Source organism: Humulus lupulus, chromosome 8, assembly GCF_963169125.1.
Source record: "Humulus lupulus chromosome 8, drHumLupu1.1, whole genome shotgun sequence".
Lineage (NCBI taxonomy): Eukaryota > Viridiplantae > Streptophyta > Magnoliopsida > Rosales > Cannabaceae > Humulus > Humulus lupulus.
This window is the reverse complement of record NC_084800.1, coordinates 88,990,522-89,062,610: the sequence shown is the minus strand read 5'-3', so window position 1 is coordinate 89,062,610 and position 72,089 is coordinate 88,990,522. Positions and strand designations below refer to the sequence as shown.

Sequence of the window (72,089 nt, the reverse complement as noted above, 5' to 3'; positions counted from 1 at the left end):
TTTTTATAACACCCTTTTGGCTCCTCAACAACCTTAGGCTTACGACTACGTTTCATCTTTGTAGGTGTACGAACTTTAGGCTTCCCTAACTTGAACACAATTTTAGACATCTTCTCAAGTACTTGGATCCCATTCAATGGCTCAGGAGCCTCCTCAAACTCTTGTTTACCATTGAATGCCTTCTTCCAAGTCCGAAGTTTATGCGTATTAGGCAAGAACTTCCTATGTCCCATATAACATATTTTCCGAGAGTGTTTGAAGTATTCAGAACATGTTTTTTCTTCACAAACGGGGCAAGCCTTATATCCTTTCACACTAAACCCAGATAAATTTCCATAAGCAGAAAAGTCATTAATTGTCCATAATAAGACCACTCTAAGATTAAATTCTTCCTGCCTATACGTATCATAAACCTTAACCCCTTCATCCCACAAAGTTTTCAAGTCATCTATAAGAGGGGCTAGATAGACGTCAATGTCATTACCAGGTTGTTTAGGTCCTGATATCAACAAGGTCAAAAGCGTAAACTTTATCTTCATACACAACCATGGGGGTAGATTGTAAATAACAAACATAACAAGTCAACAACTATACTTACTGCTAAGAGATGCGTGTGGATTAAACCCGTTAGTCGAAAGACCAAGACAAATATTACGAGATTCATTTCCAAAAGAAGGCCACTTCAAAGCAACTCTTTTCCAAGCTAGGGTGTCAGCTAGATGTCTTAATTTACCATCCTTTATTCTTTCATTAGCATGCCACGACAAACTTTTAGCATGTTCGGCATTTCTAAACAATCGGATGAAACGAGGAATTGGCGGAAGGTACCACAAAACTTTGGCAGGTACTCCTTCCTTGACATCGTCACCATTTCTTTTCTTTTTCCATCGTGGCTCACCACAAGTAGGACACGATTTTGCGTCTGTAAAGCTATTTCGATATAATATGCAATCATTAGGACATGCATGCATTTTTTCGTACTGCATGCCTAATGAGCATAACGTCTTCTTTGCCTCGTAAAATGAAATTGGAATTTCATTATCTTCGGGCAATAACTCCTTTAAAAAACTAAATAAATCAGTGATGCTTTTATCACTCCAGCCATGTTTAGCTTTTAGATTTTACAACCTAAGAAGCGCAAATAATTTTGTAAATCTTGTACAACCAGGGTAAATTGGTTTCTCAGCATCATTAAGGAGTGTCTCAAACTTATTTGGGTCTACTCCTGATCCAAAATGTGCGTCGTCAATCATTTCATCTAATGGATCCCAGTTCTCCTCTACTATAGTTATCCTCACTCCTTTTTGTCTACTTAGCAGAGTTGGAGCAATAGGAGCTATCTCCCCATGGTAATACCAAATTGTGTAACTCTTGTCGATCCCATTGAAATATAAGTGTTCTTTAATCTTTTTAAGATCCATCTTTTTAACATTTCCACACTTAAGACATGGACAATAAGTAAAATTTGGGTCTTTCACATTTTCCGAACAAAACCTTAAGAACAAATCGACCCCGTTCTTATATTCCGCAGATAACCTATTCGCTGACATCCACTGTTTATCCATATATTCTCCTATGTCTATCAAAAAGAAAAGAAACGACACTAAATAAGCACGTGATAAAGTTGTATGTCTATATAAAACTAATCGTTTATTATCCTAAATAAAATTGGGCAGCATTTCCCCTATAATAATGACCTAACCATCTGCATGTGAATAGCAAAACAAACAACATACAATAAGTTTCTTCCTTATAGGATGTCTATATAAAAATAATTTTTTATTATCCTAGATAAAATCGGGCAGCATTTCCCATATAATAGTGACTTAACCGTCTGCATGTGAATAGAAAAACAAACAATTCAAACAACATACAATAAGTTTCTTCCTTATAGCTCCGCAACACACAATCAAATTTCTCAGAACCTACTTCACTAAAACACACAAGTTCTCAACCTTCCGTTATCACCGCAGCACACAATTTTAATCTCAGAACCTACTTCACTATGGATGAATATTTAAGATATTCAAACTCCTCTAACATTTGTTTAATAATATTAAAAGTAGAAGTAAGAGAATATATATTTACCTCTTGCAATTAATAATCCAAAAGCTAGCAAAATTACTTCAAGTAGTAATCGAATTCGCTATTAAATCCACAAACCAATATAATTAAATTAATAAATAATAAATAAAATATCACTAAATTTCTAGCAATATATAACTTATTATTGTAATTTTAGAAACTTAATTACCTCAAATGTGTGATTGATATAGAAGTTTTGATGCAAAATTCTCTCTAAAATCTCACCACCAAAATCACTGCCTACGAAATTAAATTAATTAATATGTTAAACATTACTAAACAAATATCACTAAATTCCTAATACGTAAATGATTGGTAAACAAATAAAAAAAACTCCAATGAGCCACTAATTATAACCTAAACAAAAAATCAAAAAAAAATTCATAACCTAAAATCTCAATAGTCAACAAAAACATAAATTTTTTCATATATTTATATTTTTAAAATTATTTAATAAATTTATTTTAACATAACTATATATATAACAAAATAGTTAGAATTTAAAAAAAAAAAAAGTTTAAATATACATACAAAAATATATCTAAATTTTGAAATAAATAATGATAAAAATTAAAAAAAATCATGAACATATATATTATAATGAAATCTATACAATGTGATAGGTTAAATTTAAAAAAAAAAAAAAAAAAAAAACTATGAAATCTTAAATCTATAAAAAAAACCTCCATGGAAAAACTAATAAATCTAACAATGTATAGAAAAAAAATGCATAAAAATATAAAACTAACACAAAATCATGTATATTACTCATCCTAATGCTAAACCTATGATTTTTTTTATCAAAATAATTAACTAAAATTCATAAAAATTAAAAAAAAAACTAACCTGAAAACCCTAAAATTGCAGCCCCCTTTCGTATATGCGTGCTCTCTGATTGCTGTTATGAGGAGGAAGAAGACCAAAAATTAATAAAATGGCCAAGGGGACATCCAACGTCTCCCACTGGGAGACGTGCCACGTGACCCACGTCTCCCACTGGGAGACGTTGGATGTCCCCCTGGCCACTTCTCAGCTTATTTCCAACGTCTTCCACCATTTTTAATGTCTTCTAATTGTAGTCATTAATAAAAACTTTCAATGTCTTACACCAATGATGTAAGATATTGTATATCAAATTTGTTGTAGTGTTTGAGGCCATTGGTGGACGAGTTAAAAGAGTTGTGGTTTAACGGGGTGGAAACTAGGGATGGTAGAAGCAATAACATATTCAAGATGCGTGTGGTCCTTTTGTGGACGGTGAACGATTTTCCTGCTCGAAGTAGTTTGTCTGGATGGAGTGGTCAAGGTTACAAGACTTGTCCTATATGCGACAAAGACACATCCTCTATCCGAATGATTGCCAAGACATCTTATGTTGGTCATAGATGATTCTCGGCCAGTAATCATCAATGGAGAAATGATACTCAATTCGACGAAAAAGTTGAGAGAAGGCGTCCTCCAAGAAAGTTTACTTGTCAGGATGTCTTATATCAATTTAATGCCCTACCACCTCAAGCCCTGGGGAAACATGAGAGGTTTGGAGGTTTGAAACGAAAAAGAGGTGCAGAGGATAATAACTGGAGGAAAAAAAAGCATCTTTTATGAACTTGACTACTGGAGTACGAACGAGTTAAAACACAACATAGATGTTATGCATATTGAGAATAATGTATGTGATGTATGTGACAGTGTCCTTGGTACTATCTTGAATAACGATAAGTCCACTACAACAAAAAAGCCATTTGCGTCAGTTTATAACTGCCACAATTGGGTTTTTGTGTCAGTTTAATATGTGACTCAATTGCTCATGATGCAAACCAAAGTGACATTTGCGTCAGTGGGGCACTACCACAAATGCCAGATTTGTGGCAGTGTCCCACTGATGCAAATGCCACTCTGGTTTGCGTCAGTGGGACACTACCACAAATGTTAAAAATGAGTTTTTTTAATCAGTTGGAAACTGTCACATAAAGTATTAACTAGAGAAATTGCAAATTTTTATGCCAATTTCCTTGGCCTATTTTGATAAAAAAAAAAACAGCAGTAGAAATAGAAAAACAGCAGCAGAAACAGAAAACAGCAGTATGAACAGAAAAACAACAGTATAATTTTTTTAAAACATTTATCTAGAGTTAACATTTGTGATCAAAACTATAAAAGTAATTCAGATGCCAAAGTTAATCTACATATATATGTACTCTTGTGTTCTAAATTTCTAAGTATTAAACCTACTTAAACTAAAATTTCCTCACCAACTTGCTCATTTGCTAACTGAGATACACCATAATTGATTCAGTCCACTCATCTTGTATCTCGTTCATTTCGTCAGCCGAATATGGACTCGTATTCGTAAACTAATTAGAAAATATTTAAAATAATAAGTTAGAAATCATCCAAATAAAATCATGAACGATAGTTTAAATAAAAATTAAAAAGTAAAACAATACCTCATTTTTCAAGTAGGTCTTCGGTCTAGGCTATGAAATCAACTCTCTAGCAAATTTCATAATGTAAAAGCCACACTCGGTTGGCCCAGTCTGGTTTTGACACTATTACAACATAGTTATCCAAATCTAAGTATTATATTTAGCAAGTTATTATAATAGAATTATGTCAAAACTTGAATACGAGAAGTAATATAATTTACTTACCTTTGGAACACAAACTTTTAGATTGATTGACTCTTTTAGTCTTCGGTGTGTATCATATTGATCCAATACCTTGCACACAATATTAATATTTACCCATATATGAGTTTGAAATAAAATCATAAATTAATTAAGTAATATGAAAAACTTACATGATAATTATCTCCTTGATTTCCGGACGAAAATGTGAGTTTACAGGATCCAAAAAGCCACCGAATGATTGTGTGGTTGAATTAATACTAACATCCAATGAAAGCTACAATAAAAAAAACTTGTGTAAGATATTTATCAATAAACAAAATATATGAATATAAAATTAAGTTGACTTATTTGTTGTTCCAAGGACAAATTAGAAACTGTGTCTCTAACTCCATCTATAGAAACCGATCCAAAAGATTTTTAGCACGATTTCATTGGTTCCTGCATTAGTGGACACTAAAACGGGATGCATGAAAGTGTACATGTGGTTCAATCCCTTCGTTTGCACTAAATCATCGAGGAAGCTACATATAATTAAAAAAGTTAATAAACTATTAAATTTTAAGTTAAAATAAATAAACTAAAAGATTATAAACACTATTGTACCTCATATATAATGCTAGCTCAGTCTGTCCAATCATATCATAGTTGCAAAAGTTGAGGATATCATATTTCCCTAAAAAAGCGATAGTTTGGAATCCAAATACCCTTTCAACAATTGGAATTTCTACCACGCGGTTAGCTTTCCATTTATTAATAAACTTCACCAAACAGTTCAAAATTCTTGTCATAGGCACTTTTGTAGGCTCCTGTGTCAATGCCTCTATTATTTTCTTTGATTGTCTTGGTTGTTGAGTAGAGGGTGCAACTGGCTCTTTCATTTGTTTATTAGTAAGAACTTAATGTTGTGGCCATCCAACATCATACCCGACCTCTTGTCCAACCAATGTATAACCCTCCATTGTAAGCAGATATGGTAAACTAGCGTTCTCTTGAATGGAAACCTCAACTCTCACAAGATAATTTCTAGGAGGCAGTTGAACGCTATGTATTTCTGTGCAACAAGTACTTAAAAGTTTCCCCTTTGCAACTATATTTTGTGTCGAACCAAGACACAACTTACAATTAATCTGTTACATTCCAATTAATCTGTTAGACTTTTCGATAAACTAGTTTATTTCTACTGTATCAAATATATGCAATAATGAATTAATAAGAAACTATTACCTCATCTGGAAAATTTGACTGCAGTGGTGGGGGAGCACATGGTGTCTGTGTCGGTGGTGGAGGAGCATATGGTGGCTGTGAGGGTGGTCAGTGAGCATATGATGTCCAAGTCGGTGGTGGCGGAGCATATTGTGCCTGCGTCGGTGGTGGAGGGGCATATGGTGTGTGTGGCGTGTTTGAGGCTCCTCCTACACCCGAACCAGATGCATTTGATGATTCAAACACACCGCTCTGTTGAGATTCAATATATGCCGTCAAATGGTTTAACTTTTCCTCCTGTTGACGTGCCCTTTCTTCAGATTGACGCCATTTCTCTTCAAGGTTTTTATAATGAGCATCTTCCACATCTTTTTGTTTGTGACTTTTTCTTCTTGGCAGTGGGACATGAAAAAATTGACGGGGAGCGACATGTGCACCGACCCCCTAACACGTTCTTCATGCTCTGGAGTGCCTAATGCCATTGTTATTCCACTATAAATATGAGACTGCACTCTTGTAATTATAGACATTTCATTTACTGAGTACTTTATAATTATAAAGCCTCCATTGATATAATCATTGTATAAAATTGACCCTCTAATAATGGTTCATAATTAATCGGGAATAAATTACCATTTTACCCTTTTAATTATCTCTTGTTTCCTTAAATACCATTGACTTTACTAGTGAAGGTTAATTCATAACTAAATTATGAATTTGAGCTCAATAACCTTTCAGTCCCAAAAATCAACCCTTAAGAGAACCATTATTCAATCTCTTGCAAGAAGGCATAGATTCCATATATGTATACTATGTCCCCAGCCATTTACATTAATGAGTTCCCAAAACAAAAGTTTCTAGCTTGATCATTCTGACAGACCCTAACGAGTGAATCAAATAACTCATATAACATAAATATGAGTTCATAGTAACTTCAGGATTAAGATCTATTCGTATATGATCATCAGTTTATATATTTAATTAATACTTCGAAACAGTATTTAACTAAGTATTAATAAACATATATGGTCTAGTTCTATATATTCTCTAATATATAAAGTACCTCCACTAAAGTGTCCTACTACACTAGTGATCCAGATCTAGATCACATGTATTCATAATACTAGTGAACCGTACTTGCAGTAATTAATCTAAAGATTCCATAACTTTATTTTACTGCGAACTATTCAAGTTTATTTATCTCAAACACAATTCTCTCATACCAATACGTGTTTGAGATCACATATATGAACTTAGGAATTTTTCTGATATTTACATAATATTATCACAGAATAATATAGTCCATAAAATATATGCATAACAAATTCAATTTATTTATTTATTTCATAAAACAATGTCTACTACATATGCTTTTAGGGCATAATTCCCAACATTTAGACTAGATAAACACTTTTAATTTTCATCGAACTTAAGGTCGGTCAAGCATTAATGTTCATGAATATTCATTCAATGCTTATGTCGATTAGATCTAATCATTTCGGCTTGAATTGAACACATCAATGTCATTCTTGACTCTTAAGCCAATACCATACGACTCCTGCCAATTTCTGGCTCCTGGGTTAGTGCCATACACTAGTAAGCAATGCAACCATGCATATATCATATGTCAATTATCAAAATGTAGGGCATTGAACATGCTTACTTAACAATCACTAGCATAATGATGATCATGCACATTTATAGAGACTCAATCTCTGATCAATCTCATATTCAATATTCAAGCCATGCCCTAGTCACGTGTATCTTATGCATCACATGCATCACATACTGGGTGCAGTTTTCTTACCTTTTGTCCAAGCACAGGTTACCAATGAACAACCCTCGAGCACGATCCTGTTTCCAAGCCCCTAGCAATAACCTAGTCACAACCATAAACGATGTTTCAATGAGTTTAAGTTCCAAAAACCCAATCCCGGGACCAAACCCGCGCTCTCGGGACCTCCAATTCCACCAAACAGGGTGGTGGAATCATCCCCCGAGCCCTCGGGTCAAAACCCCTAAAAGTACCAAAAAACCAATTTATGAAGGCTGTGTAGCGCTACAGTGCTACCTTTGGGCGCTACAGCACTACAAGCAAACCCAACTCCCCCAAAACAGAGCACCTGCGCTGTAGCGCTACCAACCTAGCGCTACAGTGCCCAAACCAGATTTTTGGGTTCTAACTTCGTTTTCTTCGAGCTTCAAAGCTCCAAATCCAACCCAACCTATCCAAATCTCAAAATTAAAGTTCTCAAACATCCTAATCTCCCAAAACCAATAAAACCCAAGCTTCAATTAATCCAAAAACTCATCAAAACATAAAATCCAATCAAAGTTTAAAAACTTTAAAATCTTAGAACTTAAAACTTGGATTACCTCTGATTATGTCGTTTCCCAACTAAATCCTTCGACTAATAAGCTTCTAATATTCCATAGAATCGGTATGCCTCGATCCTCGCTTGAATCCAAGTCCTAGAACTCAAGTTTCCTTAAAAAATGTGATCGAGTGTCAAAAAGGGAATGGGAGGAAGAGATGATGTTTTGAATGTTCTTTTATAATTCTAACAAGTTAATTCAAGCTTAAGTAACCTCAAGCAAATCCAAATGCTCGGGGTTCTGAAAACGCCCCCGGGGGTAAAATAGTCAAAATTCCCAGAATTTCCCCCTGATCCCACTAACTCCCAATTTATCATCAAATATTTATTCCCATTACCCAATATCTCGATAGTGTGCTAAATACTCAAAATACCCCTTGACTCACTCCGAATCAAGTATGAATCCCGTTGTGACTTTCCCACTAGCTTGTCTCCTAGGATCGTCTCGTGCTGAGTAACCCTAGCATAACCAAATAATAATAATGCACCACACATATATCACATATATGTCAAAAATACCTGAAATGGCCAAAATATGAAAATTTCCCAATTGAACAGAAATGTGCTCACATGCATATTTAATACACCTAAACATGCATATAATCATTTAATTGCATAATAAATCAATTATGGATCTCCCGGCCTCCTAATAAAGGCCCTAAACCTTATTAGGAAATTTGGGTCATTACATACAAAGCTCGTTATCATCCAAATGGATATTATTTTGGACACCCCTAGGGTAATAACCCGAGTTTTATTTGGCGTAGTATTTGGGCAGCTCAAGATCTAGTGCGGAGGGGAGCTCGTTGGACAGCTGGGTTGGGGAATGGGATCTATGTGCTTGATCAGCCTTGGCAACCCGATGCTCATAATCCTCATATTGTGTCTTGTCATCCGGGATGACTTTGGTAAAACTGTTAAAATCCTTATGAAGTGTGACACAAGAGAGTGGGATGAAGATATCTTACAAGATATGTTTGTTGAGTGAGATCGGGGTTTGATAAAGAATATTATACTTAGCTGGTTTGAGAGTGAGGATCAATTGTATTGGGGTCCTGAACCGCGGGTGTCTACTCGGTCCAGAGTGTTTATCGGCTACTCCAATCCATTCATGGTCGTTGAAATTCAGAAGACAACTCAGGTTTTTGGAGAACCCTTTGGCATCTAAAACTTCCCACAAAGGTAATGTTTTTGTGGAGAGTTCTAACAGGTTGCTTATGTACTTATATGCAGTTGCAATCTCGGTATGTGCATATATGCCCTTTGTGTCCTGTTTGTAACAAACATGAAGTATCAGTGGTGCATGCTTTGTTTTGGTGTGGTGTTTTAGTAGAATAAAAACCAAGATGTGCTTAGTTGTTTTGAGAAGATTTTCTCTTAGACGGGGGGAATAAGGTATTGTTAATAGGTAAGATATACTGGATGCTTTGGCGAGCTTGGAATGATCGGGTCTGGAATGGTAAACGTTGGACAGAGAATGAAGTTGTTGTTGTTGTTGTTGTTGTTGTTACTTGTTTTTATCAATGGAAGAAAGCTCAAGCTAAGAATGCAAAGGTGTTGATTAGTTTTGTATCCAAATCAGATGTTGTTGAGTCGTGGACTAGACTTGAGAAACACAAGGTCAAAATTAACATAGATGCTGCTATTTTTGTTCACAATGCCTTATTTGGACTTGGTTGGGATGCTATAGATAATAATGGTTGGTTGGTGGAAGCTAGGATGAAATGTTGTCAATGTATTGTCCATCCTCATTAAGCTGAAGTTCTAGGTGTCAAAGAAGCTCTTAGTTGGATGAAGACTCAAAACAAGCAGGATGTTGTTATTGAATCAGACTGCCAAATTGTAGTGCATGTGATTAATAACTCGACTATGCTGGTTTCTCTATTTGGACTTCATGTTCGAGATTGTCATTTGTTAAAATCTCAATGTAATAACGTTACAATAGTGTTTTTTAAAAGATCTGTCAATAGAGTTGCCCACTTTTTGGCTAGGCATTCTTATTGTAATTCAAGTCTTGTGTACAGAGGGATAAATGTCCCTTCTAATTTGTTGATTCTTTTGGAGGATGATTTGTCCCATTAATAAGATGTTGATTTTTCTTTAAAAAATAAAAAGCACCAAAAACAAACCTATCACAGAACTAAATTCATACAATAATCTAATCAATACAGTTATTCATCAACAATCCTTATTAAATCTCAAAAACACTAAAATCAGTAACTCAAGATGTTAAGAACATCCAATTTTCGAAAAAAAAAAAAAAATCAAATTAAATATAAAATATATTTATTATTAGAACTACAACCCATATACTTTTTTTTTTTATATATTTTGTTAAATTGTTTTTCTCATTACAATATATATTGTTGACATTTGATTTGGTCAACGACACGGAGTCACAAAAAATGATAAGAATTAGAGAACTGAATTCAAGAATGTAAACGACACGAAAATTTTATAGTGGCTCGGCCCCAAGGATTGGTACCTACTTCCACTTAGTGTTTCATTGATGTAAAAGAATTCCAAAACCGGCGATCAGCGAACAAGAGTTCACTGAGTTTCACAAGCCCTGAAAATGGATACAAGTGTTGTGTATAAAATCACTATTTCTCTCTAAATACAAAGTATTGCACGTCCCCTAAATGAATCTTATAAGTCATATTTATAGGCTCATGGATGTACATATGGGCCTATGAGTCATGTTCAACTGAAGTTACAAGCACAACAAAATAATAACTTAAATAATGATATTTACATTTAAATTAGTAAATATATCTGGAATATCTAACTTATAACCGTTTCTGAGTGTTTGTCTCGGTCTCACGAGTAGTTTGGTCGTATGCCTCTGCACTTGCATTCTTTTCATACTGCTCAGCATATTCCTTACGCCTATTGAGCAATTTAATTTTTTTTAATACTCTGGTCGTTGGTTGACCAGTCCTTCATTAATAATAACCACGTGCCGTTCATGTGCCTCTTTAAATTGCCACGTCATCATGCAAATATTTTGGGAAACATATATACACTATTATTTATTAAAATTAGAAAATTAAAATTTTTAATTTGTAATTTTTATTAATTAAATAAAAATATTTATACAATAAACTTATATACATTATATAATTTTTTATTTTATTATTATTTTGTTGTATAAATTTTAGATATTAAAATGATTCAATTTAAATGAAGAAAACAATTAGAGTTATGATTCTATTAAAAACAGAGTATACTAATTAAGCCTAAAATTTTATAAAGGTAATTAAAATTTTAAAATAATGTATTTTAGTTGTTTTATTTAAGGATAAATATACAATAAGTTATTTTAACAAAAAGGTTATGTATTTATATTTATGGAATATGAATATAACTCTACTTTTTATTTTATCCCTGACTTATATCTTTCGTATCAATTTGCTCACTAAATTGTTTTCCTTTTCATCAGATGCAACTAAACTCAAATAAAACACAATTTAAATATATTTTCACAAAATTACATTAACAAAATAATTAAGCAAAGTTAATTTCCTAATATTTTGAACTTCCTATTCAAAAACTCATAAGATTTATGTATTTGTTAATTTCTTCAATTATTTAAAGCTAGTAATAAATAATATATTTATTTAATATTAATTTTTTTTGGCAATAAAGAGGAAATTTCATTAAAGGAGATCGTTCAACAGTACAACTTGAAACTCAGGAGAAACATCAAGAACTCCTAATCTACGATCAGAAACAACACTAGTAGCCTTTGCAAGGCAGTGGGCTAAAGCATTAGCAGATCGTCTAATGAACTTAACAGATACATTTCTGGACTTCAACTCAAAGAGGGCACGCTTACAATCGCAAATGAGACGACCAAAGTAAGAATGTAGTTCCACTTTGCTCCTAAGAGATTGAATAGCCCCATACATTCTGTTTCCACTTCAACATGGGACCAATCAACATTTTTAATCCAGCTTAAAGCCTCCTTAATTCCGAGCACTTCCGCCACATCTGGAGAGACCAACCCACGCCGATAGCTAGCTACAGCTCCTTGAAACAAACCCCTGTGATCGCGAACCACACATGAATAGCTGAAACGATTTTGAGTCTCAAAGAGGGCAGCGTCTGTGTTAATCTTAATGAACCCAGGCTTAGGAGGACTCCATTTCACAGTCCCATCCGAAGAATCAAGAAGACCCAGAGAGAGATCAACAACCTTATCCTGGGCATGTACCCATTGGTTCCAAACAGTACGGGCCATAAGAACCACCTCCAATGCCGTGTGATGTTTCTGCTGCCAGACCAAATCATTACGGCATTTCCATAATGCCCAACACAACATCGCCAAGCTAGACCTGTGATCCCCAGTCAAGCGATCAAAATGAGCAGAAAGCCAATCCGAAAATGAACCTGGGATCAAGGTAGAGACGCCCAACCTAGATTGATTCCAGCAAGAAACAGAGTAATCGCAAGACACAAGAACATGAGAGATAGTCTCGCGGTCTCCTTGGCAAAACGGACAGATTGGGTCAATGGTGACATGCTTCATTTGCAATTGAACCTTGGTTGGGAGACAGGCATTGGCTGCTTGCCACAAGAAGTTCTTTACTTTGGGCGGGACTTTAAGGTTCCATAATTGACGCCAAAATCCCGAGTTGTCGCTGGAAACACCACCTGGAATCGAAGATTGCAATATATTGTGTGCACTTTTCACGGTATAAACTCCAAGCCTATCATGACGCCAATACCATGAGTCAACATCATCAAAACAGAGAGAAATATTGAGAATCAAGTCAACATCCCTAGCTGGAAATAGATCCTTCAGTAAATCGATATCCCAAGCATTTTGACCATCTATCATAAGTTGAGAGACCCATGTATTCTGAAGAGCTAAATGGGTCGAAGTCACATATGGGTTAGAATTATCAGGCAGCCAAGGGTCAGAGAGGACCCTAACCGAGTGCCCAGAACCCACACGGATGCTATCCCCATCCTTAATAAGGTTTTGAGCCTCCAAGATGCCGCCGCCAAATGAAACTTGGACTCCCTCCTAACTTTGCCGAAAGGAAAGTAGAATGCGGATAATAACGGGCTTGATACACCCTACTCACCAAAGAATTTGGGTATTTAACTAGGCGCCAAGCTTGTTTTCCGAGAAGAGCGATATTAAACTGGTGAAGATTTCGAAAACCCAACCCACCGAACGGTTTGGGATAACACATGCGCTTCCAACTTAACCAGTGAATACCCTTTGATGACGCTGAGGAACCCCACCAATATTTACACATCCGCCGTTCTAAATCCTGGCTGAGCTCATTAGGAAGAAGAAAGACACTCATTGCATAATTGGGCAACGCTTGAGCCACTATCTTTAAAAGAATTTCCTTTCCCGCTCTAGACAAAAGCTTGCCTTCCCATCTCTCAATTCTCTGTTGGATTCTTGACTTTAGATAACCCAAAATAACCGAATTATTTCGACCCATAATATTGGGGAGGCCGAGATAAGTGCTCTCTTCATTAGCTTCATGAATCCCCATCTCACCACATATAAAATCCCGAGTAGATACATCGGTGTTATGGCTGAAAAAAATGCTAGACTTCTCAAAATTAACTTTCTGGCCCGAAGCTTGCTCAAAAGTATGTAAAAGGTCAAGAACATGGGTAGCCTCTTCCAATCTTGCTTTGCAAAAAATGTAGCTATCATCCGCGAAGAACATATGAGAAATTTTAGGCGCACCCCTTGCCACCTGAACACCACTAATAAGCCGCTGCTGTTCATACATGTGAAGAAGAGTCGAGAACCCCTCCGTACATATAATAAATAAATAAGGTGATAGGGGATCCCCTTGGTGCAAGCCACGCCCAGGAATAATTTGCCCAAAAACCTGACCACCATGGGAGATTTGATAGCGAACTGAGGTAACACAAGCCATAATCATGGACACCAACTTACCATCAAAGCCCAACCGACCAAGAACAACCTGCAAATAACCCCATTCCACCCTGTCATAGGCCTTGCTCATATCGAGCTTAAGGGCCATATAACCCTCCTTCCCCTGTCTCTTACGCTTCAAATAGTGCATTATTTCATAAGAGATCATAACATTGTCTGTAATCAATCTACCAGGAATAAACGCACTTTGAGTTTCAGAAATAATCAGATCAATCACCTGTTTTAGTCTATTAGCAAGTACCTTAGAGACAATTTTGTATAATACATTACAGAGAGAAATAGGGCGCAGCTCCAACATCGATCTCGGTGATTTCTTCTTTGGGATGAGCACGATATTGGTCAAACACAGCTGTTCATCAAAATACCCTGTCCTCCAAAAATCACGCACCTGCATAACAATATCACTACCCAATATGCCCCAGTATTTCTGGTAAAAGCCCGGACTCATTCCATCAGGGCCAGGAGATTTGTCTGGATGCATCTGGAAAAAAGCAGTTTTGACCTCTCCATCTTCGACAGGCGCCAATAACATATTATTCTGATCAGTAGAAAATCTAGCAGTCATCATATCAACAACAGGACTCCAGTTAAAGGCAGAAGGCGTAAATAACTTCTGAAAATAATCTGTCATCAATTCCTGGAGACCATTGTCCCAATCCACAGCCACGCCCTCCTCATTACAGAGGGAATAAATGCGATTGGTGCGACGCCTAGCCCGAGCAGTAGCGTGAAAATACCTTGAATTATGGTCACCTTCTCTAAGCCACAGCTGCTTGGATCTTCGCCTCCAAAAAACCTCCTTTTGGGTAAGAGCCTCGAAAAGAGCCTTGTTGGCCTCTTGATAACGCTGAGTAGAAACAGGGTCAGTAAGCCCTTTGAGGGATCGAATAGTTTGACGACAGAGGCCAATACGCCTGTAGAAATTCCCTGTAATGTCCTTCCCCCACTCTTCAAGAGCTCTCGCACATGCACCTAATTTATCAAAGAGGGACCCCTCGGCATGCGCAGACCAGATTTCTTCAACAATGAGCTTACACATGGGCTCCCGGAGCCAAGCGTTTTCAAATCTAAAGGGTCTTCTATTCAATGGGCGAAGTCTTGGGGAGGGATCTAGCATCAACGGGCAATGGTCTGAGGTGGATATCTCTGTATTTAAAAGCAAGAAGTTAGGGAACAAACTCAGCCAAGACGAGGTAGCTAATGCTCTGTCCAGTCTAATCTCAACCCAATTCTCTGTACCCCGACCCCTTTCCCATGTAAAGGGGTAGCCACGAAGCTCCAAATCAACCAAACCACAGTCGCACACAGTTTGAGAGAAACCATCAAGGAGCCAACGCGGGTAAGGGCGGCCCCCTCTCTTCTCCTCTGGTCGAAGAATGTTGTTCATGTCGCCAAGAATGCACCAGGGGTAAGTCGACTGCAAGGAGAGCATACGCATGAGATCCCAGGTCAAGGATCGTTTTGATCTGTTGGGTTCACCATACAACCCAGTAACACGATAGCAAGGAGTGTCTTTAGGAGAGAGAAGCATATCAATATGGTTTTGACTAAAAGAAAGTAATTGGGCTTCCTCTTGATATCTCCAAATAAAAGCAAGGCCACCAGTATGGCCCATAGAATCCACAACCACCATACCTTCAAAGCCCAGGAACCTTTTTAAACTATCAACTTTCATTTTATTACACAAAATCTCACACAAAAAAATAAAATTGGGACGCTGTTGGAGAACCAGCTCCTTAAGGAATTGAACAGTCCGCGGGGTCCCGAGACCGCGGCAATTCCAGCTCAAAGTACTCATAATCCTTGGCGGGTCCTCAATTCGGAACCCGCCCCACTCAAGTTTTTTTGGTGCCCAGTAATATCTTGATCCATCTGAATTTCCCCTTCATCAGCTGAATCGGGCTCCAATTCAGTATCACGGCCCAATTCCATAAGTTGGCCCAAGTCCACATCAGAGCCCACCTCACTGCCAGCCCTTCTTTTCTTTGATTCAATGACCACACTTCCCCTTTTTGACTGTGAATTTTGAAGGGATAATTCCCTGGATTCCAAATGATTCAGCAGTTGACTCTTGTAATTGGTATTTAATTGGCTTCCCATTAAATGAGGCCCACGATTATAGCTCCTATCTTGAATAACCATAGTTTGTGGCGAAGAACATGGATGACTAGAAGATTCCCCACGATCAGAGGAAGTTAATGGCGTAACTCCTACACGATTCACAGTCTGGCCGTCGACCACCACCGCCTGCTCATCCATCATTCCAGTTCGTAACCATTGCGCCCCAATCAGCTTCGTCTGATGCCGGAATAGAGCCCTCATTGACTCTCCATACGGCAAAACGATTTCATTCTCAGGCACCTCAAAGCGTTTGGCACAGAACCTATCGGAATGCCCAAGGATTCCACAAATAAAACAAAAAGTCGGAACATTTTCATATTTAAAGGTGACCCAAAACCACTCATCCCCTGCCTTTCGTATCTTCATCCTTCGCTTAAGCGGGGTGGTAAGATCAATACTAACCCGAATCCTCATGTACTCACGCCAAACCCCTATGAAATTTTTTGGACAGGAATCCACAAAAACACCGACGTAGTTGCCCACCGCTTGAAGAACACGAACATGTGTAAGTAAGTAATCTCAACCATGCATTAAAATTAGTCTTGACTATTGTCATGGTGTGTGAGTATTTTGTCCTTGTCTAGCCTTCGGTCTTCTTCTCCATTATTCCTTCTGATTGAGGACTTCTTTGGCGATTCCTTTTGGTTCTCGTTGCTGCACTGGTGGGATGGATCCAACGAATGATCTACAGCAGAGTTTGTTTGCTGTAAGTTTGACTGAGGAAGATGAAGGAGGCCTGGCCCTGCCGAATCTTTGCGAAGCCAACACTGATACTGAACCTATTTTTGATTGGAATCTCTGTCTGGTGGGACGATTCATAACTACTGGAGCTTTGGACTTTCAGGCCATGCAGCAAACCTTGGCTGCGGTTTGGCGACCTGGAAAAGGGGTGTTTATCAAGGAGTTAGAGGTTAATAAATTCCTTTTTCAATTTTATCATGAGATTGATATTCGACGTGTGGTTGATGGCAGCCCTTGGTATTTTAATCGGAAAGTTCTGATCTTTGCTAGAATGTCTGCGATGGGTAACCCCCGATTGATCCCTTTGCAGAAACTTGATATGTGGGTTCAAGTTCATGACCTTCAACCGGGATTTAATATTAATTTTTAGTAAACAATATTTATAAATATGGATAATATTAGGAATAGTATCTAAATTTGTTTGCCCTTAAAATGTTGGATTAATTACTTCTTTCAACATGATTTGAATTTTATTTCCGAAAAATCACATATACATAATTATTTACACATATAGGTAATCTATACCATAAAACAAGTTTTGTTATTATTTTTTTTTATTTCTTCAAATCTATACATTTCTCTTTTCTCTCTCTTCTCGAAAACTTAAAAAAAAAAACTCCAGCCACACCGCTAGTTGGTTGGGCTCAAAAGTTGTACCATCGCGACCTACTCTTCAAGGTAATCATTTTGATATGTGGAAAGCATATGTTTTTTGGCCGTCACCGGAGAAGATGACCAGAATAAAAAGTAAACTTTTAGTTTATTTTTTATATTGTGTTGACAAAAAAATATCTAAATTTTAAACTTGATCAAAATTTAATATACTAAAATTTGTATTCTTATTTTATATTTAAAAGATACTATATTGTTTTCTAACCAACTTAATTTATTTAAAAATATTCCAAGTAATTTTTTAAAAATAAATTATTTAAGATATTGTTTGGTAACTTTTAAATAAAATATAAAAAAATTTACTGTATAGTATACTAAAAATAATTTTTAATAATAAGCTATATAGTAATTTGTTATATTTTATTGTAACTCATTAGTTTCTAAAAAATGATTAATCGGCAACATAAAAGTATTTTAAGTAATAAGACACCATAATATAAATTCAAAATGACTAATTAATGTCTTAAGATAAAAAAGTTTCAAAAAATAAGTATTGGAGGTAACCAAAATGTATATAAAATAATATGCTATAAAAATAAAAAATTTCATGAAAAAAGTAACTAATTGGTAAACTTATTAACATTTTAAGTAACCAAAATGTTACTTTTTTAAACCCAGAAAAATGGGAAAATTGGGATTTCAGGAAAGTTTCAAATACAGGTATTTACTTTTAGAATTCGGTATTTTTTGATAATGTGGCAAGGTATTTTTGTAAATAAAATTTTGTAGGTGATTTTTGTAATTATTTTATATTATCGGTATATAATTGTAAAGATCCCTAAAATGTTTAGGCTATAGTTACAGTTTCCTCTCAAATTAGTATACCCCACTCTTTTTTTTTAATGATTATTAAATATTTATCCTTAAGTAAAATTATTAAAATATATGCACCATTATAATTTTTTAATCTTATTTATAAAATTCCAATAGAGTCAAAAGCCTATTTTTTTCCCTCTTTAAATTAAGTCATTTCCTACATATGAAAACGTGGTCTCAATGGGTGGTATCATTAGGTCCTCCTCGGGATCTAGAGCTCGAAAGTTTCATTTCATCACGACAGAAAAACATGCTCGGGGGTTTATCAACAGAACCTTCCCTCGAAGACTCTAAACGGGAAGCAGCCTCCCAAAGGGTTACATTGATCTAGTAAAGCTCCCCGAGTTATGATCAACTCAGCAAACCCTGAGAGCCTCTCTATACAGAAGGAAAACTCTCATACGAGGTGTCAGTCAGAAAGGTATTTGGGACCACACACATGTGCCTAACACCGTTAGTGGCTATAGAGATCTTGATGTCGACTCCGTACAAGTGACAAAGAGGATGCCCCAAAATCCCACCTGACATAGGGATACGTGTAGCTATCCTTTCGACAGTACCAGAAAATCACCTTTCAATAAGGTCGTGTAACGGCCTAATTTTCTAAGACTAGATTCATTGGAAAAAGACAGCGAAGTCCTAATGGTCAACTCAACCCTTGCGGTCAACTTTTTTAAAAATGGGTCGTTAGAGGTCTTAAGTGACTTTGATAAACTGAATAAATCATTTACAATGTAAAACAAATTTGAAAATATAAACGAGTCTGAGATTTCAGTAGTTTAAAACAAAACACAGTTGAAAATAAACTTAAAAGATAGCATTTGGCCATAGGGCCTTCTTGACCAGAACTTGAAAATAAAACAAAAGAGACTTAGCTTGAAACTTAGCGGAAGACTTGAGGAAACCCTATCAACCCTGCAGGTCAGATTCACAGTATGCATACTTTAGATAGAATCCCCTCCAGCTTCCACCATGACTTATAAGCTTTTCCCTTAACTACACACACATAGTAATTGATGAGCTAAAACGCCCATTATTAAGAAAGCTAAGTACATACTAGAGAGCACAAGACTCAAATTCATGGCATAAACATAATGCAATGTAAACTTTAAATTATCTAGCAATACATCTCAGAAATTCACAGGTAAAGTATTGCATCATAAATAACATTCATTCTTCATAAACAAATTTCTGGCCATTAAGTTCAACATAGAGGTCATGAGCCTCGCGACCTCCGCAACACGAAGAACATTTACCTCCCGTACCAAAGGGCATACTCTGCTAATTCCACGATGATGGTACATGTATTGTGGTTAGTATCACCATATGAATATATGGGGACCACATTTACCGAGTTCACATAGCAAGCACAAATTCACAACATTTGTGCTTACAACATTCATATATAACTTGTGCATTCAACCCTGACAGATGGGTACTATCTTGCATGTTTCTAGCCATATAATTCAGATATACAACAACACATTTAATCTAGAGGCATTCATAGCATGCAAACATTCATAGCAAGCATTTCACAAAACTAAGTTACTCTTGGTGTATACTTACTTACCTCTTGTCCTTAGCTTTTCGTGAAAAGTGCCCAGGTGAGTGTTTTTGATCCCTTTTAGATCCTAAGCATATTGGGACAATATAACTAATTTTATGACTTAGTATGATCGTAAAATAAGCATAGGGATTTAAGAAACAAAAATCCTAAATTACCGACCCAACAGAGCAAAATAACCAAAATACCCCTCTTGGAAACCTGAACTTAACTTATAAAATTATTATTCTCAATAATAATTTAATCTTAATCTATATGCCTGAAATTTCGAATTCTATCTCCAAGTATTTCTCAAATTTCAAATTCTAGAATCCGAGCCCAAATCCCAAGTCCCAAGCCCTAAGCTCTAATGGGTAATTTTGTAATCTTAAAATATTTTATACACTTAAAAAAAAAATTCTCAAACCTTATCTTGAAAAACTTAAAACAAAATCCCAAAGAATAATTTTTGGGCCCTGGGGTTACTAAAACCAAGCCCTACGATAAATATAAAAAGTCTGGGACCAAACTACCATTTTGGTCCATTTGGTGCACGTACATAGCCATGAATGGCGCATGCAACGTATCTCGAGCACCTAGTTGGTTCTTTTTTGTGACTTTCAGCCTTCACCACTTGACTCACATGAGTCCTTCTCACACCACCAACATCATCATCAACGTCCTCCACACCATAATCACCATCACCATTGGTGGTGGTTTTCCACCATAATCGCCACCTCAAGTGGTTATACTACTCGGCCAAAGCACCAAAACCCAAGGGGCTAGTGCTTCTCTTGCTAGCCGACCCTAACGCACATACCTGAGCACCTTGGGGTGCTAACCACCCAAAACAATGGTGCACCTTGGGGTGTAAATCCAAGTTTTTTATTTAAAAAAAAAAAAGACAATAAAAAGAGTTATAAAATAAATGAAAAATAATAATAATAATTTTTGAAAAAAAAAATCAAACTCAAATATATATGAGTGATGATATTACTATGTAGTATTCAAATTGCATCTCTACCAAATCTCCTATCCCATTCATTTTCTCTTATACTAAAAGCCGATCGAAATTTTCAAAAATGACTATGGCTAGAAACCCATTATAAGATTTTGAACCTAAAAATAATGATAGTTAGAGAATCGTGTCGATAACGTGTTATAAAACTATTAAAAATGCTGAGATATAAAGTGTAATGAAAAGAAATAGACAGAGTAATAGAGATATATGTCACTACAAAAAACAGGGTCTATACCGAGAACAAAAGTCGTCGGTAGAAGCCTGAATGTTCTTAGTGCAGCTTCTACCAAGAACATGTTCTCGGTACATCCTCATTGGTAAAGGTAAACTTCTACCGAGGACATGAAATATGTTATCAGTATAGCTTATACCGAAGATAACTATTCTTGGTATACTGGGGACAATATCGTCGGTGGAGCTTCGGTATAGATTGAACCAAGATTTTTTTATTGGCGCAATATTTGTTTATTTATATATATTATTGATTTAATTTGAATTAAATCTAAAACAGTAGATTAAAATTCAAACACTTATATTAAACATATAAATAAAAACATAAGAGTATGTTTGCTCAATCAAAATAAAGAGTTGTCCTAAAGATGAAAATATAATAGTCTATAAAAATAAAACTCATACATAAGTCTTACTGGCTCGACGCTCCAACATCAAGATCATCATGTGGAGGTGGGGCACATTGAGATCTCGGGGTGATACAATGAGTCGCGATGTGCTCCTCTAATTCTCGAAGACGCTCTCTCATCTCAACCATCTCTAGTTTGTGGAGCATCAGTAGTAAATGAAGATTGGGCCCTTATGTTAAGGAAACGACCATATCCTTTCTTGTGGCCACATATTTTTTGGAAGACAGTTTGTACCAAAGACAAGTTGTCATCTTCAGGCGCGCTCGAAACTGGTGTGGAGCTCTCAGTACCAGTTGACTGTGTCTGTTGTGTGTCACGATATGCATGCAATTCATCTTATGATACAATATATAATGTAATTATACATTGTAAATAAACAATTAAAAATTTGAAAAATGTTTAAAAAAACCTAACATACCAAGGTTTTTTTGGCTGTTTCTGTCACCCACCCTGTGTGTAATTTGTCGTGAGTATCTATCCAGCTATCCGGGATCGACTCAAGTTGCCCAATCTCTAAATTGTGCTGCCATGTAATTATTTTTTAAAAAAATTTAATTAAATGTAAAAAAGAAAAACGAACTTAAAAAAATTTAATTAACTCACTTTTTTGTAGCGCAACACTGGGATGGACTGAGAACTTTCGTACCTGAGCTCTTTTAGTTTCTTCCTATTTTTCTTGTTGACCCCAGAACATTTCTATAAATATTTAGTGTTAGTGATATATTAAATTAAGAGAGTTAAGTTTTAAAAAAATTAATACTATCACATTTGGGTGTCGGAAAAACTCAATGGCCTTTTGCCACTACGTATCTTTGCAACCACCATAACGATTTCATGGACCATTATTCATTAAATGTTCCTTAATATCATACTTCCAATCAGAATAATTTTTTGCACATGATGTATCAATACCTCTCAAGATCCCAGGCATGTGCCCCGGTCCATATCTGGTACGTCTGATATCAAACAAATTATCCTAAGTTACAAACATTTATTAGTAAATATTATATATAATTAAATAGAATAAACATAAATATAGAAATGACTTACCTCCAAATGTGCAAGTATTCTTTGTTTGGAGGCCTTTGGTACTTGTCACCATTGAGTGCAATTTGAATCTGCATTAAGTAATCCTAGCTCTCTTGAGAATTTTGTGCTATAATCTGCGATCTCTTTATATGTTCTCCCTCTCACGTCCCACTCAAGTGGGAGATAATGCCCCCAACTCTTCCCTTTTTTGTCGCGTGTTCAATCCTTTGTGGCGTTCACGCTTAGTAGGAGACGCTATTGGCAAATTTAGTATTTTTAAAATAATATATACTAACTATTAAAAATTAAGGAGTGAGTCAATGTGTAATGTATTACCTCATTCACAATCAGCTGGGATATATGAAGGTCCACTTAGAGGATTGTATCCTCTACCATCACTCCCGTGAGATCGAGCAATAACGTCAGCCATATCTTAAAAAATAAAGATATTAAAATTACATTTATACTAAACATAATAACTATAATAATCAATTAATGTGAAACATAATTACTTCAACATAAACTTACATTTAATAAAATCACATTTAAAATGACCACTTAATCATCACTATCACCATCAGTTTCTATGTGTTCATCTTCCTCTTCATCATCTTCTTCTATGAATTCATCTTCCTCTTCCTCTTCCTTTTCCTCATCATCTTCCTCTTCCTCCTCCTCCTCAATTGCAACATTATCTATCTCAACAAACTCTAATGGAGCTCCCGTATGTTCAAAGGTGATTTTTTGAAATGGACAAAGATCAACGAATAATAGGAAATCAGACGAACTAGGTTTCGTGCATAACATCTACTTCTACATCCTCCAATTTTTCTTCAACTAGTGGGATGTCCCACACATTTCTGTAATGCACTTCTTGGATGACTTTCTCGTGAGATTTATTTTTAGCTCATCAATGTAGAAAACTTGCTTAGCCTGAGTTGCGAGGATGAATTTATCATCTTTGAACTCCTCCAAACTAGTGTTAATACTTGTTATGTTTTGCTCAGACTTTAATTCTGAAGATCGATTAGTGTCAAAAAATTTGCACTTACATAATACCACTAAATAACCAGAAAGATATGACATCACTAAAACCTCTTCCAACCGGCTGTAATAAGTATTATTTTAAACTCTAGCTACAGAGACTCCACTATTTTGAGTTTTACGATTCTTGTCCCTGTCCTAACACATAAATCTAACTCCATTTACAACACACCTAGGGTACGAAGCAACAACAGTAGAATAACCATTTGCTAAAGAGATTAACTCTTCATGTACTTCTGAAGAACCCGTTTATCGAAGATGATAAATCTTATTATAAAACCAATTAGGAAATTCCATTCTATGTAATTGGTCTAGGTTTTCAGCACCTTTAGAATGAGGAATTTCCATATGCTCTCTACAACGAACAAAAACAATTAATTTAAGAGTTACTAATAAGTATTATAATAAACATGCAATGAAAAGATGAACTACTTAATGTACTTACTGAAGATATGGTGAGATCTCATATCAAAGATTTCAAATATTTCTTACCAATTGGACGACCCTGAGATCGAAAGATAGACATCTTTTTAAGTGATGGACCAACATCTACATTTCGGTCTGGATGATTGAACTTTGTTTCAACTCCTTTCAAGTACATTGAACAAAATTTTAATGCCTCATCGACCACATATCCTTCTATTATTGACCCCTCTAGACGTGCTTTACAGACATAATGCTTTAACTTTTTCTTATACATCTCAAAAGGATACATCCACCTCATGTGAACCGGTCCTACAAGTATTGCTTCTTCCGGTAAATGTGTCACTAAATGGACCATGATATCAAAAAATGCAGGGGGGGAAATGTTTTCTAACTTGCAAACAATCTCAAGAATTGAAGTTTTGACTTTTTCTAAATCTGAGACTTTTAGAATTCTGGAACAAATGAGCTTGAAGAAAGTGCATAACTCAATAATAATTGTACTAATCGATTTCTCTAGGAATGCATGCACACCAACTGGCAAAAGGTGTTGCATAATGATGTGACAATCATGCAATTTCAAACCGGTGACCTTGTTATCATTATCAATCACATTCTCCTTAGGTTAGATCCAAAACCATCTGGAAACTTCACTGATTTAAGAAATCGGCAAAACTTTTGGCAATCTTCAACAATGAAAGTGAACATGGCCGCGGGCTTTTGTATCCGACCATTCAACTTCTTCAGCTGTAACTCGGATCTCATATATTCAGCTTCTTCAAGACTACTTTGGCACTATTTGTATCTTTGGTCTTATTCTCCAACCCAACTATTGTGCCTACTAATCTGTCGTACGCATTTTTCCCAACATGCATAACATCTAGATTGTGTTGCAACATTATGTTGTCTCAAAATATATACTTTTTTTTTCGCTAACCTACTTGCTTTTCTGTACGCTTTCTTTTTTGGCCACCATATCTTACATGCTTACCAGGAAGAGATTTTGGTATAAAATTCATTTGTGTGAACATATCTTGCACGGTTAAAGGCTCTAGTGGTGGTCTTTTTCAATAACACCATATGCCCCTTCTAATAGCATGTTTGATTGGTAAAAAAATGTCTATGGCCATAAAAAGCAACCTTCTTTCATAAACAAATAGACGGTGTTACCACATTGCAGGTAGAGCAAGCATGATAACCCTGGCCAGTCCATCCAGAAAGGCTACTCTGTAATGCCCCGAATTCTCCGATGTGATTAACGGTGTGAATAGTAGGCCGGGAGGGCCATACTTGCTTAATTGTGTTAATAATTGATAAAATGCATGTATATGATGATTATATTATGATATGATGTGAAATGCATGCATGTGAGTCCATATTCTTAATTACAGGGGTGTGATGGTAATTTGGCCCGTTGAGGGTAAATTGTTTATTTGGATGCATGTTGGTGATATGTTTTAAGGCCACATTATAATGTGGATTTGTTCGAGCTATTCGGCATGAGACGATCTTTAAGTGTTAAAGTAGCGGTTTAGTCATAACGGGAATAAGTTCGAGGCTCGGGGTGAGTCTCGGGATGTTTTAATGATTAGAACGTTGCCGGGAGTAAAAAGGGTAACGGGACATGAATTATTGGTGTTTGGGAGTTTTGAGAATAGCGGGAATTGGGAAGCATTAATTATGATTAACGGTATAGGTTCGGAAGTACCAACTTTGCCCTTGGGAAGGCTTTAGAAACTTTTAAAGACCTAGGGGTATTTTAGTCATTTGGGTTTGGATATATGTGAAGTTTGGATGGCTGTAGAAACCGTACAGAACAGAGCAAAAACAGAGCAAGAATTACCCTTCCTGTACATCCATTTCTCTCTTTCTTCCTTTGAAGTTTTTGGTCCCAATTTGAAGATACAAGCTAGGAAATCAAAGTTTGGAAGTTGTAGACTCGGTTCATCCATTGAAAAGGACTTTAATTCCATTTGAGGTAAGAATTCATCCATGAAAAACAAGCCATACTCTGTTTTACTTTATAGTTTTCAGCTTATAGTTTTGGTGTGGATAGTTGGAATCAATGGGAGATTTTGTGTAAGATTGACTGGGTTTTGATGAGGGTGTGATGTAAATGAGGTTTAGGGGTTGAATTGGGTGTTTGGTGAGGTTTTGGATTGGTTTGGAGGGTTTGGTTCCAAGAAAAATCGCAAAGAAGATGAACCAGAAAGTTTCTGGTCTGTTATTGGCGCAACAGCGCCACTTGGGGCGCAGCAGCGCTATTCAGGGCTCAGAGATGGGCTCTCTGACTTGGAAATAGGGCTACATCGCTAGTCCATTTTTCAGCAAGCACATTTAAGGGCTCGGAATGATCCTTAAGGTTCGGGGTTTGGTTCCTTTGCCCCGTTTGAGTATTTTAAGCATCCCAAGAGTGGGGGATTGATCCCGGGAGTGTGATTTTAGATTGTGAACCATTTATTAATTTATTTTATTAATGGATTATAATTGGTTATGATTAGGTAACCGCTAAGGAATCTAAAGGTTGATCGTTCTCAAGGGTCGTTCTTTTACTCATTCTAGCTCGAACCAGAGGTAAGAAAAATGCACCCCAAGTGTGACATGCATGGAGGTTCATGAGGCATGTTGGTTGTGTTAATATGGACTTGGATTGAATAAAGAATGTTTAGCATATGTTGCTCACTTACACATGGTACTGACTCATTAGTCAGATTTGGCAAAGGTGCTAGTATCAACTGTGAAGCTGTGACTTATTAGTCAGGTTCGACAGTGGTATTGGGCACTGGTCACGTTGAGCTGGCTCATTAGTCAGGACGGCCTTAGCGTGTTAACGCAAGCCATCAAGATTAGATCTAATCAACTATCAGCATTGAATGGCTCAAAGAGCATTAATGCCAGACCGACCCCGAGGGTCGATGAATGAAATAAGCGCTTGGAGGCTAGTGGCTTACCTAGCAGCCACTCTCCTACTTGAAACAGTGACATGCTTGACAGTCGCTCAGTATGGTTTATCGGAACCTCATGTGATGTTCACTCATTTGTTTGAAAACTTTATGCTCAGTGTGATTATAATGATAATCATTTGATAATGTTTATGCAAAGTGTTATGTTTTCTTGCTGGGCTTTGGCTCATGGGTACTATGTGGTGCAGGTAAAGGGAAAGAGAAGCTCACCTAGCCTTGAGTGGAGAGCTAATGTGGTGATGTGTACATATGCGGCCGCTTGACCACCACGGCCAAGGAGTTCTCAGAGGAACTAGGGGGTTTACCCTATTTTTGCCGCTTAGGTCGGCGGGATTGTAAATTTTAAACAGTAATGACCATTTTGTACTGAGAACCACTTATAAATGTTTTGTTTAGCTCTGCATAGCAGTTTGTAATGAAAATCTCCATTTCCTTTTTACTGGTTTTATACCTTAACCTGTTAATTACACGTAGAGCACGTTTTTGACCAAAGGACTTGTAACGCCCTGGCTACCCCAGAACAGTTACGGAGAACGGTGAACCGGAAATTTGACCTGCTACCCGAGTCCTTTGGCTAAAAACGTGATCTAAGTGTCATTAACAGGTTAAGGTGTAAAACCAGTAAAAAGGAAAGGGCACTTTTCATTAAGTAAATAAACTGCTCATGAGCCTTTTTAAAATGTTTACAAGTAGTTCAAGTTACAAAAGAGTTGCTACAGTTCCAAATATACAATCCCCGCCGGCCTAAGCGGCAAAAATAGGGAAAACCCCTAGTCCCTCTGAGAACTCCTTGACCGTGGCAGTCAAGCGGCCCTGTATGTACATCACATCGCCCAAGCTCTCCACTCAGGGTTGGCCAAGCTTTTCATTTCCTTTACCTGCACCACGTAGCACCCATGAGCCGAGGCCCAGCAAGAAAACATAACAAAGCATGATATAATATCATCAACGATCGTAATAACCATCTAGGACTATCAGTCCAACAAATAGGTGACAATGGCTAAAAGTCACGGTAATGAGCATCGCTCTCTCTTGCCATGTGACGATAGGGTCACCAGGGCTTAACTGAATAATGATTCATTTATAAGTTCGTTTAGGACCGGTGCATGGTGATTAGTCACCAACATAACCTTCCTCACGACTCTGGAGTCGAAGCTATGAACAACGTCCCTTAGCCATGTGACAAACAGTCACCGGGGTCTCATACCTTGGCTATATTCATCTGGTTGTAAGCCAGGCAAGCGCTTATAAGTTCCTCGACCCTAAGGTCGGTCTGGCATTAATGCTATAGAGTCATTCAATGCATGATTCTCGACTTTAGAGTCGGTCCCTGACTAGTCAGTGTCTCAACAGGTAAACAACGTTCAACAGCATTTAATATGCAATCCATGTCCACATATATCAACCAGCATGCCTCAAATATCAGACCATACATGCCATATACCTATACAGGGTGCAACTGTATTCAAACACCGTTTTCTTACCTCTGGTTCGAGTGAGAATAATTATATGAACGACCCCTGAGAACGATCAACCTTTAAATTCCTCGACGGTCACCTGGTCATAACCAAAATATAGGATTCATCAATAAAAATGATAACCAGGGTTTCCCAAACCAAATCCCAGCCCCCGAGACCTCAAATACTACCCAACCGGGTACTAGGTCCAACCCCGAGGCCTATGGTTTGAATCCCTAAGCTAAAAACCACCTTTTAGCAATTTTGGCCCTATGGGCCGCGGCCCCCAAAAGCCGTGCCGCGGCACGCCCCAAACAGAAAGCCCCCCCCCCCCCCCCCCCCCCCCTTCTGCCAGACGCTCATGGGCCGCGGCACGCTAAAGCCGTGCCGCGGCACCCAGCCCAGGAAGCAAGAACACCCAAACTCGAACCAGTTTTCTCCCTGAGCTCCTTCCTCTCAAACTTGCCCCTCAAACCCACATAGAACCACCTTCAAACATGTAATTAAACCCCCAATAACTCCCTTAGCTCACTCACATCAAACCCCAATCAAACTAACATCAAAACCCTCTTTGATTCACACTTTCCACAACTAAAACTCATGATCTAAGAACTAAAACGAAAACAGAGTATATGTAAAAACCAGTGGCTAAAAGCTTACCTTATGCTCAGGTTATGGTGCTCTTCAACAATGAAACACTCTCCCAAGGTACCAAGGCTTGGCTTCCAAGCTCAAATCCTCAACAAGCCCACAAAATTTCACAAGGAAGATGAGGGAAAAGAAGGTACGGGAAGGGAAAGAAATCACCTCTGTTTTACTCTGTTTTATTCTACAGCCTTCAAGTCACTTAGTCATATATATCCTCCCCTAAAAAGACCAAAATACCCCTTATGTCATCTTAAGCTTCCAAAGCCTCCCTAAGGGCAAAATTGGTACATTCCGCTAAACCCGTTAATTATAACTAACACTCCCCATTTCCCGCTAATCTCAAAATCCTCAAACACCAATATTTCATAACCCGTTACCCTAAAATCCCCGGTAACGCTATAACCTTTAAATTCACCCCGAGACTCACCCCGAGCCCCGAGCTCAAACCTGTTATGACCAAACCGATAAATCATGTTTAAAGATCGTCTCATGTCGGAATTCTCGAACCAATCCACATTATAATGTGGTCTCACAACATATCATTAACATACAACAAATATTCAATTATACCCTCAACGGGCCAAATTACCATAATACCCCTGTAAACAAATGTGGACTCACAAACATGCATTGAACATCATATGATAATATAATTCTCATAAACAGGCATAAACACATTTAATGGCATAATTAAACAGTTATGGCCCTCCCGGCCTACTAATCCGGCCATTAACCATAATAGGGAATCCGGGGCATTACAGGACTCGGGTAACGAGTCAAATTTCCGGTCCACCGTTCACCGTAACTGTTCTAGGGAAACCAGGGCGTTACATACTCCTTGCCGGGTAATCATTTATAGTCCACATCAAAGATGCTCGAAGAGTGAAGAAACTACCATCTACTGCATCTCGAGTCTGTACATCGGTCACCCATAATTCTTTTATTTCACCCATAGTTTTCCTCATGCACAACCATAGTGGCAAGTTATACGTCGTCAGCACAACCGACCATATACTATATAAAAGACTCATATTACCAAATGGATTGAATGCATCTGCAGCCAATCCAAGGCGCACATTCCTGGGCTCCATTGCAAATGTTGGATTATTTTGGTCAAATTCCTTCCAAGCTTTCCCATCAGCAGGATGACGCAATACACCATCTTCTTTTATACGTTCCTCGTGATGCCATCTCATATGTTGAGCAATGTGCCTTGAAGCATATTTTCGCATTAACCCAGGGGTTAAACGAAAATAATGCTTCACTTTATGAGGCACTTTCTTGCCCTTGATGTTCTTGTCCACCCACCGATCCTCCCCACAAACAGGACATTTGCTTTTTCCAGCATGTTCTTTCCAAAAAGTGTGCAATCATGCTCGTAGGCATGTATTTACTCGTTGCTCAATCCAAGTTTACGCAACAACCTTTTCGTTGCATAATGCGATTTTGGAAGCTTATTTGGGGCTAAAAATGCGATTTTGGAACCTTTTCGTAACAACTCTAGCATTCCATCAACTATTTTTTTGGAAATTTTGCCCAACACGTTGAAATGCATCAACTTCACTAGGAAATTCAATGATGTGTAATTTTGACACCCAGGGAATAATGGAGCCTCAATCTCAGCAAACAAATCGTTATAATGTTGCTCACCCCTGTAGTTTGTTGTAGGTATATCTTGATCGTGCTCATTCTCTTCATATTCATTATTCTCATTTTGCATCACATCATTGAGAACATCCATCATTTCTTCTTCATCATTTTGATCTATCCCCTTCCTCATTGGTATTATTTCATCCTCTCCATGTCAATGCCAATTGGTATATTTCCGTAAAAATCCATTTATAAATAGATGGTTTTCTAATACATCAATTGTCTTAAATTCAACGTTTACACACCTCATACACTGACATTTCACCAATCCCCTTGAATCAACACACTGCCTAGCTCTCTAAAGAAAATCCATCACACTGGCTTCATACTCATTAGATAATCGTTCTGTCAAATTAATCCAGCTCTTGTTGGTCGACACTGTATGTGTGTAGCACTTCACGAAACACTTGTCATCAAACTTACAATCAATATTTGTGTGTGTGTGTGTCCTAATCTACATTTTCACTCCATTTCTATAAGGGTAAAGAACCTATACAATTCAGGTTTACTATATACGATCTACACTCATAATATTATTACATATTTGTAAAAAATTTGACAGCACATCCCCATAGTTCTCATAAGTTCACAAACTAAAATTAAGTCTGCCCACTTACGAGAACAAAAAGAGATGCATACCAAAATCTCTACAAATGAAACAATAAATGAGTAACAGATCACACTGTAGGTATGCAGTAATCCCAAACTGTCCGAACTGGACAATTCAGAGAGAGGCAAATTTAAGAGTCATTAATGACTCAACCTCTTTGAACGGGTCTAAGACTTTTAGTGAAAATTTAAATAAATAAAAAATTATCACTATGTGATAATAACACACTATCCTATCTTTGGTAATAGTTTATTATTACCAAAGACAAACAAATAGATAGAATTTTCTTCTTATAATATCTTATGATATTTAAGTCTATATTTAATATGTTTAGTAATTATCTTCATTTGTTTATATATAATTATTTTTTATTAATAATTACTCTTATCATCTGTGAGTTAAATACTAAATTTAGTCATTTTAACAATTATTTAGAGTACAATAAAAAATATTTTATTTGTTTAGGCTTACTTGTTTTCTTCTAATTTAAAATATTTTATTATTTTAAATTAATTGTATTTAGAGTAGAATAAAAATATTTTATTTATTTGTTTTATTGAAAAATCATTTTATTAAAAAATGTAGCAGATATCCTAAATCTATATATAAAAATAATTGGCAACGTAATGGCTATATTTTCTTCTATCCCAAAAATAAAAAATCTACAAATAACACGTAGAAAATACTCAGAACAAACAATGAAACATTGCAAACACATTTTTATAACTAAAAGTCAAATTACATGCAAAAAAATATCTTAAAGCATATTAAATCTAATTGTAAAAAATAAACTATTAAATTATAATTTTCCATACTAATTTAGCAAAAAACATAAGACTAACTAAAATTAATTAACTTAAAAGTATTCTAAAACACAATTTATAGGTTCTATAATCTACTTAATTTAAATTTTTTACATAATTTTTACTAAACCAACAAACAATCAATTTTAATAAAAAAAATTACTAATTAACCATCCAATAATTTGGTAACCATCTAATAATTTCTAATTTTCTAATCACTAATCCCATTTTCACTAATAAAACATATTAAAATGTAATTATAAAAACATTCATTCCCTAATATTTATTTATTTATATTAAAAAACTAAAAAATAAAAATAATCACACCCTAATCTAATAACATATTTTTATCAAAATGAACATTTATTTATTTATAAAAAAGTAAAAATATAAAATATAACAAAATCCTAATATCTATATATAGAGAAAACAAAAGTTGACATATATATATATATATACTAATAATAAAAATGAAAAACAAATCATACAAATCTGAAAAATATAAAAAATATACTAACAAAATCTTATATCTATATACAGAAAACAAAAAATTACTTATACATAAAACTAATAAAAATGAAAAAAAAAATCATACAAATCTAAAAAATTAGAAAAAACTCACCTTAAACCTTGAAATAGCCTTTAAACATGAAATTGTCATCTCAACCAGAGAAAAACACACCAAAAAAACTTCATCAAAAAAAATCCCCAGAACATCGGTTACACAAACATGTATAAATATATATAAGTTAGATAAATAGATAATACATTCAGAATTAGATAAGAAAAGTGAGACTTAGTACCTAAGTGTGATTTTAGTGAGAGAGGTGGTTTCCGTAGTGAGAGAAAGAGCTGCAGAGGAGAAAGAGAGAGCTCTCTGTTGAAAATGAGGGAAAGGGGAAGAAGAAGGGGTCGTCTGACTTGGTATATGTTAAGACTCTATACATGTTCTCGGTATAGGAACTTAATATTTCCCTAGCCTGCGAACGGTTCCCGCCTATGCGAAAATACTTATATTGAGAACATGTCCTTGGTAATGTGTCCTCGGTACTACATGTTTTTCTGTAGTGTGTAGAGAGAGAGTGAAACTCTTGTATATAATTTTAATGGAGATTGAACCCAATTTATACAAATAAATATGATATAAAACAATTAAATAAGTATCACAAATACAATAAATAATTAATGCTGATATTTAATTTTGGTCTCCATTATTATAGATATCCATATATATATATAATATTTATAACAATTTTTGAATTATTATTGTAATCTTATTTGCATTCTTTAATTGAACATGGTGAAACTAATAAAAATGAGTTTGAATTAAAGGAATTTACTCATTTTTTATCCTGTGTTTTTGCAAAGTATCATTTTTGTACTATCTATTTTCAATAATGCTCATATGGTACCCTGTATTTTAAAATTATGCATATTTGATACCCTAAACTCAAATTTGATATATAAAATTTTGTCAATATGATCCAACTGTCATCAGTTATATGTAATTAAGTAATTAAATTTAAATTTGAAACTTACATAGTTGACAGCAGTTTGATTAAATTGATAAAATTTTATTAATTAAATTTAAGTTTAGGGTTGTACGATTTTAAAATACAGATGGTACCAAAATAATACTTTGCCAAAACACATGACATGGTTACCTATCCTTGAATTAATTCATATATATATATATATTAGTGTGACTGTAATGTAAGGATTCATCGTGTATAATAGTTACCTAAGCCAAAAATATGTAAATCATAATAATAGCTCTAAACTATGTACATCGATGTATATATATATCTTAACTAATATATATAGTGGTCATTTTGTCCCTACTGTCCAGATAATTTCTGCAACTTGTACTATACTTTCGAACACACTAAACGTTGAGTAATAATAAAGATTACCTTTAAGGTTCAGACGATTCTAAGTTATCCGCCAGCAAAGAAAAATCAGTAATTAGAAGAATAATTATTATTATTCTAATATATGTAAAAGCGTTTATAAAACCATAGGTGGCTTAGTATTCTCAAAGCCACACTACACATTACGTCCATGCGCATTGGATACGTGCCCTGCTCCTCCACTCCACTCCACTCCACTCCACTCAACTCCTGCAATTCCTGGCCTGAGGCCTCCTCTCTTTCTCCCCTTATAATTCTCCTTCTCTCTTAGCCTCTCTTGAATATCACTCCTCTCACCATGTCTAGTCCTCCAAGGTTTCAATTACGGATATTAAGTCATAATAAATTATATATAATACGACATAAGTATATTAAGAAAATAAATACGTTTTCATTTTTGTTTTTAACTTTTACAGCGAAGAAATGAACTGCAGAAACGTCATCGATATCTCAGATGAACAGCGGCGGATCATTTTCGATTCCAACGAATGCTTCGCTTGTACTCAGGTGGGAGTGCCTGTGTTCCACTCCAATCGATGCTACCCCTCACAGCAATCGTACTGGGAGGCCACCGCCAGCTCCTGCCTCAGGCCGGCCCAACTGCGGGCCCAGTCCAGTGTATCAATGTGGAACCCCTCCAGTTGGGCCGGACTGAAGGCGGCCCGTGGCGGCGTCGTGGACCCACGTAGCAAGAGCGTGAAGAGGTGGAATCGAGTGGTGCTGCTGGGGCGTGGTATGGCATTGGCCGTGGACCCTCTTTTCTTGTACGTAATGTCGTTGAGCGCGGGCGGAGATCCTTGCTTCTACTTGGACGTGCCACTTGCGGCGGCGGTGACCGTCGTAAGGACGTGTTTGGATGCGGTTCATTTGGCTTACCTTTGGCTTCAGTTTCGGCTGGCTTACGTGTCGAGCGAGTCCATGGTGGTCGGGTGCGGGAAACTCGTGTGGGACTCACGTGAGATTGCATCTCATTACGTGCGATCTTTTAAGGGCTTTTGGCTTGATGCCTTTGTTATTCTTCCAATTCCACAGGTTAGACAATATTGTTTTCTATTTTAATGAATGATAATCGCTATTATTATTATTATTATTATTATATATGTGTTTAAATATATATGAGATATTGACATCTGGAAACAAACATATAAAAAAAATTAATTGAAAAATACTAATAAAGAGCACTTGAGTCTCACACGGATAAATTCTTGTCTTATTATCAAATGTATACATTATTTAGTATCTTCATTAATTAATATTTGCTCTATTATAAGCAAAGACAACACCTACATATGCATTTACAGCTTCCACAACATTAATTTGTGAGAAAGAGAAACGCATATATGTGTTATCTTGCTCGTAATAGAACGACATTAATAAAGGTACTAAATCATAAATTCATTAAATGATATAAGACTAGAAACGTATAAATCAGTCAATGCTATATATATTTCATAAATAATATTATTATGTTTGGGAGATTTTTCGAAAGATGATAATAATAATACATAAAAAATAATTAGTATTGGTTGAGCATTGCTAGTCATAACTCATAAGGCATCATATGGTGCCAGCAAAGCTTGAGGTGGCATGTTAGTCAAATTTAATTGGAATAAATTTTAAATTATAACAAGTAAATTAAACTGTTCATTTTAATTATTATGTAGGCAGTAATTTGGCTGATTGTACCAAAGTTACTGAGAGAAGAGAGAATCACAGTGATAATGATGGTGCTTTTGTTGAGCTTCTTGTTTCAATTCCTTCCGAAGGTGCACCATGTCATTTATTTAATGAGACAACTGCAAAAGGTCACAGGTTACGTCTTTGGCAGCGTGTGGTGGCGTTTTAACCTCAATGCCATCGCTTACTTGATTGCCTCTCACGTAAGCCTATACATACACCTAACCTAAATGTATATTTACACATCCTATTCAAGCTCATATATATATAAATATGTATATATATGCCAATATAACACATAACAATATAATGGTTCACCTTAAATAATATATAATAACGCCTATTTATATACAGTAATACTTACATCTTAACAACAGGTGGCAGGAGCGTGCTGGTACATTCTTGCAACGGAGCGTTTAATGGGATGCCTCCAGCAGCAATGTGACAGAAGCAAAAGGTGTAATAATCTCTCAGTTTACTGCTCGAGAGAGCAATACCACATGGCGGTACCTGGTGGTAACATCACAACAATAAGCTCAAAGTGTTTGGACGTAAATGGCCCTTTCAATTATGGAATTTATAATCCTGTTCTTCAAGTCTATTCCAGCAACTCCCTCGCCGTTAAGGTCCTTTATCCCATTTTCTGGGGTTTGTTGAACCTCAGGTAATTAATAATAACGACATTATTACTTTAGATTATCGATGATAATACATTTAAAACAATTCTTAGTTAATTAATTATTTATTTACAGCTCCTTCGGGAACGAGCTAGAACCTACATGTAACTTGCTCGAAGTGATTTTTTCTTGCTGCATAACAATTGCTGGGTTGGTGCTTTTCGTTACTTTAATCGGGAATATACAAGTGAGGCATGCTATATCATCATAGTTGTTGTTATAATATTATCAATTGACTAGCTAGCTAATTAATTGTAAATAATGAAAAAAAAAAGGTGTTCTTGCATACGGTAATGGAAAATAAGAAGAAAATGCAACTGCAACATCGAGATCTGGAATGGTGGATGAAGAGGAGACAAATTCCATCTCACTTGAGAGATAGAGTTAGACATTTTCAACGTCAAAGTTGGGCAGCCATGGGAGGACATGATGAGATGGAGCTTATCAAACATTTTCCCGATGGTCTCCGCAGGGACATTAGACGCTTCCTTTGCATAGACCTTGTCAAGAAGGTACTTATAACTTGACACATATTACATATAAGCTTAACCTATCTATATCTATTTTTTTTAATTGATCACTTCTTCATTCTAGGTTCCACTCTTCCACTTGTTAGATGATCTCATTCTTGACAACATATGTGATCGTCTCAGGCCGCTTATCTACTCCAAAGGCGAAAAGGTTTCAATTTGTCTGAAAGTGACCACTATATATGAATTATATAAAAGACCAACTAATTAAGATCTCTTATTTACTTTTAGTATATTATATTTCTCTTGTAGTTGGTCCCCAACCTCTTTATCCTACTTTGGTTAATTAGAAACCCCCAAAAAAAAAAATCTTACTTTTATTTGTTTTCAGATTATCAGAGAAGGAGACCCTATTAAAAGGATGTTGTTTATCGTCAGTGGGAGGGTAAAACGCAGCCAGCGGCTAAGTAAAGGGTTCCTGGCCACCAGCACGTTGGAATGCGGCGGTTTCTTTGGTGATGAGCTTCTGTCGTGGTGTCTTCGCATGCCATTCAGGGACCGGCTTCCGGCCTCCTCAGCCACCTTCACCTGTGTCGATCTGATCGAATCATTCGTGATCGACGCAGATGATCTCCGCTATGTTACCAATCACTTCCGCTACAAATTCGCTAGCGAGAGGCTCAAGCGAACGGCCAGATACTACTCCTCCAACTGGCGAACATGGGGAGCTGTCGTTATACAGCTTGCCTGGCGCCGCTATAGGATGAGGACTAGGGAAATTCTGGTGCCCACGCTTGACGGAACCATGTCGGCCAAGAATCGGCTTAACCAATATGCTGCTTTGTTCCTCTCGCTCCGGCCACATGATCACCTTGAATAATTATTATATGTTAAGTACTACATTATTATATATAAATATCCTTGGTACTTCCCTTAATATCATGTTATTTGGAAAGAAAAAAAAAATTGAAATATGTAACGTTTCAAATTCCCTAATAAACCTTATGACCTTAATATGGAGGCCATAAAAAATTGGAGAATTATTTGAATATATGTGATTTAATTATGAAACATGTGTTTCACTACAAGAATAAAGCTTATTAGCGGCGTAATTATTAGCGGCGGATTAAGTCCGCCTGTAATATTCAATATATTAGGAGCGGACTTGGAGGTCCGCCACTAATAATAAGGGAGTATTTAAAAAAATATTAAAAAATATATTAGCGGCGGACCCTCCGCCGCTAATATTCCAAAATAAATGCCTGAGAACAGTTTTTGAAAATTTATTAGCGGCGGATAATCACCTATATTAGAGGCGGACTATCCGCCGCTAATAGTATCAGCGGCGGGTAATCACCTTTTATTAGAGGCGGGCCCTGCCGCTAATAATATTAATGGCGGCGGGAGAAACTAATAGCGGCGGGTCCCGCCGCTAATGCTTATGAATACAAATCAAATTGGCACCACCTCTTCGCGTCTGTTCTCCTTTCTTCTTCTCTGATTTCTCCGTCTTCTCCGACTGCCATTCGCACCATTTCTTCTTCTCCGATCATTCCCTTTGGTACACAGAGAAGTAGCAAGTGTAAGTATCCAATTTATATTGTAGTTATTTAATTTTGTTTTTTTTCTTTAATTTTCTGTGTTATATGTAACCAATTTTTTTTTCTTTTGGTCTAGAACCCCGTCGAACCAGTCTCTCTCTCTTTGGTCGTTTCCATCATTTGGCCACACACAGGTACCACCTCTTCACAAGTGTATTTATATATATATATATATAAATATATAGTATTGGAAGCATATATAAAAAGACAAGTAATTTATACGTACACCTAAAAAAAAAAGAAGAAGAATTGTTACATTAAAAAGTCACGCCGGAAACTTACATGATCAATATTAGTGCAAGGGTATTTAGATAAAGGTTTAAAATTTTGTAGGGGATGAGTAGAACTTAACAAAGTGTTATGATTGTGGGTATTTATATGGCTCTATTGTTGTGGTGTGCGATCATCATAACTATTCCTAATAAGCTTAGAGTTTTTAAATTTGTTGTTTTGTGATGGGAAACTGAGGGTGTGAATATGAACGAACAAAATGATGCGTAGGAAGAGACAACCATAGAGGTATTAGAGAAGAAGATAAAAGGGAGTGAAGTGAGGAATCGGTACTAATTTTCTGTGTTATATGTAACCAATTTTTTTTCTTTTGGTCTAAAACTCCGTCGAACCACTCTCTACACACGGCTGTGCCAGCCACAAACATGTACACAATCAACTTCAATAGGGAATTAGTTTATGTTGTTATATCATGTATACTTGCCAATTTTATTTATTTATATATGTTGTTAACTTTTTATATCATATATGCTTGCCATTATTTTTATATCATATATGCAGCCCATTTTTCCATTTCAGTATTTTATTGTTTATATATGGCAATGACTCTTTTAATTATGAATAATCAAAAAATGTATTTTTAATTATTTTAATTAATTAAATAATAAAAGTTTGATATAATATTATCTAACTAAATAATTTAATTTAATTTGTTTATTGAATAACATTATCTAATATTAAATAGTTATAAATTACATGAATATAAAAATTGATAATTATATTTAATAAAATTATAAAAAATTATGATTAAATAATAATATATTTTTAATTATTTTAATTAATTAAATAATAAAAGGTTGATATAATATTATCTAATTAAATAAATAAATTTAATTTGTTTATTGAATAACATTATCTAATATTAACTACATGAATATAGAAATTGATAATTATATTTAATAAAATTGTTAAAAATCATGAATAAATAATAATTTATTTTTTATTATTTTAATTAATTAAATAATAAAAGTTTGATATAATATTATCTAATTAAATAATTTAATTTAATTTGTTTATTGAATAACATTATCTAATATTAAATAGTTATATAATTTTTTTTATCAGGACAGCGACACACCCACGACCCCGACACACACATGACTTTGGCACACCCTCAACAGGTGTGGATATATTTTTTGTAATTAATATATTTTGTATTTTTTGAATAATTTATTTTGTATTTGTTTAGTGTATAATATTTGAGTTTTGAGTCATTTAGTTAGTATCCTTGGTATGTAAATCTTGACATCTATTGTTAAGATATATGTTTGTTCTTACTTTATTTTTTAATCTTGGTATGTAAATAATTATAGGACTGTTTTGGTTAAAAAAAAAATTTAAGTGATAATTTAAATTAATTTATAAAATATAATGATAGATGATTTAGTATTAAGTAAAATATATAGTTTTTGTTAATATTGAATAAAGAGGATTTAAACTTGATCAATCAGATTATTAGCACCTATATTTTCTTTATCACAATTTTCTTAATTATATAATATTAATTAAACTAAGTGCTAGAAAAATATACAAATTCAATTAAAATTAATTTAAATTTTAAAATATTTTTTTAATGTTTGAATCAATTTTAAATTTTAGTAATAAATTTTGAATTATTTTTTATTTTAAAAAAAATTGTAATTATTTTTTAAATTAAAATTGAAACAAACTAATTATATCACGTCTGTGTTTCTCCATTGCCATTATTAGCGGCCACATCAAATTTTTTGAACTACTTATTAATTTTTGTAAAAAAAAAAGTATTTAGTCAAATAAGTGAAAGCTTTTATACTACTAACTAACTTTCATCGCAACTTGATATTTTTAATAGGGAAACTAATTTTGTTTAGATTGTGAAATTTTTTAAAACAAATTTAAGATAGTTTATTTAATGAAAAAAGTGAGTATAGAAAAAAAAAAACAACAATAAGTGCATATTATCATGTTATTTTGTTCTTTTTTCTCCTTTTTGCTTGAACATATGTTATTATTATTATTATAATTTGTAAAAATAGAACAAAAAAATTAATTAGTAGTTAATTTACTTTCTTAGTCTCGGTATGTTTGTGATTAATTGTTGTTGACTACAACCATCAATTACATGGATATCGGCACATAAATGATAAGTTTAAAATATTATTAATAAAATTTATCTAATTATTTAAAAATATAAATTAGTGTTAAAGTCAAATAATAATTAATTTATAAAATTATTATTATTATTATTATTACAAATTAAAAAATTATGAATAAATAATAATTTATAAATTACATGAATATAGAAATTGATAATTATATTTAATAAAAGTTTAAAAAATTAAGAATAAATAATTATATAAACAATAATTTATTTTTTAATTAATTTATAATAATTTAATTAATTAAATAATAAAAGTTAGATATAATATTTAATAAAATTTTAATAAATAATAAATTAGTTTAGGAAAAAAAATTAATTTGTTTATAAATAACATGATCAAATAAAACATCATAAAATAGCATAAGATATTATAATATTGCATAAGATTTCAAAAATGATAACAAATCTCATTTGTTATCCATTTCTATTCACATTACTAAAACTCACACTCTTATAACACTTTAGATGACGATTGACAAGACTTGGACAACATTGAGAAATCGTGGTTGTCAAGAATATTGGAATGGTCTGCAAGCTTTTTTGAGGATGGTGTCGGAAAATAAAGATTCTGATGGAAGAATTAGGTGCCCGTGTGTGAGATGCAATAATAATAGATTTGAATCTTTGGATGTAGTTCGGGCACATGTATTCGATAGGGGTTTTCATCAAGCTTATGATAAGTGGATTTTTCATGGTGAGGTGTGTTATACCCAGATTTCGAGCCATGTTAATTATGACCTCGAAAGTTGGATTCGCAAATAAGTGGACTCATAAGGTTGGAAGCAAGCTCCAGGATCATATGCCGAGCTTGCAAAATATGGACGATCTCGAGTATGGTGACCTCGAAGAGTTCATGATCTCGAAAGATAGCCCCGGGAACACATTCATCTTCGGAGACAACTTCGGATCAGGGTTCCCGAGCTCGACGCGCATACGATCTCGAACAGGCTGGGTGACCTCGGAAGATGTCTCCAGCTCGAAAGGTGACAGGAAACCTGGGAGACTAAAGCCTTAGAGATACGCAATAACCACATTGAATATCTACAAGTATTATAAATATGAGATGTAATCCTCATTTATTAATGTAAATCCCCTAGAATCGTGGGATATTATTTGATCAGTTATGTGTTTCCTGGTCTTCAGGGACGTTTCCTTTTATATCTGATTATAGGCATTTAAAGCCATTTATTTTATTCACAAAAAGAGTAACTACCCAAAATATGTGGGATAGTATTCTGCATCCTTCTCTATAAATAGAGAAGCCATGCGCCATTGTAGAGGACCGAAATTCTGATCCTTGAGAGAAAACTCTGAAGAATTCATGTTTGAGAATTTTCAGAGATAATCTTGAGATTAATAACAGAGACTCGTGGACTAGGCAAATTTAACTGCTGAACCACGTAAAAATCGTGTGTTTGATTTGTTTTATTGTATTTGGCCATTATCTATTATTGTTTTTGTGCTCTTCTTTCACTGTTTGACGAAAAACGGCGTCAAAAGTTTGGTGCTTTCATTGAGAGCCTTAAGCATTCATCCCTGAGAGATTCATGGACACGAACAATCAGAACACACCTGATGAAAGTTACCCAAGGCGTCCTGGAAAACAACCAATGGAGAACCCGGATGCTGAGGAGAGAAGTGGGTCTTCTAATTCCCGGGGACCACCGCCTCCACCAAGGGATGAAGACATGTACTACAATCCTGAGCGTTACGTCCCTATTGTAGAACTGGAAAACCGGCAGTTGAAACAGCTGTTGGCAGAGGCCAACAAACGGAATGAGGAGTTGACTAGGATAGCCGCAGAGGCGCAGGTGGCTCAGCCCCCGCCTCCGCGCGAAAACCAAGTCCCTCCTCCAAGGGACGTGCATGTACCTCCCCGGAGGCCCCGTGGGCGTCCATGAAAGGATGGTGCCACAAGGAGGTCGACTCAACCTTCGGCGCCAGCAGAGCCATCTGCTCCTCCTAGGCCCCAGAGGAGTACCCGAGCTCGAGTTCCGCCTAACCCACCTGCGGAAGTGCCTCCAGGAACTGAGAATAACCGAACCCCTGCAAAGGCTCGGACTCAGATACCTGGGAGTGCACCGAATGCAACTGACCCATCTCGTGCAAATTCTGGCCCCTCTAGGCCGCGACAAGGGCGATAGCCACCGTCGCCTATACAATTCCCTCCGTCTCCCATAAGATATCCTTCACCTCCCCGCAGAAACGCTCAACCTATTCGAGATCAGGATCAAGGGCGTACGAGGGAAAGACAAGGAAATAGGGAGACATTCCAGGAACGGAGAGGCGCACCCTCTGAGAAAAGTCAGACGTCTCGGTCTCGCACTGCGGAGACGAGGCGACATGGGAAGAATACATCACGAAATGACCGATCAATGAGTTTCACCAGTGACGAGTCCGGAGAGACCAGGTCCGTCAGTAATCACGACCGAGGTCGTAAAAATACTGGAAGTCGCAAGAATCGTCATGACCTGCGAAGTCATCTAAATCAGAGTAGGGGGAAGGAAGATCAGACAAATCCGGACCTGAGGGATCGCTTGAATAAGCGTAGAAATCCCTCACGGAGACGCGAGCCTGGAATCACGATCAATGACAGTCAATTCCAAACAACACCTCCTACTGACCCAGTCCAAGCAAGGATCGATCAGCTCGAAAAAGCCTTTAGGCTTTTAAAGAATGAATGGGGGAATGGTCGATACGAGGACTCTGATGAGGAGCTCGAGCCGTTTGCTCCACATATTTCTAACACTCAATTTCTTCAAGGGTTTCGGATTCCTCACGTCCCAGCGTTTGAAGGAAAAACCGACCCATGTAGTCACCTGAGTACATTCAACACTATTATGAGAGCCAGTAACGTGGGTTACGAGCTCAGGTGCATGTTGTTTCCAACATCATTGGCAGGGCCTGCCAAAAATTGGTTCGAAAAGTACAAGAAACACTCAATAACTTCATGGGAACAGTTGTCTGGAGACTTCAAGAAGCAGTTCCGAGCTATGGTGGGAGTCAGACCAGAGGCATCCACTCTGACCAACGTCCGACAACAGCCAGGCGAAACACTGAAAAGCTACCTGACGAGATTTAATCTGGAGGTCGCCCGAGCTCGAGATGCGGATGACAGTGGGCACCTTATGGCTATCCGAGCTGGTGTTTTACCCGGAAGTGCCCTTTGGGATGACATGCAAGGGAAACCGGTGAGGTCAATAATCGATTTTAACAGACGAGCGCAGAGTTTTGTCAATGTAGAGGAGGCGAGGTCAACGCTCAAGGCGACCTCGCAGACCGAAACTACAACGATAAACATTAACTCCGCCTCAACCTCGGCTGACCCAGCAGCTCCGCAGCATACCTCAGAAAATCCCTCAAAGAGGAAAAAGAGCGAGGGAAATAACCCCGAGGTTGAGGGAGGAAAGAAAAAGAAAGGAGAGAGGTATTTCTCCATGTATAAAGTACACACCGAGCTCAACGAGTCTCGGGAAAACATATACCTGGCTAATGAAAACCAGGTTCCCTTCAGGCGTCCGGACCCAATGAGAAATCAAAAATCCAAGAGGGATTCCAGTAAGTATTGCCGGTTCCACAGAGTCACCGGACACACAACTGATGAATGTCGACAGCTGAAGGACGAGATCGAAGGGTTGATCTCGAGAGGTTACTTCCGGCAGTATGTCAAAAACCAGAGTACTGGACAAACTACTACGAGCCAGAGAGTAGCCGCGCCTTCGACGACACAAAATAATAACTCCCGACCTCGGGAAGAAGACAGCCCCCCGCCGATAGATGGAGAGGACGTGATAACCATCTCGGGAGGGCCTCTTCTCGCAGGAGGGGGCAGAAATGCTCAAAAGAGATATGTAAACGAGCTGAAGACAGGGGACGGGTCTCCTTATGAACCCGAACCTAGGGCACCGAAAAGCCAAAGGATTGAAACACAACCGATAACCTTCACTGAGGAGGACGGTTCCCATGTTCAGTTCCCTCATCATGACCCATTGGTTATTACTCTTCAGCTTGCCAACAAAAGAGTCCGCCGAGTTCTCATAGATAATGGGAGCTCGGTCAACATTCTTTATAAAGCGACCCTCGAGAAAATGGGACTCTCCCTTCGTGACTTGAAGGCATGTGCAACTACTTTGTATGGCTTTTCAGGAGAAGGAACTGCCTGTATGGGATCCATTGAACTCCCTGTGACCTTGGGAGACTATCCGGTCTCGGTGACCAAGATAATGGAGTTCGTGGTAGTAGAGTTACCATCTGCCTACAATGTACTGCTCGGGAGACCCGCCCTGGTCGGGCTGGGGGCAGTTTCATCTGTGAGGCATCTGGCCCTTAAGTTCCCAACTCCAAGCGGGGTTGGGACATTAAAAGGAGATCAATTGGCAGGAATGGAATGTTATAGCATTTCTTTGAGGGGAAAGAAACAAATGAGCGCTCAAACACTCGCTATCATACAAAATAAAGATGGAACAATCTTAGAAATTGATGAAGAGATCGACCCGAGGATTGAGGAGAAAGTTGACCTCGAACCTTTAGAGGAGCTCGAAGAAATTCAACTCGAGGAAGCTGATCCCTCGAAGTAGGTGAAGGTCGGAAAACACCTCCGAGACGAGGCAAAATAGCAATTAATTTGCTTTCTGAAGAAAAACCAGGATGTCTTCGCATGGTCACACTCAGACATGGTGGGGATAAGCCCGAATGTTGCGAGCCACGCATTAAACATAGACAAAAGATTTCCCCCGAAGCAACAAAAGTGAAGACAGCTGGACGAGGACAGAAAGAAAGCATTAAAGGAGGAAGTTGACAGGTTAAAAGCAAACCATTTCATTAGGGATGCCTTTTACCCTGACTGGGTAGCCAATCCAGTGTTGGTCCCAAAGCCCAATGGGACATGGAGAACCTGTATTGACTACTCGGATCTCAACAAAGCTTGTCCAAAAGACTGCTTTACGCTGCCAAGAATTGATCAGCTTGTGGATGCCACGGCGGGGCATGGCGTGATGTCATTCATGGATGCATATTCTGGATACAACCAGATTCCCATGCATGCCCCCGACCAAGAACATACGAGCTTCATCACAGATAAAGGGCTATACTGTTATAATGTTTTGCCGTTTGGGCTCAAGAACGCTGGAGCTACATATCAGCGACTCGTAAACATGATGTTTTCATAGCAAATAGGGAACAACATGAAGTTTATGTTGATGACATGCTTGTAAAGTCTCAACTTAACAAGAACCATGTTGATGACCTCGAAGAGTGCTTTGGCGTGCTCAGAAAATACAACATGAAGCTAAATCCTCAGAAGTGCACTTTTGGGGTATCTTCGGGAAAATTTCTGGGTTTCATTGTCAACTCTCATGGAATCGAGGCTAATCCCGACAAAATAAAGGCCCTGATTGATATGCCTTCACCTCGGAAGCATAAAGATGTCCAAAGCTTGACTGGCAGGATGGCCGCCCTGAGCAGATTCATCTCGAAGTCAACGGATCGTGGCCTTCCATTCTTCAACTTATTGAGAGGAAGTAATAAGTTTGAATGGACAGAGGAGTGCGAGCTGGCCTTTCAGGAGCTCAAAAGACACCTCGCTGAACCACCCATCCTGTCAAAACCCGAAACGGGAGAAATATTGTACCTATAACTCTCGACCACCGAACACGCGATAAGCGCAGTGCTCATTCGAGAGGAAGAGAGGGTGCAGAAACCCGTCTATTACATCAGTAAGAGATTACTGGGGGCAGAGTCAAGGTATCCATTGATGGAAAAACTCACCCTCAGTCTAATCCATTCATCTCGTAAGCTCCGCCCTTATTTTCAGGCACATCCCATCCATGTACTGACAGATCAACCACTTAGGCAGGTCCTGTCTAAACCAGAGGCTTCAGGTCGACTTCTTAAATGGGTTGTTGAGCTCGGACATTTCGAGATCACCTACCATCCAAGAACGACCATTAAGGCACAGGCATTGGCGGACTTTATAGTGGAATGTACCGGTATAGCCGACGACGAAGTAATAACCATGACCCACGAGCTGTGGAAAATTTACGTCGATGGCTCGTCAAATGAAAATGGAGCAGGGGCAGGGGTTATTCTGATCACCCCCGCAGGGAGAAAATTTCACTCTGCTTTGAGATTCGGCTTTAAAGCATCTAATAATGAAGCTGAGTACGAGGCTCTACTCGCGGGACTACGAATAGCAAAAGAGCTCAAAGCCAAAGCTATACATTGCTACAGCGACTCCCAGCTCGTGGTTAATCAAATCTTGGGAGAGTACCAGGCTCGTGGCACAAGAATGGCAGCTTATCTGGAGAAGGCAAAATCTGCATTGGAGTATTTCGAATTTTATGCAATTGAACAGGTTCCCCGAGAACAAAACTCAAATGCAGATGCCTTAGCTCGACTCACCACTTTCGCCGAAAATGAAGAGCTAAATGTTGTACCCGTAGAACACCTATCAGCACCCAGCATTACTGAGCCAGACGAGGAAGATGTGTGTATGATTGAAACAGAACCGACCTGGATGAGTCCAATAGTTGACTATCTCGAAAATGGAATTCTTCCAAAAGATCAAAATCAGGCTCGAAAGTTGATGTATCAACTTCCTCGTTACACCATTTTGGACGGAAAGCTATACAGAAGAGGATATTCCATGCCGCTGCTTAGATGTGTAACCCCTCCCGAAGTAAAGAAGATCATTGAAGAAATTCATGAAGGGTTCTGCGGAGACCACACCGGGGGGCATAGCCTGTCCAAGAAGATCATACGCCAAGGATATTTCTGGCCAACCATTAAAACAGTCTCTTTTGAGTATGTGAAGAAATGTGACAAATGCCAGAGATTCACCACGATACCCCGAGCTCCTCCATCCGAACTGACCATGTTGACATCCCCATGGCCTTTCGCAGTATGGGGCATCGACCTCATAGGCTCTCTCCCAACTGGGAAAGGCGGAGTGAAATATGCTGTAGTCGTCGTTGATTACTTCACGAAATGGATGGAGGCTGAACCATTGGCAACCATAACTTCGAAAAAGATCCTTGATTTCGTGGTAAAGAACATCGTATCCGATAACGAAACTCAGTTCGATTGCGATTTGTTCGCCAGCTTTTGTAAAAAGAATGGCACAATAAAGAGTTTTTCATCTGTGGCTCACCCTCAGGCGAATGGTCAGGTCGAGGCCGTTAACAAAACTCTCAAGAGTTCTCTGAAGAAAAATTTGGAAGAAGCCAAGGGACGATGGCCCGAGGAATTACCTCAAGTCCTTTGGGGGTATAGAACCACAGCTCGGACCTCAACAGGGCATACCCTGTTCTCTCTAGCATACGGCTGCGAGGCAATGTTGCCCATCGAGGTCAAAATCCCAACGATTCGAACTCAGATTTACGATCAAAGTTCCAATCACGCTCAGCTCGAAGAAACTCTAGACTTGATTGATGAAAAAAGAGAAGAGGCTCAGCTGAGAAACGTTGCTTACCAGCAACGAACTACACGATATTTCAATAAGAGGGTTCGAGATCGAAAGTTCGGAATGGGAGATCTGGTATTAAGACGCGTATTCTTGGCAACCCGAGATCCAGCAGCTGGAGTGCTCGGGCCAAACTGGGAAGGACCATACCAGATAGAGTCAGTCATCCGACCTGGTGTGTACAAACTTGCGAGATTGGATGGGAGCCCAATACCGCGAGCATGGAATGGCGAACACCTTAGACCTTACTATCAATAGTGTAGGAAGTGTTGCCTGTAACCATGACTTTCTATCTGTACTAGTTTGCTTGTTTGTTTTTTAATTTCATCAAATAAAAGATCTATTTTGTTCCATATGTAATTTCTTTTTATTTTTGCAATCTCTCTTAATTTAATAACCTATGGTCACACTCATAGGATATTAAGGGGGCATCATTGGTATATATACCATCAGATTAAAAAATAAAAATAAAAATATATATATACATGAAGTATTTGGAGATAACCAAGTACGCGAGCCTAGATAACTGAGTTATCAAAAAACATATGAAGTGTTTGGATATAACCAAATACGGGAGCTTAGATAGTTCGGACAAAACCGAACTACCAAAAACCTAAAACGTTTGGAGTTAACCAGATGTGCAAACTTAACAGGTCTGGAACCAGCCAAAAAATTGATCGATAATAAGTAGGAGCCTAAACCTATCACGAGACAAGTCGAGATCGAGGCTGGAATATCTTAAGAGAAAAATAGTTTCAAACTCTTAACATCGGAACAAAAAATGAGGATGAGGAAAAGTGACTAAACAAAAAAAGATATAACCAGATCATTCACATTACATACCATATAAGTACTCTTGATTTCATGGTTAAAGTAAAATCCGACCTTGATAAGTAACAAGGTCGGAAGCGGATAATTCGAATAGACTATGCATGAATGCATCGAATTTCGAGCCTAAATCCAAACTATGTTTGTATGAATTAAATAAACATAACCGGTTCATCAATATAAAAATATGCAAAATATTTCGAGCTAAGAAATGTAAAGCATATAAAAGAATGGTAAAAGAAATTGTATCAGCCCCGTGGGCATATATTAAAATAATTACAGAAATAAGGGGACGCAGCCCCGATAACTGATCTCCCCGAGGTCAGATTCAAGGAAGAGGAGTCTCCTTGGCCTTCTCAGCGTCGGTGGCACCGAACCCCCCAGGATAAATAACATGACTATCCTCCTGAGCTCCCTCTGAAACGGTATCCGGAGCTGCCTTCTCCTTCTCGAGTTGTTCAGCCTCTTCCTTCTCGAGCCAAGCATTCCATCGTTCAAGAAGCGGCGCCTCGTGGGGACCTAAGAAGCTGGTGTCCAGATCTTCATTATAAGCCCACATCCGGTACATGGCTGAGTCGACCGCCTTTTCCTTCTTTTCTTTGTACTCGGCAAGAAGGCGAGTTTTGGCATCCTTTATGATGTCGAAGGTGGCGGCCTTGTCCTCTTCGAGCTTCTTATTGGTCTCCCGAAGCTGGGTATTATCTTTCTTTTGCTCCTTGAGTTCAGCTCTCAGCTTTCTGAGCTCCTTGGCCATGTCCTCATGCTCCTTAACCACAGCCTCGAGCTTAGCATTCGCCGCCTTCAGATCGTCATTCGCTCTAAGGTGGAGGTCCTTCGCCTCTTGAGCATGAGTCCTGCTCGAATGGATCTCGTTGTTCAGCTCGTAATTGAGCTGGGCAGTGAAGGCAAGAGCCTGAAAAAAGGAAGAAACCACCATTAGCCTCAGGTCAGTATGAATGTAAGCAAAAGGAATATAGAAGGATACTTACTGCAGCAGTGTGCTCGATACTCTTCTCGTAAAGGACAGTGCGGTCTCGGGTGCCGGTTAAGCACTGCCACTGGGGAGCTTCAAAACTGCCATAGCTCTGGCCGATCCGGGACATGACATCCGAGATCAGCGTAGATTTGTGAGGTCTAGCAGCATTGTCCACCACATACGAGTCCATATGGGTGGAGATTGTTAGCTTCTGAACTCGAGAAGCAGAAGGTCTTCTGGAAAGTTGAGCAGAAGATGTTTCACCCACCACAGGAGGTTGGGACTCAACAATGGCAGGGGCACCAACCAGCGAAGTCGGTGCAACCGCGGAGACGACGGCCTGCGAGGATGGCATTGTCGTGGAGGCGCTAGCCTGGACAGTCGATGCAGCAATAGAGCTCGAAACCGGCAGGGCAAGGGGAGGTGTCTCCTTGGATCTCTTGGAGCCTTTGCCCAGCTGACCGGTCTTCAGTGACCCCGCCCTAGGGCGTTTGCTCCTCTTGGCGCCTGCATTGTCGATAAGGGTGTCAAGGTCGGAGTCCATCTCGCCTGCACAGGTCACAACACAGTAAGTCAGTAAAAGAGAAGTGTACATCAAGTTATTTCAGTATCACAGACATATAGAGTGATGATAGAAGAAACCTAACTGGAACTCTCCCCCGAGCTCGAGCCTGGGGACCATGAAATTCCCCCGTCTTCAGAGGAGGCGGAGGGAGTGCCTTCCCTATAAGTAGGTGATAACCTCGAGAGGTCCCTATAATCATTGGTCCCGTACTGCACAGCTATCCCATTCTACACCTCGTCCGTGGTGTACATGGTGTCGTATTTCCCGAGCCCAATATCAAACCTATGGACACAGTCGTCTTCCCAACTCCATATGTAGAAGTGGTATCTATCATGTGGGCACGAGACTAACCTATTGGGCCTGTGTTTTAGTAAAGTGGGGGACCACATTCGCGAAGTAGGGAGGGTTTTACCTTCATCTGAGTCCGAGCTCGAGGCTTCATCGTTGGCTTCATTCCCAGAACGCGGACTTCTCAAACGAACTGGGAGTGATGTCTTCCTTTCTCTCCTCGGAGGAAGGGCGCCTGTGGGCAGTGGCACCTCCTCCCAGTGTTCATATTTTTTACTGGACCAGTTAGAGGTCGACTGGCCCTCTCCCAACAACCCGCAAGCTCGGAGCTTGCCCTCGTGTAATAGATACGAGAGGGACCTCCTACCATAGGGAAGTTGGAGCAAGGCCTCTCTGTGCCTCTTCATCGCTTCATTAGGGGTGGGACGTTGAAAGTTAGCTGAAAAACGAAACACATTTCAACTAAATGTGGATTTAAGAACTAAAGTTTCGAGCTCAGGAATAAAAGTAACGAGAATACTTACGAATCCGCTTGAACGAGTAATGTCGAGACGGGGACAGACCATCTGTCCAGAAGAAGGCCCTCTTGAAATCAGGCGGGTGGTTGGGGAGATCCCCAAAAACCTTCGTCTCTTTGGGGTAGCTCGAGAGATAGTAAAAACCATCCCCTCCCCGAGCTCGGGAGGGGTTACTTTTCAAACAAAAGAGATATAAAATCTCTTGAGGTGAAGGTCCTTCCCACCCCAGCTCGTGGAATAAGGACCTCAGGGCAGACAGCACCCTGTATGAATTAGTATTGAGTTGGAACGGAGCCAACCCAATGAAATCAGTAAAGTCTTTGAAAAAAGACTTCAAGGGCAGCAGTGCTCCTGCCCTCATATGTTCTTGGCTCCATGCCGCATATTTCACTGTGGCATCGCGGCCGCCAGGGGCGAAACAGCTCCGTTCTTGACCAGTCGGAGCTCGACACTTCAAGGTGCCTGACAAATGAAGGCCATGGAAGGCCAGTATTTCAAATATTTGGCTGGTTGTGGTAACCGTGCTCCAGTAGAGCTCGGCCTCGAACATCTCTCTCCTCGGCTGTGAGGAGGAAGGTTCCCCCATTAAGGAAAACTGGAGTTCCCCTGGATGATATGCAACAGTAACTCTTAACGTAGGGTCGAGGGGGATTGGCCTAGGTCCTGAATTGAGCTCTGGATAGAGGGCCTCCCAAAGAATTCTTCTCTTCTTTTCAATGACCCCGTCTATCTGGCGGCGATAGTGGGCTCGAATGTCTTCCTGCTCGCGTGCAAGCTCGTACTCTCTTATCCGGCGTTGGTTCTGGGCGAAGAGCGATTCTGGGCTCGGAGATTTTGGCTCGTAAGGGATTGCCAGCAATGACCCCCACCATCTTTCCAGATTCTGTGACATCTAACGAGAAAGAAAATATGGTGAGGGCCATGCATGCAAGAATTACGAGCTCGATGGAATGAGCTCAGAAATTTAAGAACGAGACACTAAATACTAAGATCCTTATTGAAGAATCAGGGGCGTGTATTCCACGAAAAAGAAAAGGAGCGTGGATGATTTTTTGAAAATCCCGAAATTCAAGGGAAAGAAGAGTGATGGTTAACCAGGAAAGGCGTCTTTGGGTTTCGTGCATTTATCAAGACCCACGTTTTTATCTGAAAGCTTAGTGCACAAGAAACGTTGCCTAAAAATTTCAAAACCCAGAAGATGGGAACCACATTCAAACGTCAAAACTGGGTATAAACCAGAGACAAAAATCCAGAATGAAAGTCTAAAAGGCATGAAATCCTGTCATGTTAAAACTTCCTATCGTGGATGCAAACCAGTATAAACAGATACACAGCACGAACAGTTTAAATAAAAAATGGCATACTTATACAGTAATGGCGATTGCAGAGAGATCGTCGATCAAAGAAGAGGTTGCAGGAAAGAACTCACTGACTCGAACAGACCAGGATTCCTTTGCTTCTTTGGTCGAGAAAACACGCACAGAATAGGAATTTTGCAAAGAGGTCTCTGAGTTTGTTTTTCTTTTTTGCTTATGGCAAATGAAGGTAAAAGTGAAGAAGAAGATGAAGAGTGGGGTCTTGTATATATAAGTGGGGAAAAGGAATTAATCAGGAGCGTCGAGTGAAATCCTCACTAGATCGAACGGATGGGGATCAATGACAAGAAGGCGCCGAAAAGTTGTCAGATGGACGATCGTGGGCGTATTTCCAAGGCACTCGAGTACCAAAAGTGAGCAATACCCAGCTGACGCGTGTCCATTTTCAAAGGTGTGACGGTACAGTTCTCAGGGAAAGTAGTTCAAAAGTTTCCTTCTCTTAGGATTCGAACAAATACTTTTGAGGGGGAAACATTTTATACCCAGATTTCGAGCCATGTTAATTATGACCTCGAAAGTTGGATTCGCAAATAAGTGGACTCATAAGGTTGGAAGCAAGCTCCAGGATCATATGCCGAGCTTGCAGAATATGGACGATCTCGAGTATGGTGACCTCGAAGATTTCATGATCTCGAAAGATAGCCCCAGGAACACATTCATCTTCGGAGACAACTTCGGATCAGGGTTCCCGAGCTCGACGCGCATACGATCTCGAACAGGCTGGGTGACCTCGGAAGATGTCTCCAGCTCGAAAGGTGACAGGAAACCTGGGAGACTAAAGCCTTAGAGATACGCAATAACCACATTGAATATCTACAAGTATTATAAATATGAGATGTAATCCTCATTTATTAATGTAAATCCCCTAGAATCGTGGGATATTATTTGATCAGTTATGTGTTTCCTGGTCTTCAGGGACGTTTCCTTTTATATCTGATTATAGGCATTTAAAGCCATTTATTTTATTCACAAAAAGAGTAACTACCCAAAATATGTGGGATAGTATTCTGCATCCTTCTCTATAAATAGAGAAGCCATGCGCCATTGTAGAGGACCGAAATTCTGATCCTTGAGAGAAAACTCTGAAGAATTCATGTTTGAGAATTTTCAGAGATAATCTTGAGATTAATAACAGAGACTCGTGGACTAGGCAAATTTAACTGCTGAACCACGTAAAAATCGTGTGTTTGATTTGTTTTATTGTATTTGGCCATTATCTATTATTGTTTTTGTGCTCTTCTTTCACCGTTTGACGAAAAATGGCGTCAACAAGGTGGAAGAAATTGTTGCTGATGAGGTGGTTGATGAGAATGAAGACGATGAGATGATTCACATTGTGGAAGACTTCCTTTTACCGACAACTGAGGAAGTAGAAAGGGATCCCAGTGGGAGTCAGTATTATGACGAGTTATTTGAGGAGATTGAAGCGGAGTTGTATCCTGGCTGTGATTGGATTTCATCCCTGAACTTTTTAGCAAAGTTATTGCATCTAAAAGTTAGAGGGAAGATGCCTAACAACATATTTGATGAATTGCTGAAGTTGTTAAAGCTTGCATTTCCTAAGGAAAACAAAATCCCCGGATCGTACTACGAGGCGAAAAAGAGATTGAAAAAATTAGGGTTGGGATACGAGTCCATTCATGTGTGTCAGTATGATTGCTGCTTATTTTACAATGAGCATGCATCTAAAGAGACATGTCCAGTATGCGGAAGTAGTAGATGGATTACTTTCGAAATGACGAAAGGAAAAAAAGTGCCACACAAGGTGATGCGTTACTTTCCGTTGACCCCTCGGTTGAAAAGATTATACAGTTCAAGGATTACAGCAAAACACATGATATGGCATCACGCCTGGAAATCAAAAGATGAAAGGGTGATGCGAGACCCGGTGGACGGCTCTGCGTGGAAGGACTTTGATGCCAAGCATCCTGATTTTTCAAGGGATCCCAGAAATGTTCGTCTGGGCTTAGATGCTGATGGATTTAATCCATTTGGAAACATGAACCTTGCATACAGCATGTGGCCTGTGGTGTTGGCAAACTATAATCTGCCACCTTGGTTGTGCATGAAAGACAATTATTTCATGTTGACCCTCCTTATTCTTGGGCCGTAATCACCCGGTAAGGACATGGATGTATTTCTGAGACCATTGGTGGATGAGTTGAAGGATCTGTGGGTTAACAGAGTTGATACAAGAGATAGTACGACCAACAGGATGTTCAAGATGCGGGCAGCCCTTTTGTGGACATTGAACGATTTTCCAGCTTGCAGTAGTTTGTCTGGATGGAGTGGTCAGGGATACAAAGCTTGTCCTACGTGTAATGAGGACACAACTTCCATCCGAGTGATCGGTAAGACATCTTACATTGGTCACAGAAGATTCTTGCAAAGTACTCATCAAATGAGAAGAGACAAAGAGTTCGATGGAGAAGTTGAGAGAAGACGTCCTCCGAGACGGTTTACTTGTGAGGATATACTAGAACAAGTTAATGCTCTTGCAGCACAAGTTCCAGGAAAACATGTCCAGTTTGGGGGTGTGAAACATAAAAGAGGAGTAGATGAAGGTAATTGGAGGAAAAAAAGTATTTTTTACGAGCTTGAGTATTGGTGTACAAACAAATTAAAACACAATATAGATGTCATGCATGTTGAGAAGAATGTGTGTGATAGTCTCCTTGGCACCATCTTAGACAGTGATAAATCTAAGGACACCACTAATGCTAGACATGATTTGAAAAAGATGGGTGTGAGAGAATCATTGTGGATTTATGAAGATGAGAATGGGAAGCTGATGAAGCCGCACTCTCCTTATGTGTTAATTCCGGCGCAGAGGCAACAATTTTGTCAGTTTATAAAAGGAGTTAGATTTCCAGATGGCTTTTGTTCAAATTTGAAGAAGAAAGTGTCCGAGAATGATACAAATATTCTTGGGTTGAAGTCACACGATTGTCATGTGATAATGCAACGATTACTTTATCTCGATGTTCGCAAGTTTCTTCCAAAATCTATATCGACCGTTATTGCATAATTGTGCAATTTCTTCAGGCAAATATGTTTGAGGACTTTAAATGTTAAAGATATGGAGGAAGCACAAAATGATCTTATTCAAATATTGTGCAAGATGGAGTTGATTTTTCCTCCAGCTTTTTTTGACATAATGATTCATTTGGTATTACATTTGCCAGAAGAAGCAATATTGGGTGGTCCGGTATTTATGAGGTGGATGTATCCTTTTGAAAGGTACATGAAAAAATTAAAGAATTATGTGGGAAATAAAGCTCGCCCTGAAGGGTCGATCGCCGAAGGCTATGTTGCAGACGAGGCTTTGACCTTTTGTTCAATGTATTTCAAAGGCATTGAAACAAGATTTAACCGTCTTGTTCGAAATGAAGATGCAACTTATATCCCACGAAATCTTGCAGTTTTCCAATCTCAATGTCCTCCACTCACAAAGGGAACTTTGAAGACTCTCGATCATAAGACTCGTGAAATAGCTGAGTGGTTCATACTTGAGAATTCTCCTGAAATTGAGCCTTATATAGAGTAAGTTTATTCTCTTATAAATTAGAACATGTGTGGTTATTATCAGTTTTTTGTTATCAAGAATCGTAACACTATTCTAATTAACAGCGAACACCTACAAGAGATTAAACAAAAATACCCAGATGGTGATCATGATCGTTTGCATAGGAAAAAATTTCGTTCGTGGTTTCATAAAAAGGTAGCTTTGAACTTTGAACTTTGAACAGTGATTTTATTAATGATATATTTTGTGAATCTAATATCATTCTATGTATTTAGATATATGACTTGCACAAGCTTGGGTCTTTGGAAAACGGTGATGAACTGTTAGCTTTAGCATCTAGGTCAGATCATTTGTCAACCTTTTACCAAGGTTGTATAGTCAATGGTGTTCGATTTATTGCACACGATCGAGACAAAAAGTGCACCACACAGAATAGTGGAGTGTCTGCTGCCAGAACAAAAGGTTTTAATTTTTACGGCACGCTTGAAGAAGTAGTGATACTTTCTTTCACTGGTGCATATTCAGTGGCATTATTTCGGTGCAAATGGTTTAATACAAATCCAAGAATGAAGAAAACAGTCATTGAAAATAATGTCACCAATATAAACATCAATGGTGAATGGTACAAAGATGAGCCGTACATACTTGCTACTCAAGCTAAGCAAGTTTTCTATCTCGATGATTTACTTAGAGGTCGTGATTAGAAAGTTGTAGAAGATGTGAATCATCGACAGATTTGGGACATTAAGGACAATTCTGATGAGGTTAATGATGTTATTGATGTTGTACATGAAACAAGTTCATCAAATTTTGTGTTGACTGTGGACCTTGGAGAGTTGATTATGCAATCTGATCAACCTGCTGCATATGTTGGAGCTGATGAAGATGGTGACGACGAAGCTGATATGTCAGAACATGAGGACGTTGCAGATGCAGAAGATGAATTGGTTGTTGAACTTTGTGAAGATGAAAATGTGTCTCCGATTACTGATGGAAATGATAGTGATTACTCTGTTTAGTTTTTTTCTATTTGTGTAACAGAACTATGTATTTAAATATAATGAAGTGTTTTTTTGTAATTATAATATAAGATATTTGAGCTTTGTGAAGATGAAAATGTATCTCCGATTACTGATGGAAATGATAGTGATTACTCTGTTTAGTTTTTTCTATTTGTGTAACAGAACTATATATTTAAATATAATGAAGTTTTTTTTTGTAATTATTATTATTATGAATTCAATGTGATATACTTCTATTTAATGCTAATTACTAACTAATAAATTTTAAACTGAAGTATAATGTCAGCTGATATAGCTACTTATCACGGCGAAGATGGTGGGGGTCAAGACCCGCTAGATCCTTCTAGGGTACCAACATCTTGCGAGTCAGGTTAAATATTGCATATCAAAATTATTTTTAGAAATTATATTGTTAGATAAATATAACACCAATACTAATACTGATTATTGTTAATAAATTTTAAAGCCCCGCCGACGAGAAGAAAAGGTCGTGGCCCTGCTAGTAATAATGTTCTTGAAGAACGAAGGAAAAAAGCTGGGAAACCATTGGATCTAGAGCTTGATCCTGTGACCAACAAAGTGGTTGGGCAGGAGGATCAAGCTTTTATTCGCATGTTGGGAACTCTAGTTTCCATTTTATGTCCGGGGCATTATTTGGATTTTGCTGATGTACCTCAACAGTTTAAGGATCAAGTGCTTGATGTATGAGGGTAAAAAAATTACAAATCTTGTACTCTTTATTATTTAATGCCATTATTTACAAGTTATCTAATATTTTTTTCTTAATGCAGTATTACTATAATATAGACGATCATCCACAACGTGAGTCAGTTCTGGCAACTCTCAACAAGGAGATGGGGGAAAGATATCGCAAGAGAAAGAACTATAGACATAGACACTCCAAAAATCATTATGCTGGACAAGAAGATTTGGAGAATGTCCTCTCTAAGCCACCTAACCATTGCACTAAGGAGGCTTGGCAGCTTATTTGTGAAATGTTTTTGAGCGAAAGATTTTTGGCTCGTTCCGCTAAAAATCAAGCAAACAGAAGACAAATGAAGTATGTAACAACACAAGGCACAAAGTCGTTGGCAGCTAAGCGTCACCAATATGTAAGTGAAGATGTTAATTTAATTTTATAAAATAACACATTCTGAAACATTTTGTTTACATTTGTATAGGAGAACTCGGATGCGCATGTTGTTGATACTTGGAGGGATGCTCATATGAGAAAATCGACAAAATCTTTTGTCAATGAGGCAGCTCAACAAGATTATGTAAGTGAATAGTATTGTTTTCTTGTTTCTAATGTTTCTAATTTTTGTTTATAATGTTATCTTTATACAGGAAAAAATGGCGGCTGAGGTTGAGAGGTCACAAAATGAGAGGCAAAGCGAACAGCAGAGTGAGGCATCTCTAAATGTATCTGGTGTTGATTCGTCCCTAGTCGATCAATACAAGATACTAAGTAAAGTACTCCGGGAGAGATCTAACTACCAAAGAGGAGTGGGTTATAGGGCGAAAGGGAAGGCAAAAAAGACATCCTCTAGCTCTACAAATCAAAGTCAGTCCCAAGCAAATACTGCTGCTTCGCCTAATGAAGATATGAGAGTTATGGCTTTGCTAATGAAGGCAATTCGTGAGACGTTTGAGACTTCGAAAACTGTGCATCCCAGTAAATTGTAAAACCCAATGTTTGACAGTTTTCTACAGAGGCATTTGCCACCACAATCCGAAGGTGGTTCGTCTTCTCAGTCTCCTTCACAGCAGTATCAGCCTCCTTCACATCAGCAGTATCAGCCTCCTTCACAGCAGCAGTTCCAGCCTCCTTCATAGTATCCGCCGCAGCAGCTGTACCAGCCTCACCCAATGTATCTGCCACATATGTCGTCGCAACAACCTCCTCAGTATCAAAACCAATACATTTTTGGACCCCCTTCCCAGTCTCCTCCACAATATTTTAGTTTTACCGATTTTCCAGGAGGATCGATGCAGCCTCCACCACAGCCACAGCCTCGAGATCTGTTTGGGGACCTCACGCTCGGATGATCATCACAACCACCTTATATTCCTTCACCGCCACGGCCGCGACAGCCACCGCCACCGCCACCGTCACAGCCGTCATCCTCACAGCCAGACCAAAATGTTGAAGATGAGGACAATTTCAATATTAATCTTAATGACTTTCTTTAGTTACTAGTTTATATATTTGGACTGAACTAATACTTTATTTATTTTTAATGACTATAGTGATATTTACTAGGTTGATAAATATTAAAACTATTTATATTAATTTTAATGTTAGTTATGTTTAAATTAATTAAATATTTATTTTTGTTAAATTATATTATAAATTATTTTTAAAAATAATTAAATTTAATAAATATTAATTTATTAATTTATTTAAAATTTAATTTAAAAAAATTATAAATACAATATTAGCGGCGGACCCCGCGGCTAATACTATTGCCTCGGACATAGTTATTAGCGACGGGTGTGTCAGTCCGCCGCTAATAATCATTATTAGCGACACCTTTTTAAGCGCGGGGTATTAGCGGCGAAGGCCCGCCACTAAAGTGTATTAGCGGCGGATGTGGCCATTATTAGCGACGGAGTCCCCTGCCGCTAATAATGGAATTTCTTGTAGTGTTTATGTGATATATATATGTATCATTATATGATTACTTGAGTTATATTATAGTATGATTTGATATGCATGTTTAGGTGTATTAAATATGCATGTAGGTCTGTTTCTTATTAGAATGACAATTTTCAAAATTTGGCCCGTTACAGGTATATTTGGAATATATGTGCATCGATGTGATATATGTGTGAAACCACATTATTATGTAAGTTAGTGAATAGGGTATTTAAGTCATTTACCAGCCTTAGGAAGAGATATACTCAGCCTTGGTTTGAACCTAGTAGAACCCAGAAATAGAAACACTCTCAGCTCTCTCTCTCTCTCTCTCTCTCTCAACCGTTCTCTCTCTTTCCCTCTAAGTTTTGGTTGGTTTTTGAGAAAAACTAAGGGAAATTAAAGGCTGGGGAGCCTGGAATTGAAGGCTTGAGTCTAGGGTTGGATTAGTTGCAGCTAAGAGAATACAAATCACAGCTAAGGTAAGCATCAATCCCTATTTTGACTGAGTTCTGTTATGATTTTATGGTGTTCTTAGCTTTGAGGCTCAACATATTGAATTGAAGATTTGGTGAGGTTTTGGTCAATTTTAGGCTTGGGTTTATTGGTGTTAATGTGTGGATGATGCCTGGGGATTGAATTCTAAGTCTAGGTTTTATTTGGGATGGATTTTGGTAAGATTTGGCTAAGGAAATGCTGGGGAAAAACTGGGTTCATGGGGTCGCGTTGCGACCCACATGCACCCAGGGCCTAGGGGATTCAATTTTGCTTAGGTGCGCTGCGACCCTTCAGGGCTGAGTCACGATGCGTGTCTTTGGAATGTTGCAGGGGGAGGCTTCTGACTTGAGGCGCACTACGACCCGTAAGGGGGCGCTACGGCGCGCATATGGGAGATTGGCCAAAATAGGTTTTGAGTGATGGGAACTCAAACCTAAGGGCTCGAGATCGATTCTATTACCCAATTTAGTAGAATTCGACGTCCCCGAGGCTAGGATTCGGTCTGGATGTCTTTATTCGCTCGTTATTGACGGAATTCTATATTATGGTTGTGACTAGGTTACTACAAGGGGCTCAGAATCGGGATCGCGCTCTAGGGTTGTTCTTATTATACGCTGCACTCGGACCTGAGGTAAGAAAACTGCACACAATACGTGTTAAATGTGATTACCTGCGTGATTAGGGCTCGGCCCCGTTAAGGAACATGGTTATTACTGTGTTTGTATTTAACTGACTAAGATATATGATTAATATGTATGGTACTTGTATTATCTGAAGTATGCTTATCTGTATCTGGTTATCTGTTTATCTAGTTGTCTGAGTATCTGGTTAAGGCATTGACTTATTAGTCATGAGCGGCAAAAGCGTGTTGTGTGCTGGTCGAGAGGCTTAGGCCTAATCAGGGACATACTATTACATTGGCAGACCCTATGCTCGTTTGGAAAAACAAAGCCCTTGGCTAGTTACTCAGAACTAAGGCAAAGGGCCCCGGGTGACTCTATGGTCACTTAGCTAGGGCATAGGGCCCCGAGTTGACTCTATGGTCATTTACTATGGGCAGCAGGCCCTTGAATGATCCTATAATCATTTATTTGTAATTGTATGCATGCATTTGTAGGTTATTACTGCAGGGCATGCTAGATATGCATATGGAATCTGTATTTACTGTTCATTCACATGTTCAAGTTTTCTTGCTAAGCCTCAGCTCATGAGTGCAGGTAAGGTGAAAGGGAACCTGGACCAGTTATGAGTTGGAGAGCTTCGGTGGCGGCGTGTACATATGCGGCTGCTCGACAACCACGACTGAGTTATCTTGAAGGAACTATGGCTGTATTCCCTATTTTCCTGCCTAGGTCGGATTGGCTTGTATTTTGACTTGTATATAACATTTTAAACACCTACTTATGTTATTTTGGGATCCCATGAATATACTAAACTTTTAAAGGGAAAGTCAACATTTCCTTTTGACCAAATTTTTTAACTCTAACCCATGTCATTAACCTTAGTTACACGTTTATAACCAAGGGACTTGATTATCAAGCCTGGCACTACTTAAAGTACATAGTGTAACGGTCCTGTATTAGGAGGACGTTACACAATATATTCTGTTGTACCCTAAAATTAGCACGAGTTCAATTACTCAGCTCGGGTACAGTTGGCAGATGAATATGTGGAAAAATAGCCAAGTAGATTATCTGGTTAACAATGATGTGAGCAGCTCGAGACTCAATCCAGTTCGTACAAGACGTATAGGTTTCTATCAGACTGCCTCTTAGGATAACAATCCAGTTCGTGACTTATAATGGCCACATCCACATTTGGGCACTCTGAGCTTAATATGAACTAAGGTTCAAATAGTCTTTAAACACCAGCTCGGGTGAGATATTCAGCTCGTGAAAACCTGGTCATAATGCATACTGATGGATCCCAAGAGATTCGGAGGCTCCTTATACACTCATTAATGCCCAAGTTGTATTGCATATCTATCGTTTATTATCCGAGATAACATGAGTATATTCTATTCTGTCATCAAATCATATCCCAATGTAAAAGGAAAAAATATGTATTAAATTTAAATTATACCTTATTTATTTACGCAGTTACCAAAAACCTGTCCAGGAAATTCCCCTATAAATATAAGAGATAATGGACAGGGAAAGGGACGACCATTTTGTATTACTAAAACTCTGCAAAAATTGTCAAAGAAAAGCAAAAATATTGTCTCGTGGACTAGGTGGATTTTAATCACTGAACCACGTAAAAGTTGTGTGTGTACGAAAAGGTTCTTATTATTTCATTACGGTTTACAATTTAGCACTAATATCCCCATTATATTTCTTAATCTACCGTTGGCAAAAAACTGCGTCAACAGTTTGGTACTTTCATTGAGTAGAAATTAGTGCTTCACAAGTTTCAATCGACATTCATCATGGTGCTCACTCGATCAATGCATGACAATGAGATGGAACAGCCTGGTGGGCAGGAGGCCCATCATACTACTGGTCCCATTGAAAGGGGCCCAGATGTTCAAAAACGTCCTAGTAAGCAGCCGGTGGGTCAGGACGACGCTGGGAGTTCAGCGTCACTCCCACCAAGTCCTAATTCAGGATATTTGATTGTCGTCAATATGGAAAACACCCAGTTAAGGAGCCATCTTGCTAGGGCAAATAGACAGATTGAGGAGGTCTTGGCTTGGTTACCCCCTCTTGCAACTGACGTTAATGTCGGAAAGAGGCAAAGTGTGTCTCATAAGTCCCACAAGAATAACCAGTTTAAACCTATTCGTTCTGTCAGGATTGCCACTCCGAGCTTTGTACCTTCAAATTGAAACCACCAAAGTGCCCAACCCACTGGTCATCACAGGAGTCATCATCAGCATGTCAATCGGTCGGTCAAAATTGGGACCCCCAGCTTCATGCCTTCTTCACAAATTCCCAGGAGTTCCCACAACAACCCACCAGGGCGGGCTGGGACAAGGTCACGGAGGAAAAATGCTCTAGCAAATCCTCTTGTGTCGCGATCAGAACCCTAGGCACAGAGAACTCGAGACATTGGGGTAGAGCCGAGGTGGGCTAATTTAGTTTGTCTTGATGGGACAAGGATAACCTCGCCAATAAGGCATCCACCATCACTGGTTAGACATCCTACACCACCTTTCCTACAACGAGATGCTCCAGCTCATAGGAACAGTAGGAGAAATCCTCCCCCGTCAATAAATACTTAAGCCCCATGGGCACGTGCTGAGAATCCAGGTCATCGATCTCAGCCGCGGGTCGTAAGTTTTGCAAATGGAAGTTACTGGACGAGGAGCCAACGTGGAGGCAGGTCTGAGAGCGACCTGAGAAATCACCTGAGCTCAATACAAAGTCCCTGGTATAATCCACAACCTGACCTACACGATCATTTGAACTCACAAAAAAGGTATCCAGCTCGTAATGATAATGTTAGTTATACTCGACACGAGGGAGGTCCGTCTATTGTACGCGACATTGGGAATGTCCCACCTAACCAAGTTCAAACTTGGAGGGACAACAACCCATCAAATGCATACAATAGGATGAGAGGTTTTGAACAACCCCCAGCTAACCTAGAGACCAAGGACCTAACCCTTGAGAGACTGGATTTGATGGAGGAACATATGAAGAGGCTCTTATTATGAAAAGGGATGGATGATTGTGACTCAGATGAGGAGCTCGAACCTTTCGCTCCAAACATTGCATTAGCTACATATCCTATTGGATTTAGGATGTCGTGCATGCCGACATTTGATGGAAACATAGATCTATCTAATCACCTCGGGATGTTCAACACAATGATGATGGCCCACAATGTCGGGCTCGATCTAAGATGTATCTTGTTCCCCGAGACTCTGGTCGGACTTTCCAGACAGTGGTTTAAACAATACAAGAAGCATTCGATAAGCTCGTGGAAGTAGTTGTCCTCCGAGTTTAAGAGAAAATTCTGAGCTTCACAGGTAGCTTGCGTAGAGGTCGATTCATTAGCCAATGTAAAACAACAACCTGGTGAATCACTGAAGCATATTTGAGCAGATTCGCCAATGTTGCAGCACGAGCTAGGGACGCTAATGATAGCTCCAAGCTTATGGCGAAGAGGACATGAATCCTGGTAGGAGGCGACCTATGGAAAGAAATCCAACGAAAAAGAGTTAAAAGTGTAGATGAGTTCTTGGCCCTAGCTCATGAGTGGATAAACCTGGAAGAGGCACAATCTGCTGTCGCAGGAACCAGCCAGGCCCCTATCCAACCCGTTGGAGTGGTGATAGATGTTGCAGCTATGGCTCAACATGTTACCCATAATAACCAAGCGGGAAATAACAAGAGGAAGGGGAATGATGAGGGTGACCATAACGACATGAATAAGAACAAGTCTGTGGAAAAATCCAAGCCTGTTTATGCCACCTACACTGACCTAACAAACACCTGGGAACATATCTTCCTGGAAAATTCTAATCGCCTCCTGTGGAAGAAGCCAGAGCCTTTACGACATCAATGGGCGAAGAGAGACCCCTCAAAGTTTTGCCAATTCCATAATGACTTTGTTCATAACACCAATGATTGCCAACAGCTGAAGGATGAGATTCAGTCTCTCATTCAGGCTGGACCAGTAGCCCAGTACGTCCGAAATCGGGTAATTCCCAATCAACCTGCCGGGAAGAATCCTCATCCAGCTCCGGAAGCCTCGACATGTCAGCCTGGAGCTCAGATGAATCAGGTCGACCTTCCCCCGATAGTAGGAGATATAACTACTATTGTTGGAGGACCTCATTTGGCGGGCACGAGCAGCGGGGCCCAAAAGAGGTATATTAATGAGTAGAAAACTCACAACGGTGTGGAATTTTTCCCAGAGCAGCAGTTATCGAAACAACAGTAGTTTGAAAAACAACCAATCATTTTCATGGAAAAGGATGCTAGCCACGTTCAATTCTCGCATAATGACCCGCTGGTGGTAACTGTGCAGCTCGCTAACCGAAGGGTACGAAGGATACTGGTGGATAATGGAAGTTCCGTAAATGTGTTTTTCCAGGTTGACCCTGGAAAAAATGGGATTGTCCGTAACTGATTTGAAAGCGACCTTAATGAATCTATATGGATTTTTAGGTGAAGGGACGACGACCATAGGGATGATCAGACTAGTTGTTACGGTGGGAGAAGAGGCACGAAATGTCTCTAAAATACTTGAGTTTGTGGTAATCAATTGTCTGTCCACGTATAATGCGATTTTGGGACGACCCACATTGATGGATTTTGAGGTCATCACCTCATTCCTGAACTTGGCAATGAAGTTCCCCTCAACCTCGGGGATACGCACAGTAAGAGGAGACCAACTCACTACCAGAGAATGATACAACATTGCTATGAAAGGAAAATCACAACCTGGGCAGTAGGCGATGGTCATAAATGAAGGAGACGAGGAATCTCGGGTAATGGAAGCTACCTGTGGGATGGAAGAACCTCAAAAAGAAGATGACGAGGTTGACCAACAGGACGACATTGATCCGCGAGTAGGGGAAGACAGATCTGAGCTTAACAAAATAGAAGAGCTCGAGGAAATGAACATCGATCTAGAAGAACCTTCAAGAGTTGCCAAAGTTGGAAAAATTCTTGAAGTCGAAGGAAGAAGGAGTTGGTCGAGTTATTAAGGAAGAACCTAGATGTCTTCACCTAGTCGCATGAAGACATGGTGGGAATCAGTCTGAGTATAATAATGCATACTTTAAATATGGATAAGAATGTGTCTGCAAAGTCCCAAAAACAGAGGCTTTTGGGGACAGTACGATATGAAGCATTAGAAGAAGAAGTAACTCGCCTACTTAAATGAGGATTTATCAGGGAAGCAAAATACCTGATCTAGGTTGCAAACCCTGTGCTGGTCCCAAAGCCAAACAGGAAGTGGAGAGCTTGTATCGAATTCTCCAACCTCAACAAGGCTTGTCCCAAGGATTGTTTCCCACTACCAAGAATTGATCAACTCGTAGACGCCATGGCTAGGCACAAGCTCATGTCTTTCATGGATGCGTATTCTGGATATAACCAGATCGTGATGAACCCTTCAGACGAAGGGCATACCATCTTCATGACTAAGCATAACGTATATTGCTACAAAGTTATGCCATTCGGGCTGAAAAATGTCGGTGCTACATACCAACGGTTAGTCAAAAAAAAAATCGCTAACCAGATCGGGAGAAACATGGAGGTGTGTGTCGATGATATGCTCATCAAATCAAAGACTGCTAGTAAGCATGTATCTAGCCTGGAAGAATGTTTTTTGCATATTGAGAAAGTACGCATGAAGTTGAATCCCCAGAAGTGCACTTTCAGAGTTGCATCGGGAAAGTTTCTGGGGTTTATAGTCAACACAAGGGGGATAGAGGCGAACCCAAAAAAAATCAGGTCGTTGTTAGAAATGCCTTCGATCAAGTTGCGTAAGGAATTACAAAGCCTAACTGGAAAGGTAGCAGCTTTAAACCTCTTCATTTCAAAATCCACTGAAAAGTGTCTACCATTCTACAAATTGCTCAGAGGAAACAAGAAATTTTGATGGACTGAAGAATGCGAACATGCATTTCGTGACCTGAAAACGCACCTAGCTGAGCCCTCCATACTATCAAAATTGACATCCGGAGAATGTCTATTTCTTTACCTGGCCGTGACAGAAAATGTAGCCAGTGATGTGTTAGTTTGAGAAGAAAATCGGGTGCAGAAACTCGTATATTATGTAAGTAAGAGGATTCTTGGAGCTAAATCACGATACCCATTGGTAAAAAAGCTTGCATTTTGTCTCATTTTGGCTTCAAGGAAGCTCAGGCCATACTTCCAATCCCATTCTATTCACGTCTTAACCAACCAACCTTTAAGACAGGTTTTGCAAAAGCCTGAAACGTCAGGACGTCTATTAAAATGGGCCATCAAACTTAGCTAGTTCGAGATATTATATATGCCACGGATGGTAATCAAGAGCCAAGCCCTTGCTAATTTTTTGGCTGAGTGCACAGGTTTTTAGGAAGAGCTGATAAAGGAGCCGATGCAGGAATTATGGAAAATCTTCATTGATGGACCGTCTAACGAAAAACGGATTGAGAGCTAGGATAATCTTAATCTCACCTAAAGGACATCAATTCCATACAACTCTCAGGTTGGGGTTTGAAGCATCCAACTACGAAGTGGAATATGAGGCCCTACTGGTAGGGCTAAGGGTGGCGAAAGAGCTAAAGGCAAAAGCCATTCAATGGTCGTGTGCATGTTATGGTTGAAGGGGACCTATATCAATCTCTGCCGTATGTTATGGTTGAAGGGGACCTATATCGACAAGGGCATTTGTAGAGTCCCAGAATTTACTTGGCTAGTTAGATAGTAGTTGTAGTAGTAATAGTAGTAGCTAGTAGTAGTTATAGTATGATAGTTACTGTGGATTTTGGTTCAAGTCGGGACTTAGTTAAACACTAGTAGCAACACTTATAGATTTTATAAGTTTAACCTATAGTTTAAGAATACTAATTATAACATAAGGTTTGATTAATATACCTGAATATAAAGATGTTATTTATTATACTATAAGGTTTAGATATAATTAATAAGATCATGATACTTGTCGTGTGCATGTTTATTTAAGGATTTAATTATAGTTTAAATAAAAGAAAGTTCAAGAAAGCTCTAGAATCTTCCAAGAACATTAGGAGCATGACATTTGTCACAATCTTGTTTATTTGAGGAAAGAAGTATTTTTAAGTGGATAATTCAAAAAATAGAAGTTTCTAGAAGCTCTAGACTCTTCCAGAACTTGCTGGAATCTCGTGTTACTCAGTCAAACTTGATTAATCAATTCAATTATGCTGAAAATATGCAATTGCGTGTTTAATATATTCACGCATGTCGATATATCGTAGCCTACGAGTCGATGTATCGCCACACGGGGAATACGAAAAACACGTGAACTTCGCACAAACGAAACGACGAGCACTCGGGTAATAAGCCCAGGCCATATATCGCCTATAATGGGCGATATATCGGCCCTAGGGCTATATTTTCAAACGCTTTTGAAACCGAGCTCAATTCATTCCTTAACCTCTTGACCAGCCTTTGAACATTTTGACCGAGTCTTAAGCCTCAGTTGAACGAATATTAAAATATTTTTCAATTAATACTCATTATTTTTATTCAAGCTAAAAGGAGATAGTTCACTCCTTGAACTCTATAAATAGGACCTAGTACCCAGCCATTTTTCTCATTCTTCAAGCTGTGTTCAGAGCCTTTAAGCTGCTAGGGTTACTATAGAGTGATAAACACTTGGGTTAGGATAAAAGCTTTATCATCTTAAGCTTTATAAACACTTGGGAAGTGATATTTATAGTGTGTTTTCAATATCAAGGTGTAGTTCGATTCTAGCACATTCAAAGGTATTCCTAATCTTAAGTTCATTTTTGTATGGTTCCTTAGTTTCCTTTAGTTTTCTTTACTCAAATCCTAACTCATTGTTTCCATTCTTGGTTAGGTATTTGAGTTCTTTGAACTTAAGGGTTATTTTCGAAAAGTTTTGTAACGCCCTAAACTCCAGGGATCGTTACGGTGTTCCTTATAAACAGTGCTGAACTCCCTATTCGAGTCATTTGGGCAAAATCGTGTAACTAAGTATGATTAGCGGTTTAGGGATTAAAAATTTTGGTTAAGGTATAACATTTCATTAGAATGTTTACTGTATACATTGGGATCTCAAAAATATAATTTAAAGGTTTATTACAATAAAATATTTACAACCAAGCGATCTAAGCGGCAAAACAAGGTTTAACCCTAGTTCCCCTCCTTCAAACCTCGGCCGTGGCGTTCGAGCAGCTGTATATGTACACATCGTCACCTAAGATCTCAACCTCAAGGATGGTCCAGCTTTCTTTTGCCTTTACCTGCACCACAAAGCACCCGTGAGCCGAAGCCCAGCAAGAAAACTCAATATGCTCATGAACAGTAATAATGTGTCATCAAATCATAAGGCACACGCCTAGCAAATATAGCCCTATTCAAGCAGGCAAATGAGTTCACGTAATGATGAATATACAACATCAACCGATGATCATAATAATCATCCTGGGCTTTTAGCCCCAAATAGAAGAGTGACAGTTGTAATAGTCACTTCCGTTCCCATTAGCCATGTGACAATAGGGTCATCGGGGCTTTGCAGATAAGTGATCATTTCACTAGATTAAACATGATAGGTGTTTGATGAACTAGTCACCAAGATAACCTACCGCATGACCATAGAGTCACAATCATGGGATTCCACTCCCTAGCCATGTGGCAAACAGTCACCTAGGCCTTTGGCCTTGGTTCTGAGTAACTAGTCTTAGACTAGTCAAGCGCTTATAATTTTCTTCGACCTTCGGGTCGGTCCAGCATCAATGCTCCTAGAGTCATTCAACGCTGATATCGATTATATCTAATCTTTTATCAACCCTGCGTTCATGATGCTTATGCCGTTTCTGACTCTCAGGTCAGTAATACGCGACCAATGCCGACCCTGACTAGTCAGTGCCATACACAAGTAAGCAATGCTACCAAACATATATCATATGTCAAATATTCAAATACAGGGCATTCAGCATGCTTACTTAACCATTGCTAGCATAATTAGGACCATGCATAAACACAGAGGCTCAAGCTCGGAACAATCTCATATTCAATATTCATAGCATGCCCTAATCACATGTTTTGTCGTGCAACACATGCATCACATTTAATCACTTGACATGCCTCAACAATAACCATGCATGTCACATTTAGGCATCCAACATGCATCAAGAATAACCATGCATGTCACATATACACAGCGTGCAGTTTTCTTACCTTTGGTCCAAGCATAGGTTACCAATAAATGAGCCACAAACACGATCCTTACTCCAAGCCTCTAGTGATAACCTAGTCACAACCACAAATGGTGATCTTATGAGTTCAAGTTCTAAAAACAATCCTGGAACCAAGACCTAGCCTCCGAGACATCAAACTCCACTAATTTGGTAGTAGGAATGATCCTGAGGCCTAAGGTTTGAGTTCTCAAGCTTAAAACATCATTTCGCCCATAAATACCCTCAAGCGCCACGGCCCCCAGCCAAAACTGAGGCATCAGGAGCAAGCGCCGCGGCGCCTCACACCTAGTGTCGCTGCCCCCAGCACACACACAACTTTCTACCTGCCTCTTCGAGCCTGGGCCGCGGCCCAAACTCAGACCAGCCATTTTTCCCCATTTTCAACCTTTTAAAACCTCCCAAAAACATCTCCAAACTCAAAAATCAAAGTTCCCAAACATCCCCATCATCCAAAACCAACAAAACCCAAGCCTCAAATCTAACAAAAACTCATCAAAACACAAAGTCCAATTCAAGCTTAAAAACTTTAAAAAAACTTGAATTACCTCCTGTTGACGCGGTTCTTCGGCAACAGATAATTAATAGAATAAAGAGTGGGATTAGTGCTAAATAATGAACCGTAATAGATGAGTGATCTCAAAGTAAAATGATAACACAAATACTTTTTTAGGTGGTTCAAAGGTTAAAATCCTTCTAGTCCACCAGCCAATATTATTGTTATCCTTTTGATATTCTTTACAGGGTATTTCTTTACAAAATAGAATCCAACCCTTTGCAACTCCCAGGGTCTCCATATTTATAGGGAGAGGGAACCTGGGGGTTGACAAGGGAGGTCATCCCGTGACCTTACCCATCATGTCACTTATGTGACATTCATGATTAATTCCTAAAATCTGACAATGAAGTGTGGTCTAATCAATAGGTAAGGGGATAATGGGCCACATGGCCCAACCCAGTCGTGGGTGCCTGAACACGCACGTTTATGCTGCGTGTCCGAGGATTAAGGGATGGATCAGACATGTGATGTCTGATATATGCATGTTTACATTGCGTGGTTGACTTTATTAGGGGTCAGAGGTGCCAACTCAAGCTCGCCCCTTGAGCTTGATGTACTCTCAGCTCGTGGTGTCCATACTCTTGACCCGACTCTTAGTAATCTCATTAAGCCTTTGGTTACCTTGAGCTAAAGAGGTAGGACCTGGTAACAGCAGCTCCAGGAACGTGACATCCACGTGGCTGATATAATTATGCCATTTCTCATCTCGCTAATAGCCCGTGGATATTTAGGGCGTACATTTGCCCCCAAGCCCTTGTTCGTGGCAAATGACGTCACCCAGGGGCCACAGTG

At 38.5% G+C, this 72,089-nt stretch overlaps 1 protein-coding gene across 1 annotated transcript; it reads left to right on the top strand.

Annotated features, from left to right (window-relative positions):
* The first annotated feature begins 17,016 nt into the window (after window positions 1-17,016).
* Window positions 17,017-38,066, top strand: LOC133795787 (cyclic nucleotide-gated ion channel 2-like). Its single transcript, XM_062233248.1, has 8 exons — window positions 17,017-17,411; window positions 34,737-35,352; window positions 35,985-36,200; window positions 36,375-36,661; window positions 36,750-36,861; window positions 36,950-37,186; window positions 37,269-37,355; window positions 37,536-38,066. Exons 1-8 carry the CDS (start codon window positions 17,017-17,019, stop codon window positions 38,022-38,024), a joined length of 2,439 nt encoding a protein of 812 aa, XP_062089232.1. The 3' UTR covers window positions 38,025-38,066.
* Window positions 38,067-72,089: the final 34,023 nt, after the last annotated feature.

Coding starts and splice junctions, on each gene's coding strand:
- LOC133795787 (XM_062233248.1), top strand. CDS start 17,017: ATGGATCCAACGAATGATCTACAGCAGAGTTTGTTTGCTGTAAGTTTG. Junction 17,412..34,736: donor CCTTTGCAGAAACTTGATAT/GTGGGTTCAAGT, acceptor TAACTTTTACAG/CGAAGAAATGAACTGCAGAA. Junction 35,353..35,984: donor TTATTCTTCCAATTCCACAG/GTTAGACAATAT, acceptor ATTATTATGTAG/GCAGTAATTTGGCTGATTGT.